The 55,537-nt window shown below is 35.1% G+C and overlaps 1 protein-coding gene across 4 annotated transcripts; it reads left to right on the top strand.

Annotated features, from left to right (window-relative positions):
• The first annotated feature begins 23,111 nt into the window (after positions 1 to 23,111).
• Positions 23,112 to 51,097, top strand: LOC138707439 (serine-rich adhesin for platelets). Of its 4 annotated transcripts, none has more exons than XM_069836853.1 (7): positions 23,112 to 23,347; positions 33,965 to 34,151; positions 36,091 to 36,367; positions 37,701 to 37,823; positions 41,023 to 41,184; positions 43,146 to 43,303; positions 47,247 to 51,097. In XM_069836853.1, the coding sequence occupies exons 1-7, from the start codon at positions 23,230 to 23,232 to the stop codon at positions 48,496 to 48,498; spliced, it is 2,277 nt and encodes a 758-aa protein (XP_069692954.1). In that variant the 5' UTR covers positions 23,112 to 23,229; the 3' UTR covers positions 48,499 to 51,097. The 4 variants fall into 4 exon arrangements, with proteins under 4 accessions (XP_069692954.1, XP_069692957.1, XP_069692955.1 ...); XM_069836856.1 differs by lacking the exon at positions 23,112 to 23,347 and adding an exon at positions 23,445 to 23,743 and having other exon boundaries at positions 47,247 to 51,096; XM_069836854.1 differs by lacking the exon at positions 23,112 to 23,347 and adding an exon at positions 25,333 to 26,627.
• Positions 51,098 to 55,537: the final 4,440 nt, after the last annotated feature.

Consider the following 55,537-nt stretch of genomic DNA (forward strand, 5'->3'; position numbering starts at 1 on the left):
CACTAGTGTTAACTGAACAATTCCTTTACTTCTGTTTTACAGGAAACTGTATCATTTTTTCATATACTTCAGTTCTCAACTTTTAATACTGTCCTGTTCAAATGTTTACTCAGTCTTTAATGTAAATATAAGATAGAAACCGCAACGCTGCAAACTACACCCTCGGACGTGTTGCTCGTAGGTTCCGTTTACGCACACACTATTATTGAACTATTATGTAAAGCATTTAATGCAAGAGTCGAAATACTGCAATTTGAGAAACGGGATACTGAAACCGCCGCCTTGTTTATTGTATCAGTTAAATTGATTTCGTAAAACTCCTTCGGCGATCGCTCTATTTAAAAAGATTGACAAGTGCTCTTCAGATTAGGTCTGTTAATCCAGGCGAAAGTTGTGAAAATGCATTCATAGTAGCTAATGCAACTACACAAATTTCTTTGTCCATTATATCCTCTTTCTGCTCTCTGAATTATATACTGAAAGTTCTGATATATAGCCTTGAAACTTAGAGGAAAAAACGGGAATTTTTTTTTCTACATTAGACTTTCTTTATGGTTAAAAACTGTTGCAACATTCAAGGAATGCAACATCACTAATCTGTTGGTAATATTTCAGGAAAGGTACGAAGTTCCTGGTTCCTCGACACCCAGGTGATGGCATATCAGCAAGTTGGCAACTCGTATCGCCATGTGCGTTAACACAGGAATGTGGGACAACTCGTTGTGTGGAACCAAGATGGGAACAAGAGGAAATGAGGTTTTCTTCAGTGTGACAATGCAGTGTTAATTGCCGAAAAACTCTTCTGTTTTCCTGTGACATGTAAACATTGTAATTTTAAGAAAATAAATCTGTTCATGCTTTGTTAATCTGATTTGAATTTTTTATATTGAGATAAGCTTTTTAATTTCCCAGAATCCGTCAATTTTAAACAGTAAGGGTAGATTTCACCAAGCTTACTTTATTGCAATTGAAAACCCTTTTTTACAATTAAAGGGACAATGCAGTTCATTACAAATTGGTTTTAAGCTCTCATTTAAATACATTAAAGTTAATTTGTTAATATTTAGTAATTTAAATAATTTATCCTGCATTGAAAATTTTCTATCACGAGAGTGGACTTAATTGAACGTGATTTCTTACCAAGGCGTGCAAGGATAATTTCCGAAAGCAAAGATTATTTTAATTCAAAGGACGAGAAAGATTAGCGAATTCAGATTAGGCTAAGCTAAATACAAGCGTATATTTTGAATAATAGTGATTTATCATTTCCAACTGATAAGTACAGTGACATTATTTAAATGATAAATTTATAAAAAAAAGTTTAATCTTCTGTTGCCTAAAGTAAAATTAGTAACAAATTTACCATGTAAGCCTAATATTACATATGAAAGCACTGGAATAGGGCAAATCCACGAAGTCTCAATTTTGTTTGCATATTTTCTTGTATCCACTTTCATATTATTCTGTATTGCCATGCGGATTTTTGCATTGACATTTCTACTTATTTCCAATCCTTTTTCTTCTAAGCTCCGCTCCTTTTGTTTTCGATTTTGATAGGTTTGAGGTTACCTCTGTTTATGACCTTGTTTTCTTAAATGAACTCGCGATACAGGTCACTACTTGCATTACCAAGGCACATGCCTCCGAATTTACTGCTGTATTATTCCGAAGGCTGTGATGACTTATTCTGACATTCATGTTCCCATGGCGTTTGCATGTCCTTATAGTTAATGTTCTTAATTCGTAGAGATGTTGATATAATTCCTGTCCCGTAGTTTCAATACACCTCTCCTTTACGATTTTACAAATTACATTTAAATTCATTAGGCCTACTCCAATTTCCTCCCATAACCATCTTATACCTAATCTACCCACCTTGTTCTTTAAATCTTCTAGCCAATTGGATTTCAAATTCGCGTCCCGAAGAAACTGCAAACACTTCTTTTCAATGGCACCACCACCATCATCCTCCTCCAAAATATGACCTAAGAATTTTATTTTCCTTGCTAGTATCGTTCCCATAACACTAAATACCCCCATTTCGAATCTAGCAGCTAGGTTAGATGCGTTCCACGGAATTCCTAGAAATTTCTTACAAAATTTAGATCTAAATATATCAGTAAGTTGGCTACATAAATCATTATCTCAAACTTCTATATTATACAATATTTTCGATTCTACCATAGCTCTATAAATATTAAACAGGTTTTTTATCTCTATATTCTGCCATTTGTTCAAGCACTAACCTATCTCTGTGAGTGCACCATTATCTTTATTAAATGCGACTTCATTTTGAGTCGTGCATTTACCCTTCCCATCTAATATTACACCTAAATATGATAATCTAGAAACGCAATGAATTGGGTCATTGTTCAGAAACCATTTCTCTCTCTTATTCACTTTCTCCCGTTTTTTTAAATTAGGATTTTTGTTTTTTCCCGTTTATTTTCAGGTCCCATTTCATGCAATAATTTGACATTTCGTGAATAGCATTTTGTAGACCAATAATCGAGAAAGAACCAGTTGCACAATCGTCAGCGAAAAGTAGACCCGGCACCGTTTTGTTGAAAATGACTGGGCAATGAGTGTTAGCATTGTAAATATTGTCTAAAATATCATTTATATAGACTCATATTACATCCTTGCCTTACCCTTTTATTTGTCTAATGTATCTGGATAATTTTCCATCAGCGAGATTGATCTTGAACCCTACCTCTTCGTATAACATTTTCATATTTATATGAATTTAGAACAGACTCCCATATTTTCCATTTTAAACCATAATTTTTCCCTATTGACTAAATCAAAATCTTTTTCTAAAAAATTGGTATATGAGCGAGTTCACTTCTTACATACGTACAGTATATGAGGAAGCTACTAGTAAAATATTAAAATTACTCTACAAATGACGTAAGTATACGCCGAAGAAGTTATGATACCGCATCTAATAGCAATGGACTCCCTAATAAGCTTCAACACGCTCTACTGTAAAATCCTGTCTGTGTTGTTTAGGACTACTGTATCATTCTTAACCCTTCAATTATATCCCATTCACCGCATGACAATATGTCTGTGTTAGTATGAGATAAATCGAAGTAAGAAAGAAAGAAGCGAAGGGAAATTTGATGAAAAAAAAATTATTGAACTTTATTGCTACTTTCACAATTTACATTACATTGCATTTTATTTTCTTTACTTTTATACAAGATGATACAAAATAATTGTCATACTGTGACGAGTATACATCTGTACCATGAAAGAGCGTTGCAACGGAAACTCAGGGCTCTAAGGTAGGCTGCTGTTAATAATAACCAAAATTGTGTACAGAACTCGAGTGTAAGTTTTAAATCGCTTTCCTAAGAACGCTATATCAATTACTGCTCGATTATACATCGACGGTGTGCCTCGGACAGGCGGGTAGATGTACTGAACACCACCACACCTCTCCACTATGCACAAGTTTTTTTAGCCGTATTGTGTGTATAACATTCGAACCTGAGACACACAACAGTATGTTGTATGTAGTACTGTACGGCTTGGAAAACGTGTCCTTTCTTGATCTAAATAAAGTTAGAACAGAATGTGTGTTCTGCTAAGTTGAATTCCGTTACATAATAAGGCAAGGAATTGTACCCAGTGAAATTTTTTTGGATGTGAACAATTGTTTTGAAAGATGAACACTTTATTATACGTCCTCGTCTAACAAACAATTTTCTGTCAATTTCAAGTGTTCAAGGTCATTCAATATGGAAATGTTAGCTTCAAACCTTACACAGAAAATGTTATTAATGAAGACATTCACAATAAATAAATTACTCGTAAAATGACAGGAAAAAAAATAGACATTTTATGATCGTGTAAACGCCAGGCTTCTACGTATAATTTTTAGTGTAATTAATCAAGAGAGACGCCTACAGCCAATCATGGATGAAGAATCTGCGTTTGAGAAAATGATGTCATTTGACGAAAAGCATAGATGTCCTACGACAAAAAAGAGCACAATTCATATAAAGAAGTACAACTGAAGGAAAATATCTTGAAAACAATTAAAATAGCATTGTAAACTGAATGAACGTAACACTATGATATGCATTTATTTAAAAGATTAGGCCTATATCGTATATGTCAAATTTAATAGAATTGGTCCCGCTCATACCCATTCCGCTAGTCTTCTGTTATACTTGTTCATTGTTTATTTTCTACGTTAAGATTTTATTGTGAATGACAATATTCCTTAATTATATCTTTCGTTTAGTTTAACTTCCTAACTTTGTCTTAACTTCTGTTGTGAATGATACTTAAATTGTAATTTATTTTAGAAAAACTTGTTATAAATAATCATAGATGTAGGCGATCTCCATCACGGAAGTGACTGTCCTCATAATTCAGTATTGAACTCTGTTTAATTTAATACGGTACTATGATGTATTAATTATCAGGACTGGTACAATCATGAACTATAAGAAACCTTCTTCTAGAAAGCTGATAAGTAATTGACATGTGATATTTTTTATTATAAAACTTATGACATGTAAACTGCAATAGCCAGCACGCCACTGATGTCCCTTATAAACTCCTACTACTACGGAACACAGAGTAAAAACATTGAGAAGTTCAGAGCCCAGCGTTGTGGGGTGAGTGAATGTTAGCATCCACACATCACAACCGTCTGTCCCTCCATGACTGCATTAAGAGTCTAATTAATTAAACTGAACAGAAATTGTGCGTGTCTACTGAATTTAATCTTTCCTTTTTATTTGCTACCATAACCAAACCAAGTAAAAAAAGACACAATTTTCTCTGTTAAGAAGATATTTCTCAAAGCAACTATCCGCAGTCATTCGTTTAGGTCACAGTGGTACACACTAGAAATTAAAAAAGAGCAAAATAAAAGTAACAATAATTTCTCGGATGTTCTTAACAAGTTTCGTAGTACAGGGACATCATTTTATGTTACTTCAATTTTTATTGTACCTGAGTTTTTTAATGTACTTCACTCCAGTGGCGGCTTCTCAAGTGGGTTGCAGGTATGTACACTCCCCAGTAATGTTCCTAATCTCCCGGCTTTGTTACTATTAAAAATATATATATATTTTTTTACAATTTTCATTCATGACTATCTGCAGCTGGCGTCTTGTTTTGTACGTCTGCAGGAGCCTTCGAGCCTCTTGGTTTGCAAAGATGTTGAAAACCTATAAAAGGTAGTTTATAGGGATGTTCGGCTAATGCGGGGACAGGGGGTTAGAGGCGTGGTCTACTGCTTTCCTCATTGAGAACGGTTTGTCGCACTCCCTGGCATGGACACCAACGTCAGTGCAGAAGAAACTAAATTCACTGGGAAAGTATCTGTTTCAACTAGTCTTGTCCGAAATAATAAGCATGAAAAATGTATTCATTCGGCTTGTGCAACGAACAGTCGCATATTTCGCACGTTACTTTCTCAAAATGTTGTTTTATTTAACGACGCTCGCAACTGCAGAAGTTATATCAGCGTCGCCGGATGTGCCGGAATTTTGTCCCACAGGAGTTCTTTTACATACCAGTAAATCTACTGACATGAGCCTGTCGCATTTAAGCACACTTAAATGCCATCGACCTGGCCCGGGATCGAACCCGCAACCTTGGGCATAGAAGGCCAGCGCTATACCAACTCGCCAACCAGGTCGACTTACTTTCTCAATCTGCATCCAACCAAACGGCACAATACATAAAGGAGCTTGTATTTTGCTTTAAAGTTGTAAGAGTTGTCGTTCTGACAATAAGTGCTGCTATCTCCCGACAGCCTACGAAAGCTGCATTTGAATTTTATGAACGAAAACGTTGCACTTGGTACTTGGTAGCATTCTGATGACGATTCTGTGCTCAAATGTTTTTCATGAGGTTAAATCGCAATATAAAGAGCTCCATCCACGACCCCGTCCACTTTTGTACTTTCTGTATAAATAGGTATGCTTGTATTTAGTCATTTTACTTATTAATTGCATATAAATAAGCTTTATATGTATACGCCCTCAGGTGTACACGGTTTTAAACTTTAAAGTAAAGTATGTTTAACTCCACTCCGATATTCATTGTGCACCAACATATTTTCAAACCACCAGCCGCCACTGCTTCACACCCATCCCCCTCTACTAGTAAACTTACAACCGTCCACCACACAGAACCAAGGCCGTGTGTGCAGTGAAAGACGCCTGAACACTACTGAGTTAGTGAGTATAATACGTTCCAGAAATATATTCGCATTTTCCAGTGACGCAAGAGCTTTCAATATTGAATCATATATTCGCATAGGTACTGTCGTCTGTTTGCCTACATCGCATCCCGGTCTCCCCCACCCGCTTCTGCTCGCCCTTCTGTAAAGGCTAGTGGCTGGGATGTCTTAGCTCTTTTCTGAAAACATTAATTTCTGTTAGGAATTGAACGTCTACTATTTAAAATAACTTGAATGAAAGGGCCTCGTTAAGTAATTAAATGTCACGTGATTTCCCCCTTTCTACGACTCTGCTACAAAACCACTTGGACGGACAGTAGATAGCATATCTGAGTAATTTTGTTTTCGGATCGGGCAGAAGTGAATATTGAATTTATAGTACGTAAGGTACTCTATTATAGAGTATATCAACATGAGTTACTAGTATGAAGGACGAAACTGGTAATTGGAATTAGCGATAATATGCACAAACTAACTGAAGCCTGTATCGAAATAAACGGCCACCATTTTCAAGAATGTGTTTAAATATCCATATTATGATTATTTTTCAATTTAACTTCATTCTCTATATTGTACGCTAATGTGCTGTATAATGTACACTGCATAATGAATACGTCAGAATGGATAGCTCAGTTCGTGAGCAAAATCACTTATTGTTAATACAGTACTGTATTTTGATCAAAGAAAAACCTAATAAAAATTATCAAACTCAAAATCGTGATATTTCCTAGTTTACGCAAATGAATGAACTACTTTTCTTCCCTCCTGTACCTAGTAAAGTGATCTGTTTGTATTTTACGCCAGTATCATCGAACTCCAGTCGTGGAAAGGGGTAGCAAACGGTGTTTCCGGCTCTCAACCGTTAATCCAAAGGTATAGCCAGGTTAACATTACACATGTTAGTAAAAATAAAATGATGTCCCTGTATATGCTATATTAACATGCAGATTTATGCATTCATTCATCCATCCATCCACCCATTCATTAATCATGATTAATAATTATGTTGCTAAATAATTTATTATTATTATTATTATTATTATTATTATTATTGAAATTTTAAAATAATTTACAGTTTTGTAGACTAATATTTTTTGAAGTTGAAGGCCGTACTCTGCTCCTCTTCTGCACAATCTTCCCAATACCGATGGTTGATTAGCTATAACTCAGCAAGTTTTTCCAAGTTGGCATTGGTGAGCGATACATCTTTTCACTAATAATGAATCAATATCAGAAATCTGAATTTTTGTATTCCGACTGTCAAACGACTTACACGACATTTTTACCTAAATTAAGCATAGTGATATTTGGTTCACTAATCTTTATGGCTTAATTATTTATTAATTTATATAATATTCAAAATGCATATTCCATGCAAACTAATGTAATTATGGGTGTAATGTAATTCTTCGATTATCATGAAAATAGTAATCATTCAGTACACATTTGTTAGCGCATATGATTGCATATTTTAAAATTTATTTACATTGCATACATGTTTTCCCATTTCAGTATAAAAATTGCATTTTGTGAACATATTCTGATGTATATTTTCTTTTGTAATACAAAAAAGGCATATTCAGCAATCCTCTGAACGAATGACAATAATAATAATAATAATAATAATAATAATAATAATAATAATAATAATAATAATAATATACCTCTGATTGAGGTTCTGGCTGATACGTACATACATCTATTAACGGGTAGTATGTACATCTCACTTGACGATATATGTCAGAGGAAAAACATTCATATGCATCTGAAGTCTGACCAGTGTAATATGTAGTTAGCCGGCGATGTATGCAATGGAGAGAGAAAGGATCTGGCCACCCTACCCCATTATCTCCTCGCCTAGTTTCCTCATAAGTGGTCCCATGTTGGTACCACTTGTGAGGTTCGGACCTGTCTTCGGACAGTTGACTAAACAACAAAAACAACAATCATGGTATCTCCACGAATTTACAGAACTATTTTATTACTATTTGAGACATTTGTTTTCTCACACCGTGTCAAAGTTTCTGAACTACGCAACGAATCCATAATCACAAAGTGCAGTGAGAATAACACTGGTTACGAGATTCCCCGTTGTTTGCTTTCACTTGTGTTGGAGACGATACAGAACTCAGATTCTGCATCTGTCATTCAGTACAAAATATAAACACATCCTACCTTAATAGCACTGCGAGGGTATTAAATAATGTAATAATACGAGGCACCAAACCCCACAGGGGGTCCAAACTCATTGGTCTCACGTTCACATGCCTCAGTAGATATAAATGAATATCGATCGAGTACGCGATAATGTGTTGACAACACTATGATCTTCCAGCCGTTACAACTGGTTTCGTAACCGGACCCCACAACCTATCGTAGCTAGTCAAATTCACCATGGTGCTGGGTGGGCACCGGTCTCATACACTGGTATGAGAAAATTTCTTTCCACATGAGGACTCGAACCATCGTTCATTCCGGAACTTTAGTCCAAGGCATGTTGAGTTAAACCACGCAAAAAGGTAGCGCGACTAATATCTTTTTATTCCATAAAAAATGTGATTACTAAAATTTATAAACCATTATTATTATTATTATTATTATTATTATTAATCGTCGCATGACAATCATTTAGGATATTTATATGTTTCATAATTATGTAAGGCTTCAACCACGATTAGATTATGAAAATGCTGTTGGATTATTGGGAGACGGAAAATCTTAAAACATGGTTCCCAAACATGAATAATTTTCTCCGCGTGCCTTTACATAGGCTATATAAAGTAAATAGGCCTACATTATTTTATACTCAAGGACAGTCTAAACACTACATTTTACAGAGTTGGATTTCTGGCGGAGATCTGCAAGAGTATCAAGGAAGGACAAAATTAGGAATACTGTAATATAAGAGAAAAAATGGAAGTGCAACAATCGCTTGTACTGTACAGTAAACTATAATTATTGAAACAAAACAATTACGGTGATTTGGTCATATGAAGAGGATGACAGAAAATAGATTGCCGAAGAAAATGTATGAATTAATTCCAATGGGAAAAAGGAAGAGAGGAAGACCAAAATTGACATGGACAGAAGGAATAATTAGAATCATGAGATAAAGGAGATTGGAAGATGGCATATGAGAGAAAAAAATGAGAATAGAGAAAGCCTATAGAATCCTGAAAATCGGCGTAGGAAAATGGTCTAGGACATTTTTAAACCAAATAATAATAATAATAATAATAATAATAATAATAATAATAATAATAATAATAATAATAATAATAATTATAATAATAATAATAATAGTAATAATAATAATAATAAATTAAATGTTATTGTGTTTAAAAATAGATTATGAAGACTGTAGATATTATGTTGTTGATATTTTTTGTCTGTGACATAATTAGAGGCAGTATTATATTTCTTTCATGTGGGTTTAATAAAGAATGGTACAAGAAATTAACAACTAGTGAAATGTTTCTACAAAATTATTAAATACAATAACTGAAAACTGCAAACGTTTAAAAATTCATAAATAGCGGCTAAAACGTCAAGAATTCGTATTTAGAAAAATGTGTAGTACACAATTAACACACAGTAATTTCAGAGGGCGTTACTGTCGAGAAAGTTGGTTCCAATATTTGGTTAATTTATGAATATTAACATCAATCTATATATCAAATATTTATTATTTGTAATTTGAAATAATTAATAAGTTTAATATACGATTAAACATTAACTAAAGACAAGTAACATATTTTATATGAATACATCGAGCGACAGGATTGGTAGAATATCACGTGACAATTACAACTTGAAGATCGGAATCGGAATGATATCTAGGAGGACACTGCCGTCAGCACTGGTCGTTCACTGCAGGTTTTGAGCTCGTGGCGTTCAGTTCGTCAGACACGAAGAACCAACTAGTCTGTGATCTAGAGACATCGGAGCGAGATATATTTGCTGTTCGGATATTTGTGACTTTTTAAAACTTCATAAATTGAGTCTGATTTTTTTAAAGTAAAATATTAATTTCTGTGGTAGTTACACAAGATGCAAAATTTTAGCGTGGTATTAGCACATATTTGGTTTTATTTTCCATTTTGGATATATTGATATTCATACGGTTTAATAATTAAGAATGTTAGTATTTCTAGTCGTTTAGATTTTGAGTACTTAAAGTTTGACAATAAATTGCACTAGAATGTACTCGTAGATATGCTTTTAAAAATGGTTGTCTGGAATTCATCTTGATAAGTGAAGTTTAAAGTAAATTCTCAATCAACAGGAATGTATATAAACTTGACAAGGGGAAATGTATATACACGAACTTTCCAGAACCGCTGTGAATTTAAAAATTAGTCTCAAATATCTTCGTTTCTTGAAATAAATTTTCACTAAATTTTAACTTCATAAAACTCGTTTATTACGAAATTGCAAAAGTTTTATTCCATGTGTGTTACTAAGTTCTGATTCGATGAATATGCAATCAGAGCTGCGACTGGAACTTCTGTTCTACGTAGCAATGAAACTTGCGTAGTAAGAATTTTATATTCTTTAGATTGCTAGAGTTTAATTTCAAAATTTTCTACAGACTGCATTTGACTGCCAATAAAATGTCGTTGGCTCTGTGAATGTTCCATACATTTTACTCTGTGGCTAAGAACTGAATCGCATTCGATGTTCATACTTCATCAAAGTACACATTGCTAGAGGGACTAATGATTTCTTATTGTCTTTGGTGTTTTGTTTGTTGTAGCTTTGGTTGTAACATTAATGTAGTTGTATTGCTTTGTCTCCTACTCTGTAGTTCTGTGGTCTAAGGTGGATGGTTGATCTGGTCTCAAGTTATACTATGCAATTAACCCATTTAACAATCGCTGGCGCACATTTCGAACAGATGAAGTATCAGGCATTGAATGTGATTCACTTAAAATTGTTCTATTCAATGTTAATTTCTTGGATTTTGACTTTGAGAAGCCTAAAGAATACAGGCATATGTGGAACTCTGTAGTAAAAGAAATTCAAAATTTTGCTGTAGTAATGGCGGTCTCTAAATTATGAAATCATGGGTTGGTTTATACGGGAACCTTCCACTCGTTACAGATTTGTTGAATTCTCAAACTTCCTAAGTTATTAGTATAATGTATAAATCATAGTTTGGCACTTGATAAGCTTATTACTAATTTCAATATTAATTCATAGGATCAGGTTTCAAGAAACCTTTAAATTTTGATATAATTGACTTGAACCAAGTGCGTACACAAAATTTAGGCCTACTTAATAGGGCAAACAATAATTGCGAATAAAATATCTGTTCACTTGAAGTGTTCAATTACTCGTAACAGGAGAAGCAGTTTGTTAGAATTTCCGTTACTGAAATCTTCCTGAAGTTTGGAAACCTAGACAGAAAACCGGAACCTTATTGCCAACTTGATTTTTATGTAAAATCGGGTAGAAAAAGGTGAAGTTGATAAATTACCTATATTTCGCCGAATTAACTCTAATTCTTGTTTGGAATAATATTTACTGTAGATTGATATGTTATCACGATAAACGCGGTCTCGAATGTTATTCGAAATTTATATTAGCAACCCTGACTGCAAATATATCCAGCATGCTCATGAGGTTAACAATATCGGACCTGCTGATTGAAGAACAGATAGGATGATTGAGGTAAGATATCGCTACACACTCATGGATTCATGATACAAAATTACCAACATATTGGTAGAAAACTTTTGTCAATATGGCGGAAATTGTAGAGGGTGAGTGACGGGTTAGGTTTGGATTGCAAAAGTTTTTAGTATGCCTACCAAAGAACGCATAACGTAGGTCAAACCAAAAATTTCCGAAAACGAAACCTAATCTCTTGCTGATCCTCGATGTCTGTCATATTGACCAACGTTTGGTACAGTTTTACCAGTTTCTCATTAACCGTTCTTTGACCTCTCTTCCAGAATATGCATCACAGACCCTGAAACTGACGCTCTGAGAACTTCAAGAGGCCTACTACAGATCCTCAACTCTGAAAAGCAAAACGAAGGATTCGCGAAGTAAGTTGTTTCATATTTTCGAACACTGATTTTTTAAAACTCTTAAAATACGTAAATTAGTTGGTGGAAATGCAAAACATTTAAAGTCCTTAAAACACTGCATTTCAAGAATGCAGTAAGGTTGTTGTATATTCAATTTGCTTTATATGTGAACAAAAGAAAGCATCAAATTTCTGTCTGATATAGTTTTGAGCCATACTGAAACATAATTCGTAAGTTCAGATGTAGAGACAACTTGACAAGTTTTGTAGTTCTGAAGATTCTTGCACTTAGCACATAATAGTTCACTTAACTAGCGTTGTGTATTCAGGTATTAATTTTGCTTAAAATTTTGAGTTAATGTACCATTAATTCATTTTTTAGTTTTTAATTTTAAACAATTTTATTAATATGCAAAAATTCTATCATTCCCTGAAAGTGATTTTCTTGCCGAGGGGGGTGGATTAAACACAATCAAATTAAAATTATTAATTACAGTTAAATATCTTAAAATGTTCACTAATAAAGAAGTGCTTAATATGAATTTTTTAATTTTCAACAGTTTTGATTAATTGGATGAGGGCATTTCTTTACTAGTTTTTATAAACTCTAAGATTCTGGGTCTAGGATTTAATACAGTACAAAATTACATGGATAAATCGCAAATAACTTCAAAAAAATATTCAATAATGATGCGATAGCTGATTATAGCTGTATGTTTAAAAGCCCGGTAATATGAAGTATGAAATTAATCTCTCCCATTAGGAAGCAGTTTACGACATTGATAATCATATAGGTAAATGTCTATGGTTTTATTTTCAGGTTCCAACACAGACCTCAAGTGGACTTCTGACCACCAGTTTCAACTGCAGCCCAATTGAAAGGGTCCCCTGAGAGATCTCCACGAATAGTAGGATTGCACATTTTGTCACTTTCTGCTGCTTTATGATCAGTAAGGGTCACTGGCTGAACCATTCAGAAAAATTCGCGAACCATCTCTGCAAGGTGGTTGTAGTTCCGCTGTAGGCATTTTAGTTCTTAAGCGTCAAGTTGGCTGGCCTGATTAGAGATGTCACTGCATAATTAAGGATGTAGTATTGTATTTTATTGCATTGTTTTGTGTTGTGGTTTTTCTTTTCCGCGCGTCGTCATTGGTCAGGTTGTTAGGCACCCTCTATTTGTCAGGATGTTAATTGTAAGTCGTGCCAATGTGCGGGGTCGCATTGGTAGCGCAGTGCATCGACAGGCTGTATGAGACTTGGCAACCATGTGGTTCAGCCAGAGGCGGACATAAAGCGGTATAGTGAAGAGGTCTGTAATAATTCTTCCAAATTTTTTTAATTATCAACTTAATCTCTTTTAAAATCAAACGCCTAATATTACTGGTATGCCGGGAAGTGTAATTATGTAGAACATTGTAAAACAAGGAACATGATAAAACTCTCAAATAACTCTTGAATGAAATGTCACTTAATCACGATTAATAATTGAATCATTGTTAAACTATGAATACGACCTCTTCACTGAATCTATCGGCATGCGTCAGGGTAGAGTTAAGTGCTGAAGCTCTTCATTCGATTTCGAGTGATGGGTGTGGCATATAACTCTGACCTAACTAGTTCTCTTAGAGTAGCTTGGTACCTTCTGAACACAAAATTCTCTTCTTTTCAAATAGACTGGATAATATTCACATGGATTAATCAGGATGTCCAGAATACTAAGATTTGAATATGAATTTCATGAAGTCACGGAAGGTATCCATACAGCAGAATTGACGCATGCAATGGATTCGTCCCCTTACATTCTAGAGAGAAACAGCCAGTTATCGTAAACATAATGGAGCACAATTTTATTAAATGTTAAATATGAGTAAATATAATAACGCTAATGTGGAGATATTTAATTAATAAATTCATTTCAGTTGAAGTAATGAAGTAATAGAGAATTGATACATAAATATAATAAAATGCAATTCAATTATAATACATAATGCATATGAGAATTAACTAATATAATTTTTTATAATGCAAGTTAATGAAGTAATTGTGAATTGATAAAAAAGTGCACTTTGTGATGTTTAATAAATATATAATTGTTTTGATGGAGGTGCATATTATGTTTACGACTTTGTAGATTATTTTGTTGATGGCTGTGGATCTCGACGGCTTGATTGGCTGCCGGAAAGGTGAGCGGAGTTATCTTCCGATCTAGGGATGCGTGTGTGCGCGCCTTGTTACGCGTCTTTTTTTTTTCTCTTTTTTTACGTCTTAGTTAGAATTCCCCTTAGGTAGTCAGAAAGGCGCGCACAGATACATGTCCAGGTGTGAGGAGATGGTACGCGAGCCACCAAAGCTAATTTCTTCCAAATTTATAGAACCCATTTATTGAACAGTAGTGGCGGACCATTATTAACTTCCCCCTTCATGATCCTGTGACTCAACGTGTCGAAGGGGTGGCAACAAGGAAATGTGCCGAAATTAAGAAGTTCGATGTATAGTACGTAATGATGTAATTTTTTTGTGAAAGGATTTGATATAACTGAAGTCTTCCAAATTGGCAAGGTTTGGTAATGCTGACCTGATAGGTATTACTCAGGATGTAACTGAATATAATTTATCTATTCTAAGACTGTAAATGATATAAAATTTGGAGTTGAAGTTTCACTCCAGACATATATGCGAATGAGTCTATAAATTGCCTAAGAATAATTTATATCGCAACTCGTAAGTAATTTTGCACAAATATCGTTAAATGCTATTTTTGTAAGATATTTTGTGGTTTTTAATACACGTATAAACCAAAAAAAGAATTCTCTACATTCGTGTTCTGAGGCACATTTTCTTGGCGAAACAGGATCGATCTATCCATAGCGAACTTCTGTTGAAAATTAATGCTATATTTCGATATTCTTTCAGGTGCTTTGTGGAGACTGGAGATAAGTTGTGCTGAGGGATGATCATGAAGTGTACAGATGCATCATAACCACTAAATAGTTTAAACATCAAGTGGACAGTTTGTTGGTAAGCGTTTTAAGATAATTCCAATTTTTACATGATCTACTATATTGTTTAGAATTATTGGTAGGTTTAATTTTATTTTATGCTTGGTGTAATTTATTTTGAAGTACTAAAAATATTTCTAGGACATTATACTCAAACTAAAAATAGCGAAATATATTAACTTATAATTGCGGTTTGATAAATGAAAGACTAAATTTTCTAAAAGAATTTTTCTGTCGAATTTCAGGTCGTATTATAAACTAGGTTGACAATAGCGATTCACAGGTTGAAATTATAATAGTAACATTTAAAGTAGGCCTACTTTCATTAAAATATTGCTGATGTTCGGTCATGCGAAATTGTTCTTATAGAATCAAATTCAAATTAAGTGACCCACTTCTGGAAAATTGTAATTTTAAGAAAATAAAAAAATGTGGTATTTATAGTGGAAAAAGACTTGCCTAACTGCAGTTTAAATTCTGTACAAAGTTTATTTACTATACTTTGTTGATACGCTATTGCTTGCTTCACTCGGATTTTTGCTGGAATGGTATAAATCTTCGTCTTTAATTTTTAATTTTTTTAGTCTCTAAAAATTTCTAAAACTCTATATTTTTTTTTACTTCATTGACTTCTTAGGTCTAGTGCACGAAAGTGGATATTAACATTGCTCGAACTAATTTTTGAATGATCTGTTAACGATTTTTGCCGACTTAAGTGCAAATTTTGACTAAATCATAATCATATTTCTAATGCTATCTATTTCTTCTGGATGTTTATGGCTTGGAGAATGTTCAAAAGAAAGAATTGATTTGACTTATTTTTTAAAAGTTGCAGTGTTATTCACTTTGTGTGCAATATAGACATTTGGTTTCAAATGTCTTTAGAAGGAGCTCCTGTCCGAAACGAACCTTTTATTGAACGTACCAGCTAAATCAAAAGATATTGATTTCCTATGAAAGCTATTGTCTAAACCAAGATAGGAACTTTAATAAGTACTTCATCCGCAAATTTATTCTGGTATGAAACTTGATTAGTTCTCATGTTCTTTTCTTCAATTTAAGACATTGAGAGAACTATTTGATAAAGTGAACAGGAGTTTGTGGGTTTTAAATACGTTCAATAGGCTTGTTATAATTAGAGCACTTTCAAGTGAAGTTTCCTAACTTCGCTAGTTGCACGCACTAGTGTTAACTGAAAAATTCCTTTACTTCTGTTTTACAGGAAACTGCATTATCATTTTTTCACTTCACTTCAGTTCTCAACTTTTAATACTGTCCTGTTCAAATGTTTACTCAGTCCTTAATGTAAATATACGATAGAAACCGCAACGCTGCAAACTACACCCTCGGACGTGTCGCTCGTAGGTTCCGTTTACGCAGAGAAGATTATTGAAATATTATGTAAAGCATTTAATGTAAGAGTCGAAATACAGCAAGTTGAGAAACGGGATACTGAAACCGCCGCCTTTTTTAATTGAATCAGTTAAATTGATTTCGTAAAACTTCTTCGGCGATCACTCTATTTAAAAATACTGACAAAGTGCTCTTCAAATTAGGGCTGTTAATCCAGGCGAAAGTTGTGAAAATGCATTCATAGTAGCTAATGCAACTACACAAATTTCTTTGTTCATTATATCCTCTTTCTACTCTCTGAATTTTATACTGAAAGTTCTGATATATAGCCTTAAAACTTAGAGAGAAAAAACAGGAAAAATTTTTCTACATTTGACTTTCTTTATGGCTAAAAACTTGTAACATTCAAGGAATGCAACATCACTAATCTGTTGGTAATATTTCAGGAAAGGTATGAAGTTCCTGGTTCCTCGACACCCAGGTGATGACATCAGCAAGTTGGCAACTCGTATCGCCATGTGCGTTAACACAGGAATGTGGGACAACTCGTTGTGGTACCAAGATGGGAACAAGAGGAAATGAGGTTTTGTTCAGTGTGACAATGCAGTGTTAATTGCCTAAAAACTGTTATGTTTTCCTGTGACATGTAAACATTGTAATTTTAAGAAAATAAATCTGTTCATGCTTTGTTAATCTGATTTGAATTTTTGTGTAGGATTGAGATAAGCTTTTTAATTTCCCAGAATTCGTCAATTTTAAACAGTAAGGGTCTATTTCACCAAGCTTACTTTACTGTAATTGAAAACCTTTTCTACAATTAAAGGGACAATGCAGTTCACCAATACAAATTGGTTTTAAGTTCTCATTAAACTACATTAAAGTTAATTTGTCAATATTTAGTAATTTAAATAATTAATCCTGCATTGAAATTTTTTGAGTGGACTTAATTGAACGTGATTTCTTACAAAGTCTGGCAAGGATAATTTCCGAAAGCGAAGATTGTTTTAATACAAAGGACTAGAAAGATTAGCGAATGCAGATTAGGCCAAGCTAAACAAAAGTATTGTATATTTTGAATAATACAAAGTGATTTAGAATTTCCAAGTGATAAGTACCATGATATTATTTAAATGATAAATTAAAAAAAAAAAGTTTAATATTCCGTTGCCTAAAGTAAAACTAGTAACAAATTTACCATGTAAGCCTAATATTACATTTGAAGGCACTGGAATAGAGCAAATCAATGAAGTCTCCATTTTGTTTGTTGCGTATTTTCTTGTATCCACTTCATATTATTCTGTATTGTCTTGAACATTGAAGACATTGCCATGCGGATTTTTGCATTGAAATTTCTACTCATTTCCAATCTTTTCTTCTAAGCTCAGCCCATCTTTTTGTTTTAGATTTCGATAGGTTTAAGGTTACCTCTGACACTTTCTTTATATAACTCGCGATACAGGTCACTGCATTACCAAGGCACATAGCCTCCGGAATTACTACTATATTATGATTCCAAAGGTCGTGGTGAGTTAATTGATAATAAAATTCACTTTATTTTTAATGCGTGTTAGTTTGAAATGCAAACGAATTAAATATGATTTAACTTCCGTATTTAATTGTGGTTTAGTAACATGTCGGTAAAATCGTTACTGAAAGGTTTAAATTCTGTATGTGAACGAACTAATTGTAACTTAATTCTTTTAAACTTCTATTATTTGGAATTAATTTCAAATGCAGATAAACAAAGATTAAATTTTCGAATATTTTCCAGACTTGCGTTCTGTGCGATAACTCCGTTGGATTGATACCGATTCCGCACTCCCAGGAAAATGCATCAACACAAACGTGAATTTTGGAGTTACAACCATAGGTGTGAATATTTTTTAGTGCACCAGCTGAAACAATGATGTATATTTCAGCTTTTAGGTGAAAATAAGTAGGAAAATTTTAATTTCCTGTAATGTTTCATAGTTCAAAGGTTTCAATTTTTCGGTGAATAATACGTTGAGTTACTCCAATATTTTACTGGCGGCGCGTGTGAGTTCCCTACATGTCAGATTTGTAGTGAACACAAATTTACTTGGTTGTACGTTCTCCAGTATTTATACATCAGAATGTTTTGACAGTTTTTCTTAGATTCTTCTGTTTATTAGAGACTAATTTATACATCTTGATTACACAACTTTCAACACTACATCATAGAAATATTCTTACATAACATAGAACAGACATATAATTATGTTAAAACAAATACGCAGACAACATACATATTGGCACAGATACGTAGACGACATACTAATACTATACGAAGGAAACAAGTCAGATTCATAACCTACATAAACACACAAGCAAAATATACCCAAAGTTAACACACATTCAAAATCTACAGAAAACCCACAACACACACTACACATCGTCACGCAACACAACACAAGCTGGATTCCAAGCAATGGTACACAGACTACTCAACATACCAATGAGCCAACAAGACTACAAAGAAGAGTTAAACGCAATCAAATACATAGCACAAAAAGACTGATACAACCCCAGAATAATAGACAACAGAATTACGAGGAACGTAGAAATACAACACAAACACAAGACCACAAAAAATATGGGCTTTGTTGAAATGCGATTAGTGTTGAAATGACGAGTAGGAATAAATTGGATGGGAGACAGTAAACAAGCAATTCTTTCGTCTTCAACAACAAAATAATCATATTCCCATTTCCTTTGGAAGTAGTTCTTCGTCACGGGTTTAGATTTTGCCGTGTTCCAGTTCTCTTTAAACTGCAGTGCGCGTATTTTGCAATTTATTTACTTCTTTATTTATACCTTCATTTGTTTATATATTTATTTATACATTTATTTATTTTTTTGGCTGGAGTGCGTTACAATGTTGAATGACAGCATTGACATCCGGTCATATAGCTGTCAATCAACAACGTATATTTATCATCCTATTGCTAGTAAAACCAGTTAAGACCAGTAATGCAAGTTTTGTAAAAACAGAAATTAAAACTTTATTAATGCACCAAAAATCAACTGAATATCCTTATTCAATATCGACAACACATTAATTACCATACATAGTCATGGTAATTAATAGTTCATGAAAACAGCAGAGCTTCACTTCTGGTCTAACACCTTACAATGTGATATTGATCCCTGTGTTTTGACGCTCAAATTACAAAGTAAATTACCGGTACCATACTACGTACGAATTATATAAGAAAAAGTAATATAAAATGGACATGCTTACAGCGGAGCTCTATACTGCTGTGTACTAGTATTTCTATGATTTGAGTAATTGCATGCACAGCTATAAAAATGCTTCGTAATTTCTATGATGAAGAATGTTGCTGTTACCTCCTGATAAATTTCTTTGAAGTTAGGGAAAATCAAAGAAAGTTGAATTGTATGTCTGGTGCAACATCCAGGCGATGGTGGTATTTTGATTTTTTCTTTGTTACCTTTGTTTTTATTATCCACCGATCCATAGAAATGACACTATACGAAAATTAATATTTAATAATTTTATTATGCTACAACTGTAGCCTCACGGCTTTTCATAAACACGTTACACAGATTTATGACACAAACACATGGATGAATATTAGTAACTAATAATGACATTCTTTGTTAGGAAATTCTATGCTCTTTTCACTACGAAAGGGTGCGCTTTCGCTGTTCGAAAAACTTATACTTAATACTTAACACAAACTAATGTTTGTCGAGAGTGACTATCGGACTGAACTGATAGTAAAGCTGTTAGAAAAAAAAAACTGACGTTTAAAGTCAAAGAAGTACCGTACCGGAGAACGATTTTTAGAAAGCTGAAGGACAAAATATTTATTTTGAAAGGAAAAGTGGCACATATAAGTCTCTTGAAAATAAAGCCTTTGTTACACGTGCACTTAGAATTGGGAGAGAGATAAAATCATAAAAATGAGACATGTACTCACAAGTTCAATGAAGAAAAGGAAAAAAACGGCAAACCTTGCCCTTCAACAATCTGAAAAGTACAGACTTTCATGCTGTAAAAGAAAAGGAGTTACTCATTTTTAAAGTTACTGTTTTCGTAACGCGGTAAGTGGATTGGGCGACACTTTCAATGTTTTGTTTTAGAAATTCGGTGTCCATCATTCCACCGTGGCTCTCTGAGGATCACTAGAAGAAAAGAAGTTGCTTCTGCTATAAAAATTATTTTCCTCTTAGCATCTCTCTCTAGTTACAGAAGGTCAATATTTTTCTTCCCCATTTATGACTCTGCTTTTCCAAATACTATATTCAACAAAACTCTTCCCCTTCTACGATCATGTATGCTACATAGCGAAGAGGAAATTTTCAATGTAAAGTTACAACACATTATTGACCAGTATGACTAAAAACTATCCTCTAAATAAGCCTCCGAAAATATTACAGATATTCGTAAATGAAACAACATATTATTTTGTTATTAATTATAGACTGACAAATCGAACTGAAACCCTGACCGAGTTACTACGTGAGCGCTGGCTGTCTTGGGGAGGAGCAAGTGAGAAAGCACGGGGGGAAGGGAGAGAGCACTATCATGGATAAATATATAATCCATGGCACTATGCACTATACTTGCAGGTCCACTCACAGTTTGTCAAACCTGCTAACAAAAGCATTAAAAGGTTGACTAGTTGCCTGCAATGTTAGCATAATGAAACCTTCCTAGCCGACAGTCGAGGCAAAAATGAAGAATCCGTTACTGTGGTAATACTGGAGAGTGGTTCTTCTATTGGTCGCGATGCCCACACTCAGATATTTACGTGGTGATTGGTGACTGAATGACGAGGAGCGAGGGAGAGAGAAGAAAGAAAGAGATTCCAGAAGTTGGCATGTTTTACGGGGTTTCACTTGAAGTTGTCAAACTAATAAAAGGACATAATAAATCACGGATTCCCTGGTAACTGTTGGCGGATCCTGTGGATTCACGGAGCGCATTCTGAGAACCACTGACATAATGTAATATAATGTATAATATACAGGGTGTAACAGTACCTCACCGACAAACTTTGAGGAATGATAGGTCACACAGAGAGGATAATTTTTTGTTAAGAAACGTGTGCTCGATGACACGTCCTTTAGGAACTATGCATCCAAAAGTTATATATCCAGTATTCTTTTTTTTTTTTTTTTTTTTTTTTTTTTACAGAAATGAAATTTAAATTTCCATGCATGTTCTGACAATTTACAACAGCTGTTAAAATTGTCTACTCTGTTGAAGTACCACAACACATTTTTGACATCTTAACAGCATTTATCATACAACTCTGTTAAGCATGGCAGTGTTGTGTTGGATTGTTGAATGGTAAGAGGGATTGGAGATGCACCAGACCAATAACAAACTACAGCAGAGTAAAGGAAATGGTAAGTACTTAAGGCTCACACTTATGCAACATACATGATTGGGAATATGCTACATGAAGGACGTGTCATTGTGCATATGTTTTTTTAAACAAAAAATGACTCTGTGTGATCTATCATTCCTCAAAGTTTGTCGGTGATGTCCTGTTACACCCTGTATAATATAATATCGTATTTGTGTAGTATAAACAGAGTGAGCGTCGCCGACCTTTGCGGTACCGGTAATATATATATATATATATATATATATATATATATATATATATATATATATATATATATATATATATATATTTATTAGAACAGCGAGGCGAACCTAGCGGCAGGCATTGTCATGACGCTCAGAGACCCCACTCTTGATCATGTTGTAAAATATCTTACTATTACTCTTGATAACAAGTTGTTATGGCACAAGCACATAAAATCTGTAACAACTAAGAGCTCTCTTAGAATAGCTCATCTTTACCCGATGTTCTCAGTCTAAGAAGAAAAGTTATGCTCTACAAAATGCTGATTTTACCAATCCTAACTTACGTTGCCCCAGCTTAGTGTTATATTCCAAAAACAGTCTTTCAACCTCTTCAAATTGTTCAAAATAAAGTGCTCCGAATAATACATAATTCAGACTGGTACATAACAAATGCACAAATACACTTTGATTTGGGCATGACATTTCTGAAAGACTCATTACGTGAACAAGTTAAGAAGTTTTATAATAGTGCAAATTCAAGTGAAAATCCATTCATCAAGCGTCTTGGCCAATACAATGCAAATTTCTACAAGAAACATAGAAAACCAAAATCTTTTTTAAGTGACTAACATGCACTTTTCCACAACCTCTGACTTCCTTAAATCTACACTAATGTCTCTGTGCCCAATTGTTTTGACAGCTGGACATGAACAATACTTGTGCATTATTATTTGAATTTACACTAAAGTACGAAATGGCAGAAAACATATTTGTTTTGGAACTTTATCAATAAATTGCTGAATGTGAAAAAAAAAAAATGATCATGCTATGCGCCAGCTTGAATAATCTCGTAAGCAACGGGGCTGAGTGTTGAATAACTAAAATTGGAAAAGTCCTTGATTGTCGTTGGGTTGCTAGCAGTTTTAGATCTGTGTCTACAGTGTGAAATGCATATTTAGCATTAATTACCAATTTCAGAGAAGCAGCTTCTAATACTAAACGAACAGCTAATGAAAGAATAAAATTTAGAGGACTATATAAACGCATGGAATCTTTTGAGTTCCTAAAGACCCTATCATTAATGCATGATGTTTTGGAAGAACTTATTCGCCCTAGATTACCCGACATTTGTTTTACTGTTGGGAAAACCTCGGAAAAAACAGGTAATCAGCCCAAGCAGGACTCGAACCCGCGCCCGAACACAACTTTGGATCGGCAGGAATGCACCCTGCCGACTGAGCTACGCCGGTCTCTTTGTCGTGTTTAACCTCCGACCTCGTGTATTGACTTTTTCAGTACAAATAAATCCGTACATGACACATAATGGACCGAAGAAGAAAAAGTCTTAATTTAAAGTTTATACGATCACGATGTTATTGTTCTGTAACCAGCATTAATAATTACATACATCTGATTTCGAAGTTACGATATTATAGTGACATCTGTGTCTTTGGTGAGAAGTATACGTAGGGTTTCGTCTATGGCATCCTTGAGTGGTCTCTGTTTTGAGGTTGTGAATGACGCTGAATCGTAAAACTTAGGAAGATGTGGTGAAACTGGTCAGTAACCTAAAATAAATTGGGATAGCGAATAACTACACCCGTTACCAATTGAAATAGTATAGTGAAATTCTGATTAATATTGAAACATGCAATAATACACAATGTACAAAGATTCATATCCAATGTTTATATTTATATAGTGCAAACCATTATACTGTGTATTTCATTTACCTATATTTGTAATTATTTTGCAGTATTGATGGTATGAAATAGGGGTGTAGTTTTAAAATGTTAGGTTTGACATTTCTCGGTATAAAACTGTCCGTACCGATAAGGAATAACTGGAAGTTTGGGCTTGAAACTGGGACAGTTCATTACAATGTAATCTGTTTACAATTTTATGATCCCATGGGAAAGATATCTGTTCAAACTAATTTCCGGAATTAAGTTAGCACGAACTCGATATAAAATCTAGGGAATTTTAGGGAACCAAAGTATGACAGCCTCTCGAGTTAACCTCATCTCATTGGAGATAGAACTCATTTCTTTTTATAAAATAGTTACGTATTTTCATCGGTTACGGATGGAGTATTTTGAAATTGTAGAAGCGGTAGTATATAAACTTTATCGTAATACAAGACACAGAAAATACGGTAATTAATCATAATACGATGTTATGTCGTATGCCGGTTTTGTACTCCCCTTTACGTGTTCGTTGTCTTGAGTTTACAGACGAAATTTTGTAAGTGTGTGCGGTCTATTTCTTCGCTTTTAACGATGACTCCGTGCACTGGATATGCATGACTTTAAATCCTTCACAAAATTCTTAAATAGTTCACCTGGTGTTATAATGTTCATGAATTGCATTTATAGAGAATATTTAAATGATAGTTTTCATAGTGGATTAGGTAATGTAAAATTGACAGTAGTAATTTTATTTTACAACATAAGTTTATTTATTAAAACAATCAATTAATTTGATTTGTAAACTTAAGTTCTACCTCTCTCAGATTCATTCTGCTCCACTAAATTAATCTCACTGGAAATACCACTTGTTTCCCTTAGTTATTTCATAGGTTTTAATGTTTTTTTTTTTTTTAATTTTCATTATACTCTAGTGGAGATTTGGAGGCGACAGCTCCAAGCGGGTGTACCCCCTCCCCAACAAATACAAAATTACATTCCGAATTGGACATAGCCAATAGGAAGCAATTTCTACTCACTTTTTTTTTCTCTCTTGTACAGAGGAGGGACCCGAAGTCTTGCACTGCAGCCTGAGGCTTATTCTACTCACCTTTGTTCCAGAAAGTGGTCTTTGGCCTTTAACATGGCGTCATTTAATAATACCTGCATTACATGGAACAACAAATTTCCATCTTATGTAATTGCACTGGAATGAAAACAGATGATTCTCTATAATTGGGCTATGCAAAATTCATATCGAAAATCCCTTATGGTATGCTTCTCTGGAAATATGCCTTTAACTTTGTCACAAAAAGCCCTAATTTAAATATCCTCATAACTGCCTGTGCTAGTAGCCTACTTCATGAAGGTAAACAGTAGGCTTATTATAAAATACTAAGTGTGCGTAAGTAAATAATTGCAGCTATAATTACCTGTAGTGAAAACGTTTTTGGTTGTCATGCAGAAATGTGAAAAGAATGCTTGATTTTACTTTTTTCAGTTTCTAGAACTCTGCTTGTACCGTAACTTATATCAGGAATGGCCGTAATTATCTGTCAGCAATTGTCTGCTAACATAGGCTACTAGGTGATCACTTTCCTCTGTATCATTTTTCTGTGACAGCAGTATCCTAATGAAAACCTTCCCTGTGTTCATCACTCATAGCACCCAGGTTGGGAGGAAATAAGTCCAAGTGAGACTGTCGGAATTGTATTTTCAGTGACATATTGCACCAGAAAATGTTATATGCCTTTAACATGCTCTCATTTCTCTGCATTTTCATCGTTTAAATTTCTAGAATATTACTGTACAGTCTTTAAATCCACACATGCTGGTTTATTGTCCAATAACACTGTCTTACATCATATAATGGATTTGTGAGACAATCCGTCTTATTTAGCTTCACTTAATCTTTGAAATATCTTTCAATTATTGAAAACCCCCACTTATTGGAAGGTACAAATTGGCGAGCATTAGCACGGAATAGAGAAGACTAACAGGAACTTCAAGGGAAGGTTATGACTCAAAGAGGACACTGATGATTGTGTTGGAAACCTCTGTCTCCTCTGTTTATATCCTCTACACGATTTTATTTTTTAATAATTAGGGAGGGGAGTTAGAAAAATCTTAGTATAGTGATTTTAAATAGGATAGACAGTTAAAATATTTAATAATGATATTTTGAGAGAATAATGATGAACAATAGTATATTTTGCAATGACTTGAAATGTATAAAATGTAAAAGGAAGTGTAAGATGAGATGTAGGAAACCCATAATTATAGATAAATTATGTTAGGAGGAATAGAATGCAGGAAGGACCATAAGTGGAGTGTGATCTGGGAGGAGTAATAGCAAATGGTAGATATTTAAGATCAGTAAGAAGAAATGGATTGTTTGGAGTTAAGTTAATATTAGGATTAGTGGAGTTATTGTATTAGTTAAACAGACTGTGTAGGTTTCATATCCGCCTATTAGAAGAACAGTAAAAGCAGCAAGATTAAGGTGGGCTGGGCATGTGGCACGGATGAATGACGTAGAAATTCCTAACAGGATATTAAATGGAAATCCTGGGGGCCAAAGAAGCCGTGGACGACCAAGAATAAGATGGCTGTTTGGAGTTGAGGAAGACATATGTAAGATGGGATATAGGAATTGGAAAGCAATTTCGCAGGATCGAGACAACTGGTGGAAAATCGTGGAAGAGGCCAAGGTTCACAATGAGCTGTAGCGCCAAGAAAGAAGAAGAAAGAAGAAGAAGTAGGTTTCATATTAATTGCAGGAAAATGTAATAAAAAGTTATGATGGAACCCGTCTACAGAAATGTGGTGGTACACCATAACTGTTATGTAGATGTAGATGACAATAAATATTATCGTTATCATATCCTCTACAAAGATTTCCATTAATCCTAACATGAAGCAGTGGTAGGAAAACTTTCTCTCTTAACTTGTGCTTAATATTTGACAGCCATTTCCTTTTCTTACTAAGTAATGTTTCTCTTTAGCTCGACTGTTCCACTCACATAGAAAACAGTCAAATTTGGTGAAACCATTCGGCTTTCCTAGAAGTAACACTATGAATTTAAGATTTCCACAGATTTGTCACTCATATTTTGCGTAGTTCATAGCAGCATTCATATTTTTATATGTTTATTTCATATGAACAGCATGAGCAGTGATTTATGTTATGCAATGTTGTTGGTGGAATGGGTTGTCACTGTTCGCTAACAGAAAACCACACTCAAGTCATAGGCCTACAGAGTTTTTGTGAATTCAATGTTGGGTCTCTGACGTCTTGTCAGCCCACTTGAGGTATGTGGATAGAAAGGGAAAAATTGAGCCAGGTAGCTCAATCAGTAGAGCATTGGCGCACTCAGCTAAAGGTTCTAGGTTCGATAACCAGCCTCGGAACAATTTTTCCCTTGAAATTATTCAAGTCAGCTTCGCAGGGAGCTATATCTGAAAGCCAGATTAGCAAAATATTAAGATTTTCATAAAATGCAAAAATTCTACCAAAATATTACGAAATATGAAAATAAATTGGCGTTAATTGAATTCCACAAATGGTGAGTCGAGAAAATCCTCATTCTCATATCTTTTTTTTTTATTAGGTTATTTTACGATGCTTTATCAACAGCTTAGGTTATTTAGCGTCTGAATGAGATGAAGGTGATAATGCCGGTGAAATGAGCCCGGGGTCCAACACCGAAAGTTACCCAGCATTTGCTCATATTGGGTTGAGGGAAAACCCCGGAAAAAACCTCAACCAGGTAACTTGCCCCGACCGGGAATCGAACCCGGGCCACCTGGTTTCGCGGCTAGACGCTCTAACCATTACTCCACAGGTGTGGACATTCTCATATCGATAGGAGGAATGGTTTAGAATATTTTGTCTGCCTCTAATGTATCTATGGGTTTTCGCCACCGGAAATTTCGTCACAGGTATAGAGTTGGGTTATTTTACGATGCTGTATCAACATCTAGGTTATTTACCATCTGAATGAAATGAAGGTGATAATGCCGGTGAAATGAGTCTGGGGTCCAGCACCGAAAGTTACCCAGCATTTGCTCGTATTGGGTTGAGGGAAAACCCCGGGAAAAACATCAACCAGGTAACTTGCCCCGACCGGGATTCGAACCCGGGCCACCTGGTTTCGCGGCCAGACGCGCTGACCGTTACTCCACAGGTGTGGACTCACAGGTATAGATAAACACATTGTTTTAGTCCTAGTATTATCACCAGACATCGGATTCTAGGGCAAATGCCTATTTTGTTTCTTTAGGAGAAAAGTAAAAATAATTATTAATATTTGTGTTTCATGGAAATTGAAAGGTATTCAAAGAGTTTTATAGTGCCCTAAAATGCCCTAAAACGGTTATTAGAGCCTAATTTGTTAATATTCCCCTAAAAATGCCTAGCTCACTGTAAAGTTTCGCATTTTACTCTTACTTTTTATAATTTATACATGCATTCACTGCGAAATTTAAGGCATTTAAAAAGTGGAAAGTTTGCTTCACACCGGCCATGAAACCATTGATAAAGGAAACAAAATGTTTTGAATTTCACGACACTCGCAATAGATTTCACCGAATTTAACATGTTTGGAGGCATAAATGCCGACAAAGAACCAACCTTAGTTTTGAATCAGGCAACAATCACAACATGTGCTGCTACCGATTCAGAGATATACTATACTATAAAAATGACTGTTTTCGGTCTGAAACCGATTAGCTGTACTGCCTTTCAGAGTGTCATAAAATTACAATTTTTGGAGAAAGAGTGTTTTTGAAATATTTATGAAAAGTCGTAAAACTGCGAATTAGTAGGGTAAACCGTTACAAAATATTTAAAAGAATGGCCCTCCTAGTGTTAACACTACCAGGAAATGCAACAATAAGTGGAACTTTGTATTTTTGTCCAATTGAATCTCAATAACAACGGTTCATTTGAATGCTCGTTAACAGTTGCTCTTTCCCTCACCTTATTTGTGTTGAGAAGTTCTGAGCGGTAGGACGTTTTCCTGTGAAGTTTAACGCGATAATGCCGAAAAATATAAGTGCAAAATCTACATTGATCCGGCAATGGCTAACAGAATATTCAGAATTCACTTATGGTGGAAAAATAATATTCTGCAAGATTTGTAGCAAATAGGTATGTAACAATAGTTGAAATATATAAATTCTATTAATTTTAATGAGTAGCCCTATAATATTTATACATTGACTGAGCTATCCTGAGGTATAATTCTTTTTAAGACCACTACACTTTAACCTTTTAAATTCCGATAGTTAAAGTATTTGCAGGTCATTAAAATTTTGATTGTTCGAACCCACTAACTTTGTGATAGAAATACGGCAATACAACAATTAGGATTTTATTTTAATTCAGTTTACTTTACATTTTTAGATTTCGCAAGAAAAGAAGTGCCACCTAAAGCAGCATGTGCAAGGAGCGGCTCATAAGGCTAAAGCTCAGCAGAAAAATCAACTGCAACAAACTTTACTAACACAGCCTACTTCATCCAATCTCAGCAGCAATTTCTATGCTGATTTAACCAGAGCGTTTGTGGCTGCTAACATTCCCTGGAATGCAATTGAAAATCCGGTTTTAAGACAGTTTTTACAAAAATACTGCAAACAAAATATCCCATCTGAGTCGACCCTAAGAAAAAATTACTTAGACAGAATATACAATGAAACTTTAGCTTCCATTCGGGAGGATATAGGTGATTCTTACATATGGGTCTCTGTGGATGAAACCTCAGATCCTATGAATAGGTATATAGCAAATATGGTAGTAGGAAAACTTAGTCCTGATGGACCTTCGATTCCACACCTCGTATGTGTTAAGGAACTTTCGAAAGTGAATAGCCAAGCCATTGCTTATTTTGTAAATAAAGGCCTACAGTCTTTATACTCAGGTAATATAGACGATTCTAAAGTTCTGTTGTTTTGTACTGATGCTGCCTCATACATGGTTGCTGCAGCTCCACTTCTTAAAACATTTTATCCTAACCTCACGCATGTAACCTGTCTAGCACATTGCCTTCACAGGGTTTCTGAAACAATCCGGAATGAATTTCCTCTTGTCAATTCGTTTATTTCTAACACAAAAAAATGTTTTTGTAAAGCCCCATCCAGGATTTCAATATTCAGAGAAAACTTTCCAGATATCCCACTCCCACCTCAGCCAGTTGTTACACGATGGGGAACCTGGATTCAGTCAGTGGTGTATTATTCTAAGTATTTTAAAGAAGTGGTCACAGTTATTGATAAATTACCTGAAACTGATAGTGCAGCGTGTGTGAAAGCAGTGAAAGATTGTCTGAATGACTCACGAGTGAAAAACGATATTGCCTACATAACATCAAACTTTTCTTTCATACCTGCAAGCATTGAACAATTAGAACGTGAAAAACAATCTCTTTGTAGCCAAATAGCAATAGTAAAGGAAGCTCAAGTGAACATACATTCTGCTTTGGGCGAAACTGGGAAAAAAGTTAAAAATAAGTGGGACAACGTATTAAATAAGAATGTAGGATTTTCATTGTTGGAAAAAGTATCAAGAGTGATATCGGGGGAAAGTGTAAATGTTCCAGTAAGTATTGATGTTTCTATTGTACCTAATTTAAAATTTGCGCCTCTCACATCAGTTTCGGTTGAAAGAAGTTTTTCTGCTTTCAAAATGATTCTCAGTGACAAAAGGCAAAGGTTAACTGTGGAGAATTTAGAAAAAATTCTGGTGGTGTACTATGCAGATAATTATAATAAAGTCTGAGCATGGAACTGAATTTCAATAACTTAAAATGAGTAATCTTGATATCAATAATCATTATTTCATTAGTTTCAATATATTAAATTTGTGCAGCTCTGTTTATAAATATAATATAGTATTCTTTTTTAATGTTTAAACATACTTTTTTGTGCGTATTTTAGTGTATAACTAAACATTTCAGTGAAAGAAATAACTATGATACCTTGATGTGCCTAAAATGGCTATTTTCATTAAAATAGAGCCTAATTTTACAAATTTTGAGCTTATTTTAGGTGCCTAAAACTGCAATTTTTAGTGCCTAAAAATCCTATGTCTAATTATCACAGTCTAGTATATGGGCTACAGTCACGAAGCTTGAGGTGATGAGAGTACTAGGAACAATAGACTGTGCTGGTACTATTTCGTATTTTCTGTGATGAGAAATAGTAGCGATCTTAGTGGTTAGCAACTATCTGTGGATGCATATTTCCTACGTATTGAGCTTCATGACTGTATATACTAGACTGTGGTATTATAGTCACACTGTGTGTTTTGGTCATGTTGGACAAGTAGTCACATTGCAAAATAGTCACAATGGTGCTTTTCATCATGAGAAAATTCAACACGGCATAGATGGTCACAGATAAATATTTGTATTCTTTCAGAGTGGGTTGTACAATTTTACAACAAAAAGTTTCCAGCAATTTTGTGGCCAATCGCTTGCAGATAACCAAGAATATCGTCACTATTCTTATAGTTCTCATAGCATTCCACAATCCTAGAAATTTTTCTCTTCTTCTTGGTGGGTGAGAAGCCAGACTGCAATCTTTCGATATCCCGATCAATTATCACTACCTCATCCTGTAGCTGTTGAAGAACATGCAAAAATGAAGGATGTGGTTTTGCCATCAAGGTAGGCTATTAATTCTCCTATCCCATGCTTCATAAGTATTAGTTGTTCTCGGTAAATTGTGATAACAGTACGGTACATTGAGAAGAGTTTCAGATATTTGAAAGGAAAACTGGTTGTTGGTGTCCTCTACCACGTCTACGACCTCTGATATAGTTATATTCAACATAGTTAAAGATTACAAAAGATAAATCATCTATATTTTCTATCAGCAGAACAATAGCTTCTAAAATATCGTCCCCTGGAACGAAAGCCAATGCCAATAAGTGGAACTGTGTTCTTAGTTGTTCATTTTCTTCCCTGTGATATTCTTCAGATAGTCCTTCTAAAATGTTTGGCTAAGATGAAAAAAAAAACATCCGCAAATTTGGACATGTGTGAACTCCGCTTTTACAACATTAATAACTGTACTCCTATCTGTTGAAACATACAGTGACACTGTTTTGTTTAGCCACGCGGTTTTCATTTTCCCGTCATCTGCCGCTAGGAGCTTATCTGCGGCCAAGCAGCCACCCTGTCTGCTGGCACTGAAACATTTAGTTTAGGAATTTGTACTTATCCAACTCAAAGTAGGTGTTGAAAATGTCCCCCACCAACTGCTACATACTGTTGACACCTTCTTATGAAATTGTTAATTACTTTAAGAAGTTCTGCTTCACTGATTGACTCGATTTCAGCTCTTATATAGTCTTTAAGCTCATTTATTGTATGTGGATTTTTCGTATAAACCTTATTTTTAAGTGGCAGTATGTGCAGTGACAATGGCTTGTTGGAAATATACACAGGAACAAATCTAGTCTTTCAGGTAAGGCTCCCTGTAAAGCAGATTTGAATAATTTCAAGGGAAAAATTGTTCCGGGGCCGGGTATCGATCCCGGGACCTCTGGACCACTAGAGGTCCCGGGATCGATACCCGGCCCTGGAACAATTTTTCCCTTGAAATTATTCAAATCTGCTTTACAGGGAGCCCCTGAAAGACTAGATTTGTATAATATATACGCCACTGTGTACGTTAACAGAAAACCACAATTCCAAGTCACACAGAGTTTGTGTGCACTCGATATGGGTCTCTGGCGCTTAGTCAGCCCACACGAGTTGTGTGGATATAAAGGGAAAAGTTGAGACGGTGTCGGGTGGATTTCCCGGGTAGCTCAGTTGGCAGAGCGCTGGTACGTTCAACCAGAGGTCCCGGGATCGATACCTGGCCCCGGAACAATTTTTCCCTTGAAATTATTCATACACAGGAACGTTCTCCATAAGTCACTTCATCTAAAAATGGGTCAAGAATCTCATTCACATAATGCTCGCTATTAATTGTGCCCGGAGTGAAAATAAGCCCAATAATTCTGTGTCCATTCATTGCACACCACACACCTATTTTTTCACCGTACAAAGGTATTTCGAGTACAAGATTGGGTTTCTCCTGACTAATACCAATAATTTTGTGAGGATACGTGTCCATTTAAATGAAAATAGGCCTCATCAAATAATGTCTGATGAATTTCATCAGAATTTACTTTCTCTAAAATCCAATTACAAAAATTCAATGTCTTATTGGGATCTTGTTCATTTAACTTGTGTTTGATTGGTGCATCCATGATGGATAGAGGGAAAAGCAGTATAATGAATTCATGGCATCATCAGAATAAATAATAGTAATATCTGTATAAGACGGTACAGAAAGAAAATATATCTACAAATAATATACAATGTAGTCACTTTTAAGCATTAATTTCTTTAAACATAATTGCAAGTTCGATATCAACTCATAAAATTGCTGGCAGATATGCAGTCGTCTCTCCCCAGCCTCTTACAGACCACAAGCTGATCCAGTGTCACGTTTATGTTTCTTCTTCAGTAATATAATCTCACCTAGGTACATGAAATACATTGCGCACAGTATTTTAAAAAAATTCTTTGGTGTTAATCTTGTAATTTTAAACTAAGAAAGGCCACATAAGAAAGCAAAATATGTTTAACTGACTTTATAAATTTGAGCATTTTAAACACATTTCTCGCATGTACCAATCGTCAAGATTCATAGTTTGGTCCACACTAGAAATCTGTAAAAAGTGGAAATACAGAAATTCGAATCTGGTTCCCCATATTACTAGTCTGATATTACCAACTCATCTGTGCCCACTGTAGGCATAACAGATGCAATTGATGAATAGTAGGTAATCCTGGCAAAAGCACAGTTCTAAAAAGTCACTTTTCTAAAATTGGTAACATACGCTGCTCTGTGTTGGAGTCAGCTCTTCAAGCCCCACAAAGTGGTATGGATTGCATTGAAATATTGTGTTTCCACAACTTCCCCTTGTAACATTAGAATAATTAAACTGCATTATAATTTTGTTCAGTGGCTTTTAATAATATGTTTCGAATTTCAACATCGCATTTTGTATAGTGGATGTTCACTTGAAATGTTTAGAAGTGAAAATGGATGTGGTCTCTGAGCCGAAACACTTCAAATGTGAACCTGTGGGCGATGTTGCTGACGAAGATGATGTCCCAAGATATACGTTGGAGGCAATGGCAAATCTGCTGTTGTTACCAGATGATGTTCTTTTATGCATAATGAAATACTTGGGTCCTATTGAACTTCACAACTTCAGCAGGTATGTATTAAATAATTTTTGTGAATTTTGTTAGCCCATGACAAACAAAGGGGCATGCTGTAGTGCCTCTGTTAAGGTGTGCTGCAAATCAGGTCACAGGTTCGATTCCTATTAGTTACAGGTGATAATCAGCCTAATACCCGACAGTGGGGACACACTGTTGTGAGACTATGTGAAGATGAGTGTATATAATGAAAAAGGAACTTTATACAAACTTGCAGTAGCAGTAAAGTAATAAACTTGTGCAGTGGCGCCAACTTATATGGGTTCGTGGGATCTGAGCTCACCCATAATTTGTCATGTTATCATTATACTTTTGAGATTTATTTAACTTATACCTCAAATGTTTGAGCCCACCCAGTGTTTTCCAAAAGTTGGCGCCACTGCTTGTGCATCATTTGTATTTAATAATGGAATTGATAATATTGTTGTAAAAGATCATTTTAAGTATTTAGTAAAAATCCGTCTTTGTCACCTCTCACATTGAGTAATGTTGCAAAGACTATTAGATAAGTCTGACATGAGTCTATTTGGGTGTGGTTTGTGCTTCCCACTTCGTGTTTCTGGCATCGTTGTAAAGTGTCTGAACTCTCGGAGCTGCACCTCTTCTACAAATCCTTCAAATGAACATTCATCTGCTGAAGTGCGGGCAGAATGAGCAGAGAAGCATATCCTCTAACCAGTTCCTATGACAGAATTATAGACCCAATATATATTTTTAAATACCGTGAATGCACAGAGGTTCAGGGATAACATGATCACACCATTCCTAGAAGAATTATCTGACATTAAAATAAATGTACTCAGGCATTTTTAAACAAGACTCCACTTCAGCTCATACAGCTGATCTCTCGTTAGCATTAATTGCGGAAATTTTTTAAGATAGGTTCATCAGTAAGGAAATATGGCTTGTGCAATCCCCAGATCATACTGTATGCGATTTGTACCATATTTAGGGGTAACTAAAAAAATAAAGTGTATTGGAGTAACCTGCATACGTTGGAAGATAATATAAGAGGGAAAATTTTAGCAATTTCAGAAGAACTAATGTGTGTTAATATAAATTTTCTTAAAAGATGTGAGATGTATGGCAGTACAAGGACATCATTTCCAACATCGTCCACGACAGAGGCAGGTAGTTATTGTAATTGAAATTTGCATGAGCAATCTATATGCTTGACTTTGCTACTCTGCCAGCAAATAGTATGCTGGATGAATATTATATTTGTTTGAAGGCTCTGTGTCATTGTTTAGAGAAGCTTGACATTAAAAGCAGAACTAATGCTCTGGTTGCGAACTCGATCTCATCTTGTCTTCTGCTCCATCCATCTCAGATAATATCTCACTTCAGCTACCAGAAGTTGGTTACAATGTTTGCTTGACAGTGCCCACAACTCTGTGCTGTGGCTCAGGGTAAGTAGGTAGGTACACTGTACTGTACATGGTCATTATTGTTGTCTTGCTTATATCCCTTTTATCTTATGGCTTGGTACTGCCCTCCTGTTGCTTCTATCATGGTCTCCAGTTTTGTCTTGACTGATTAATTATTATGCAAATTAATGACGAACTTATTTTGGACACATTTTTTGTGGCTGTCTGCAAGTGTAATGTACGAAAGCTCTAGAAACTTAATTTTGGACACTTTTTAGTGGTTGTCTAGAAGACATATAATGTACGAAGCATCAAGTAACATAATTTAATAGCAGAACACTTATGAGCAGAGTAGCTATAACAGAAACACGTGTAGTTCTGTATACTCTTGGTAGTTGGTGTACCTGACTTGGAGACGTGCCATGTATCAGCAGTGTTTAAAAGCATTTCTCTGAACTGATCAAACATTCCAAAACAGTAAAATCAGAATCTCTTCTCTCAAACCTACGGTAATTTTTAATATTCTAGATTCTGAAGTGTCATTTTTCTCTCATGTTTGAAATTACAGGATTACAGAACGTTTTGCACATTTAGTAGAAGACAAAAATTTGTGGAAAGAAATCGATTTTCGTCCTAATAAACTGAAGAGTGATGAACTTTTAAAATATGTATACTACTTCAAAAGGACTACAAAACTGATTGCATTGAGAGGATTCGTCTCTGAAGCTCCAGATCCTCAGTGGAGGGAAGAAGTCCTCACACCACAACTCTTGGAGAAGATCAGTGAAAAATGCCCTGAGCTTGAAACTTTAATCTTAGATGAACATTTTGGATCAGCATTGGAGGTAAGTTGGAGATGTTTTAAAGGAGCTGGCAATTTAAAATTCAATTTTCACTAAGAAATGCATTGTAAAGACCATGCTTTGATAAGAACAGCTGGAAAAAAAGGAAATCTGTGCGATTCATAGAACAAGAAATATCTCTGTAAGTAATGCAGGGCATTTCAGGCCGTGACGTCACAGGTGACTTGCCTCTCGCTAAGCCAAATCCTTCTCATTTAAATGAGTGGTGTGGTGCAAAATGAATTGCTCCGGTGTGTATTTAGGATCTTTTTCGATGTTCGTAATGAATATGGGTAATATTTGTCCGTATATGTTTGAATCAGAAAGACCTGGAACAAGGCAACAGCAGACCTGGGCCAGGAGAGTGTGTGAATGTAGACGAAATAACATGGACTGGTGTGAATTTAGACGACACATCACCTTTAATTAATGTAATTTTAAATCTAGACATCCCAAACACGAATACACACAAAGATGGTGCATGCTATAACAGATTTTGAAAGATAAGAAGTAAGTAATATCACGAACATGGTCTTACAATTTGTGACGTACAGACAGTTTCTCTACTGGGTTAATTGTGGACACCCTGGGGGGTGAAGAACTTCATATGCTGTGGATAAGATTAGAAGGATATACGTAGAATTGATGAGATATACTAGAGTTTTAAACCCACAGAAAGCAGGTAAATTGTGTATTTTGATTAGGTACTTGGAATTTTTAATGCCTTTGTATTTGAATCGATTATTATTAGTAACAATTCAGTTATTTTTTTTTATTGCTGTTTACAAATTTTTAGTCTGTGACCCATTGTTTGGTATTGAAATGGAAAAAGTTCCAGCTCTTCGTTACGAGATTTTCAATAGTGCATTAGCAGGTGGTTGATTTATTCGGTTTCAACAATAAAAGACGAAAAAAACTTTATTCTTCACATTGTATTAGACTAACTTTAAAATAAAATCTCAGAAATTTCACCTTAAATATTCGGTAGTAAGGTGGATGTCTAAATTGTGTCCCATCCGTTACATAATGAAATTGTCAATTTTCAGCTTGCTTTACAGTACTTCCACTTTTGACAGATTGAAAGTATAGGCCTATCTACTGGATTGTACATAGTAATAACAATTTAGTTCTGAAGAACATATTACAAAATTGCTACTTTGTATTGAACAGAACTTTCTGTCCTGTCCATTACTGAGGAATGTCTGTACTACAACTCTATGCTACAGTCATTGTAATACGTATTCTTAAAAATTTATGCAGTGTAGGAAAAGAATATACCTAATCGTGTAAAAACGTGCATTTTTAAAGCAATTGTTTTCTGTTTTGTATTTTACAGTTGGGACTAGATTTGTTTCCCACATCAATTCGTCACCTGTCAATGAAAGGGTGTGTTATCTCAGACTTGGATCCTCAGCACTCGTATTTCCAGATGATGAACATCATGTTACCATTTATTAAGGTACCATGTCATTGTATCATATCATATCATATCATATCATATCATATCATATCATATCATATCGTATCGTATCGTATCGTATCATATCATATCATATCATATCGTATCATATATATCATATATTATATCATATCATATATCATATCATATCGTATCATATATCATATCATATATTATATCATATCATCAGTGGCAGCCGGTGAGGCATTCTGGTGGTGGTGCCAAAAATGAAAAAAGGTCTTATGCAAATTACCCTAGTGAAACTGATAATCACAGCTCACGTTTGCATTATGTTAAATAAAACACATTAATTAAACCAGCTATTTTACCAGGTGTATAGTTAATAATGCATCTAGTAACAGTTACAATAACATTTCCGAAACTAATTTACAGATATAGATAATGCAAAACTTTCACAGTATTGTTAGTCAAATACAAATCAATTTTATAACTAATAAAATTACTGGCAAAAACACACGAGATAAACAGTGATATAGATAATAAACGAACACGTTTGCATTTCATTTAACAGGCCATTAACAAACAGTGTTACATAATATGAAAAAAATATTTATTTTTCTAAAAAGAACCATGACTATCTCTGCATTCAGTATAGTTAAACGGATAATACTTTACACATTCAAATCCAAGTTATGTGCATTAGTTTTGAATTGGCAACATTACATTAACATTTGGCGCGGAGCTTTAACTTGTGTTTTCGTGCAAGTCTGCGGTTGATGATTTCTAGCTAACCTCTCCAACAACCCTGCCATCTAGCGAAATTTCTGCAGTACTGTGCTCTAGCGGGCGGAATATTAACTACTGAGTCAAACTGAATTCGGCTCAAAGTCTGCCATAAGAAACATATGTAAACTAGAATCAGTAGCCCTTTGTACAGTGTTATATGGACGTAAGGAGTGCCACACAGACGTGGCTCCAAAGTTCGGAAAAACGCTACAAGAGTGCGTCCCGATCTGTGCACGCGCTCGTTCAGATGAAATACGAATAAAAGTGTAGAAATAAACTATTACAACTGCTTTTAAGGATATTATTTTTTGTTTATTTCATTGGCGGTGCCATGGCACACTGGCACTACCCCAAAAGCCGCCCCTGCATATCATATCATATATCATATCATATCATATTTATTCACTGTACAATCTATTACACATTATAGGTTCGTCGTTAGATATTCAAACATACACACACATCCACAGAATAAGATTTCTAGTATGAATTTAATTTTAACACTTAAGTTTTTCAAAGAAATAATGAAACTAACAAAAGACACAATAAATAAGAAGATACATAATACATTTTCAGTTTACAAGACATTGAAATAAATAGACTAACATAGATTAGATATAAACAAGATAGGCCTACATACTGAAATTACATTAAACAAGTTTATCGCCTGAGGTGATTTATTAGGAGAGTGATTGAACCTTTAAGAACCAAGAGACTTCATCTTAGTTATTCTGTATATTTATTATTAATGTTTCGGAATATGTATGATAAGACTTTGTGTTAAATTCTAACATACCTTGTTATATGTTTCGACCTATTTATGGGTCATCCTCGGAACTGGTTAGGGGAAAAATTAAATTTAATATTAAGGCTATGCAGTGCTAATTTCATTTTCTTGTGGATTACTACAGTAAGTAAATAAAAATCCAACTTTTAACATTGTTTTTACTGTCTCCATTCTTAAAGATAGTATTTTTAAATATATAGAAACAGAATCGAAATTCCGTTCAGTGAGTCAGTAGTAAACCCAGATATTATATGGTTAAAAGTTTAAATTGGAATATTCAATTTGCAAAAACTTAGAAAAAAGCATTCTCACTAATCCTCTCGTTTAGGCAATTGAATAATCTTCTACTCTTTTCCCTGAAAAAGAATTTAGTGCAAACACTTGTGATGCCTCATTTCGATTACTGTGTTATTTTCTTTACTAGTCTGTGTTACTTTGGCGTAGAGACTGTAATGTGTTAATAATATGAGAGACCATTCTGTGTGCTATATTTGCTGAGTTGATCATGTAACATCATCCCTCGAAATGTTGTTCTGGTTCTGTCTAGAAGATCGTAGGAAAATCCACTATCTTTCCCTCCTCTTTCATATAGTGCATTTCTCCACTCCTGTCTGTCTTGTGCCCTATTTTATCTACCCACCATAATCTAGACCAGGCCTGCACAAACAGCACTCAACGAGTGCACGCACTCCTTCGGAGCGGGAGAGCGGTGTTTACCGCTCGCCGAAACGGAGAGGAAAATACGTCACAATGACATAGACTTGTTATAGGTAGAGGAGAGGGAAACGACGACTCAGTTATCTAGTGGAGTGCAATGTGTAGGCCTATTCTCAGTAACTGTTTCACGTTGCTTACCTACTGCTACAGTCAGTATGGAGGAATCTAAAAGATGGAACATAACATTTTCCTTTTTACGATTTACAGCTCGAACTTATTGATCTTCAATGTGACCTAAGGGCTAAAGATCGTTTGAATAATGCTACTAGCTTGGTTGAGTTTTACAAGACTAAACATTAGCAATAATATCCACGACTAAACAGCCTGGCTGTGAAAATGATTGTTATGTTTGGCTCAACATTTATATTTGTGAGCAACTGTTTTCTATAATCAACTTTAATAAAGGCAGACATCGAACATCTGTAACTGATGTTTCATTACGATCATTAGGCTACTGTTCCTTTCAGCTGCCAACAGCATAAAACCTCGTTTTGATGTACTGATAAATAAAAATATAACAAAATGTTATTGTACATTTAAGTAGCTATAGAATTTCTATTACTTCTGTAAAATAAATACTTCTTTATTAATTAATAATAGTCCAAGATAGTTTTGCAAACACTGAACGGGAATTCATTTCATAAGCACTCGTAATAGTACTTCCTTTTGTGTTTATTTTGCACGAGATCCACCTCTTCTTCCAGTCCACCCTTATACAGAGCGCAGCTAATATCTGCATTCCGCTCATGAGCTGTGAGCCGGCTCGGAGAGCGCAAACTTTGTGCAGGCCTGATCTAGACACACGATCACATGACTTGTTTATTAATGTAACAACAAAACTGATTTCAGAAGCTGTGTAGAATGCCATATTTACTTTCTCGTGCTTTATATGTCTCAGTGTTTTAAATTAGAGCAAAGGAATTAATATAACATTTTCTGTTCTCACAGGTTCTAGTTCTCAGTAACTGTGCCTGGGTTTCACCACATGACTTCATGTCAATCAGTAAATGTTACCAGTTGGAAGAACTGAGAATGGATGGCTGTCCTCAGTTGGGAGAATGTGTGGCGTATACAAGTCTTGCCGCAAGATTTGGTTTCCATTCACTAAAGGTATATGTAAATCTTGTCATTACTCCTATATATTAAAAATAAAGAAATTAGGCGACTATATCAAGATTCTGTGAAAATATCGTAACTACTCAATGTAAATTAAATATTCTTCTCTTTCATATTATGCCCACTTTTGAAACTGATGCATTTTATGTGCTACTTTAATAACATTGTAATTTAATTCTTTACCTCTTGAAATATTACTCTGTGGAGGAAATTGTATTCATAGCACAGTTTGAATACTAAAATTATATCATGCTGAATAATCAAGCAAGGCTCAAATCATATTTTGATATACTCATTTGTTTTTCAATGCTAGATTACATTCTACAAAGATTCATTCCACTTATTACCTCTCATTATTAGCGCAATAACACTTTAATATATGTTTAATTCTATACTGAATTGTTGCAAAAGTATATAGAGTAAAACTTGTTCAGAGCAGAATTGTAAGAGACCTAATTTATTTTCCAAATTGCACAAGTTCCTTCATTGTACAAACTTACATAATGTTTTAAGAAATTGTATTCATTCATTCATTCATTCATTCATTCATTCATTTATTCATTCTTTCAATGTTCTGTCCAAGGGCAGGCCTTTCACTGCAAACACGGCTTTTTCCAATCTTCCTAATGTCTGCCTTCCTCTTTGTTTCCTCATATGATTCTTTCTTCACCCACTCTTTCCAACACTCTTTCATTTCTTATTCTCTCTGTCTACTCCACATATTCCATTCTTCTCCCATATCCACATTTCAAATGCTTCTAGTCGCTTCTCTTCACTTCGTAGTAATATCCATGTTTCTGCCCCATACAATGCTACACTCCATACAAAGCACTTCACTAGTCTCTTCCTTAGTTCATTTTCCAGAGGTCCGCAGAAGATGCTCCTTTTTCAATTAAAAGCTTCCTTTGCCATTGCTATCCTCCTTTTGACTTCCTGACAGCAACTCATGTAACTGTTTATAGTATTATCGCCGCGCTCTCATGGTTAACATTCGGCAGGTCTTTGAGCGGCCTCGTGCATAACATTCAGCAGGTCTTTGAAATTTAATTGCATTATTGTTTTCAATTTCTTATGTCGCCGCTCCAATCACTCGCCTCAATTTCAATATTGAAACAAATAAGCTGCTTCCATTATTAAATGACACCTACTTGTCTAATCCACATGGACTAAAACCGAGGTTGCAATGTCTTGTGCTGAGGACGAACATTAAGATATGTGATTAAAAATTATTATTAAAGAGTTATTATTAAGAGTTAAGAATGTCAATGTACTCGTATATGAAATAATAATAATAATAATAATAATAATAATAGTCATTTAACAATAAAACACATAGTGCTTATTCTTATCGAGGAAGTAGACGTGACAACGTGAGGCTTAGAGTGAAACCTACAGAGCAACAGTCGGTCCGCAAAATTATGTTTTAAAAGCACACCACACATTATTGTATGATGCTGACATGTTAAGCATGAGGTCGCGGCGATAATACACACCAAGCATTTGAAGCTGTCCACTTGCTCTACTGCCTCATTTAGAATTCGCAAGTTTACCTTCTTTATTTTTCTTCCTATGACCATGGTCTTCGTCTTATTTGCATCTATCTTCATCCCGTACTGCTTACAGCTTCCATTTAGCTCCAGTAGCATACACTTTAGTATCATCTCCTTTTCTGCTAATAACGCCATAATGTCATCAGCAGATCTTATGCACTTTATTCTTCCTTCTCGTACTATCACTCCTCCCATGTTCTCAAAACAGTTCTTTACTAAATCATCCAAGTAGATGTTGAACAGGGTAGATGATAAAGGGGGCTGGCACACACTCTCTCTCTCTCTCTCTCTTTTTTTATTTAACTATGTTAGCTTTCTTTCACAAAATCTTGTATTTCGACTTTGTTGCTAGATGGCAAGGTTGTATTTGAATGATGAAGTAACGTCATACTTTCTTGTTTGCAGATTTTGGATCTGAGAAATACAAGAATGGGTGACAGTGATGTGGGCTGCTTCAACCGGTCACGCAATCTGACACATCTTTACCTCCAGTGCCCTTCTGATAATGAAGTCAGTGATGGCTTATGTGGTGACGCAACCTGTATGGACCAGCCCTTCAGAGAGTATGTTTTTACCATGATTACATACCTAGTCTTGCTATAAATACTGTTACAGCTAGTAAAATGAAAAACTGAACTATGCTTAAAGATATTTTAATTTACAGTTAGTATGTTAACACTAACATGTATTGGCTACATTTCGCACTGATCAGTTTTCAAAGTGATCACCTTTTGCACTCACACAGTTTCTGAGTCTTTGTGGCAACTCATCTCAGCACGCATGACATGAATATGTTAGGAGAAAATCCACAAACGATTAGGGAAAACACGGGAATTTTACTTGAAGCAAGTAGAGAGATAGGTTTCGAAGTAAATTCCGAAAAGACAAAGAATGATTATGTCTCGTGACCAGAATATTATAAGAAATGGAAATATAACAATTGGAAATTTATCTTTTGAAGAAGTGGAAAAATTAAAATATCTTGCAGCAGCAGTAACAAATATAGATGACACTCGGGAGGAAATTTAATGGAGAATAATTATGGGAAATACCTGTTATTATTCGGTTGAGAAACTTTTGTCATCAGTCTGCTCTCAAAAAAGCTGAAAGTTGGAATTTATAAAAGAGTTACATTACCGGTTTTGTATGGTTGTAAAACTTGGACTCTCACTTTGAGAGAGGAACAAAGGTTAAGGGTATTTGAGAATAAGGTGCTTAGGAAAATTTTACATTTTAGAACAAGTATCCCACTTCAATTATCTAGGATGTGATATTAGTTTTAATTATGAGAAAGATATTGAGAAGAAAGTTAATAGATTTCAGATGATATGTGGAACAATTGGAAGAACTTTAGGAAGAAAAATGAGAAAAGAAACTCAAATGAAATTTTATAAAGTTATGGCTGTACCTACTCTTATATATGGCTCTGAATCATGGACAATAACAAAAAAAGAAGAATCACGTATACAATCAGCAGAGATGAAATTTATGAGATACGTAAGAAGATGCACTAAAGCCGATAAAATAAAAAATGAAACAATAAGATCAGATCTCAATATTTTCTCAGTACACGACATGGTAGAAGAAAATAAAACAAAATGGAAAGATCATGTTGACAGAATGGCAGAGAATAGGTTACCAAAGAAGATAATGAATTATCGCCCGATCGGGAAAAGGGATCTGGGTAGACCTCGCAAGAGGTGGCTGGACGATAGAGACCGGAACAGGTGATATCACCTAATCCTTGAAGGGAGAAGAAGAAGAAGAAGAAGAAGGAGGAAAATATTTGGGGCTAAGTGGGATGAAGTTACAGGAGAATGGAGAAAGTTACACAACGCAGAACTGCACACATTGTATTCTTCACCTGACTTAATTAGGTACATTAAATCCGGACGTTTGAGATGGGCAGGGCATGTATCACATATGGGCGAATCCAGAAATGGATATAATGTGTCAATTGGGAGGCTGGAGGGGAAAAAGGCCTTTGGGGAGGCCGAGACGTAGATGGGAGGTTAATGTTAAAATAGATTTGAGGGAGGTGGGATAAGATTGTATAGACTGGATTAATCTTGCTCAGGTAGGCTTATGTGAGGGTGGCAATGAACCTCCGGGTTCCTTAAAACCCTTAAGTAAGTAAGTAAGTAAGTTTAATGCATTAAATTCTGAGAACTTGGTAAGAACACTGTATTATATCTTCCAAAGTTAAAATGAAATTTCACGACATCGTTAATTATTTGTGTTGAATGCCCGATCTTTAATCCTCTACACAACATAATATAACTAACAATACATTCCCAGTAGTTCTGTTTTATATACATACAATAATTAATGTATTATCTGTGTAAAAAATCTTCCCCTCTTAAGCAACACTCCTCTACAAGACCAGTTTTACATGGTGGTAGTTTAATAGACGATTCACTGTACTTCTTTTGTTTTACTCATTTTCAATCCTAAAAATATGAAAAATTGATTTTTAATGAGTAACCGTGCAGTCTGCAACTTTTGCTTAATAATTACAGAAAAAAAGAACTCCTAAGAAATTGTAACAGGTTGCATGTCTTCTCTCAGATGTCATTGACACTTACGTAACAATGATTTAGACTAAAACTGGTGCGCTGTTTTTTCATATGTAAATTATTAAGAGTTGATAGAATGATAGATGGCAGTTCAGAAAAATGGACTTTCAGGCTTTCCTGCAGTGACGAAAAGTGTTGTGTCTCTAAAATGCTGATCAGTCATTGCAGTATTAATATCTCATATCACTCTTACAACGTTTTAAAATTACATGAAATTATTTTACATTCTTTTTATGATGTTATGTTGAATGCTTCATCGCTTCTTTCATAGAGATTTTATGGAGTCCAGTGATGACGACGACGATGATGATTCTGATGATAATTCTAAAAATCCTGCTGCACTTGGGACACATGCATGTGATCGAAACGTTTCGTTTCCTCCTCCCAACATAATCATGAAGTCCTTGCCCACTATTTCATCAAGACATCATATCACTCTTACAACGTTTTAAAATTACATGAAATGATTTTACATTCTTTTTATGATGTTATGTTGAATGCTTCATCACTTCTTTCACAGGGATTTTATGGAGTCCAGTGATGACGACGATGATGATTCTGATGATAATTCTAATAATCCCGCTGCACTTGTGACACATGCATGTGATCAAAACGTTTCGTTTCCTCCTCCCAACATAATCATGACGTCTTTGCCCACTATTTCATCAAGACATCATATCACTCTTACAACGTTTTAAAATTACATGAAATTACAGTGAAACCTGTTCAAATCGGAACCTGAATAATCCGGAATCCTGTCTATTTCGGAACAATTTATTGGTCCTGGCGAAATTCATATGTGTTATGTGTAATTTTTCCTGAATAAAACGGAAACTGTCCAACGCGGAAACGGAAACTGTCTGCTACTGTTCAAAACGGAAATAATATTTTGGACATACTACTTTAATGTAAACTATATTTTGAAACAGTATGTGCTTTCAAGTAATGTACGAAATACTAGTAGGTCACTAAAATAAAAACAAGTTTTCTTTGTAAAATTTTTGAGGGTGCGAGGGTGTGTTGGCCTGGTGGCATGAATTTTGTTACCCTATTGACTAGGCAGACGAGTCCCTTCGAAGATGTTCAATGCTTCACCCCTGTATACTGTCGTAGCTGGGTAGAACGCAAGTGTATTAGCGATTTTGTGATAAAAAAAGTTGCGTAAAAATGTTGCACTGTCATTAATTGATAGAGTAAAAGTTATCGAGAAAAATGAGAAACGACGAGTATGGAAAATAATGTTGAAATTTATGAATGGAAAACTCAGATGTAACTTAACACTTTCAGAAATAAAGGCCATATCATGAGTGAGTGGCTTGCGGTCAATAATGGTGACATAAAAAGAAAGAGAAAACAACTGGTTACATAGAAATAAATGAACTGTTGTGGGAGTGGATTGTTCTTGCCCTTTCAAAGATCACGCAAATTTCTGGACCTATTCTGCAAAGAATACCCTTGAACTGGCAAAGAAATTAAATAATCCAGAATTCAAGGCTTCCAGGCTCTTAGTCCAATTAAATAATGTGCTGTGATATACAGTACAATATTATATTATAGTGTTAGATATTAAATTTAGTGTAATTAATAAACTTTACAGTTTTTTAATGAGTGAGTTACGATAGAATTTATACACGAAATGAGATTTTCATCAAGATCATTCACCAATTAAATAAGTGACAGGAAGCTGATTTAATGTCAGTAGTGTTAAACGGAATATTTTGTAATTCCTACAATTTGCGGCATGCCATTTTGTTTTCCATTTATGCAAATGATAAAATATTCCATTTTAACTTCACACCTGAATAACACGGAAACCTGCCCACAACGGAAAAAAAATTAGGACCATGTCACTTCCGTCTTGAACAGGTTTCACTGTATTTTACATTCTTTTTATGATGTTATGTTGAATGCTTCATTGCTTCTTTCACAGGGATTTTATGGAGTCCAGTGATGACGACGACGATGATGATTCTGATGATAATTCTAATAATCCTGCTGCACTTGTGACACATGCATGTGATCGAAACGTTTCGTTTCCTCCTCCCAACATAATCATGAAGTCCTTGCCCACTATTTCATCAAGGCAAACAAAGATGTCACATGTGTCACAATCTGAGTGCACAAATGACATTGGAAGTGAGCCACTCAGTGCTTCTGCATCTACTTCATGCACCTCAACAGTGGGGCTTGATGTGAGGGGTGATGAATATGATAATTCAGATTTACCACAGGCCTCAACATCACATGAGATCGTTGTGTTGAATGCCGCTGGGCCATCTGCTGTCTGTGTCACACAAGATCTGAAGCTACCCCAGAAACAACCTTGTGAAGATTCAGATTCTAGTAGTGATGGTAATAACACTTCTGGGACATCATATCTCGATCTACGTGAACACACACGTATGTTAAGAGAATCTGCATCTGTATCAAATAGTCGCAACTCTTCTCCGGCGAACACTGTGCACGAAAATGGCAATAGAGGCACAAAACGTCGGTTCTCTTCCAGTGACTGTACTCTTCCTTCTCAGAATCCTGAACTGCTAACAGCATCAAATGCAACAAATGAGATGACCGTGGGCGTACGTTTATGTCCCGCATTGCATAATACCAGCAAACATCAGGATAGTGATGAAGAATGTGTTCGTAAATTGCAGAGAATTGAAGACTCTTCACCTGATAGCGCAGAGGAAACAGGTGTCAGACAACAAGAAAGTGCTGCATCAAAAGACTCGGAACCTACAAAAGGTAATGGCTCAGGTGACAAGAGTTCCACACCAGATTACATATCAGGTGGTCCATGTGTTACTGCTGCTAGACAAAGACGTAGGAAGATGACTCGTTGTTGTTTATTTCGTTTCCCGCATCATGAACCCAATAGTGAGTCAACGATTTCTGACTTGTGCATCATGTCATTTGTCTTGAAGGACAGCGAAACAGATGGCGCAGGATATGTAAGGATCATATCACCACACTTAGCAAGTTCTAGACCTCAGCTACACACATTAGTAGTAAAAAATTATAAAACAATAACTGATGCAAGTCTTCAGTATCTAGTGAAGTTGAATAGCCTCCGTTACTTGGATGTGTCGGGAACTTCAGTGACAGAGGGTGGTATCTTGCAATTTAAATTGAAGAGGGATGATGTGGAAGTTGTTTCAGACCATAAATGCCTCCCTATTTAACATTGTGTTACTTAGTAGGTTCATACATCTGTATCGCATCAGTTATCAATTATTCATGAACAAGTGAACTCTTCTGTTTCTGAGTGAAAATGTTGGTCACCTCCTTTTCATGATACAGATGTGTTTGTTGAGAAATGAGTTCATTCCTAAGGTCAGGTTCTTTTTAATGAAATATATTTTAATGTCGTAAATTGGAAAAATGACTTGACTTTTTGTAATATTGGTATATTTTGTATTATCATGATTATTTAAGATAAGTGCTGAAAATGTAACTCTGAAATGAAGATACTCCACAGTAAAATTTCTGTTTGTAGCATTAATGTATAAATACGAAACAAAGTGACATTCAGTGTGAAAATCTTGTATCATTCAATTTCACTTTCTTTCTTGTTTCATTCCTTTCAGCCTTTGTAGACATCACTACTCATATCTAGTTTACATAGTCTATTATTACAACACATGTTTTATAAATCCTACGCATTATGTATTATTTCTCTTTAAAATTAGTTTTGATATTTCATGCCTGAACTTGGGCAAGTCATAATTCATGGCAACATTTATTTCTGCCGAATTGCAAGCTCTTCATGGAAATTTTCAAACATGTCATTGAAAAATTTCAACCTCTGGCCACCACATAGTGCAGAAGTTGAAGGATATAGCAGGGAGTCGAATGTGTTCAACACAAAATGGTATCAAAATCCTAACAAACGACAGCTAATCGATATCCATAATCCCTCATGTTGCTCAGTAAACGGTCTTCTAAAACCATCTGATTCCTTTGCTGCACCTTGTACAAACGCAATGATCGTTTGTACACAAAACAAATATGTTACTGGTAGGCCTGCATGTAATTATTGTACAAAGTTTCTTCAAAATATGTTAAATAGGAGAAAAATTCTTAATTTGTCTAAATGCACCCCCTATAATAGAGTTATTTCTCTTACACTAATGTAATGACAGTTTATATACAAAACAAATGTGCTACCTGTAATTATTGTATTTATAAAGTTTCATGAATATCTGTTATATAGGAGAAAGTTACTAATTTTGTCAAAATGCACCTCTTATAATGGGGTAGTAGTTCCTAAAATCATAACGAGAGTTTATATGCAAAATAAATGTGCTACCCTCCTGTAGTGGGGTAGTGCTTCTTGCACAAACGTAATAAGAGGATGTATAGAAAACAAATGAAGGGTACACGGGAATAATGATCAAGGTCCATTTTAGTAAGTTTCGAGAAAAACGAATTTAAAGTTTAAGCACTTAATACTTTGTTATGTGTGTATTTAATAGAAATTGACGTAGTGGAATGTCAAGAACGATGATTTCTTATTACTAGCTAGACCACATGATAGTACTTCCTTTCCACTATAAGATAGCATTATTAACTCAATTTCGATTTTTGATGGACCTTCATCGTTTTTCCCGTGTACCCTTCAAATGTGCTATATGTAACCACTGCACATAATTTCATGAAAATCTCTTAGAAAAGTTACCATAAAACAGGGTGAATAGGGACGAATTTTTACTATTTTTTATTTCTTTGTATCAAAGAGTAAATACAATAAGTGTTTATTTGTTCACTCATGAATAAAAACATAAACTCTTATTAAATTTACTTTTTGACATAAAGAAATAAAAAAAATTGCAAAAATTCGTCCTTATTCCATTTTACGCTAATTGAAGACAATGTAAACAAGGCAGTAAGTCTCAATAACGTTGAAAATTAGTAAAAAAAAAAAAAGAGAGAGTTTTTATGTCCCAAGCTTAATCCACTAAGAAAAATAATGTCCTATTGTAATTTTATTTAGGCCCTAGCTTCTCCCATTGATGTGCAAAACATATTACATTATTAGTCTCGCAGGAAAAAACTGTTTCTTATTGTTTGTCTCTTTGGCACTTACCGGTATAGTCTTTTTAATGTACAGACATAATGAGAGTTTGTATACCAAACTAATATGCTACCTGTAACTACTGTACAAAGTTGAATGAAAGTATGTTTGATAGGAGGAAATTTATTTTGTATACACCTATAATAGGGTAGTTCCTCTTACACAAAGGTAATAGATATTGTTAGCAGATGTTCTGTTTTCACACCCTTCCCAGTGTCCTGACAGTTCTTGTTGGGATGCCTCTTATTCGTGATTTCGTTGGAAAATTAAAAAAAAAAACTGCGATTTTGATATTTATGACAAAGCCATGTCAGTGAATTTGTTTATGTGAAGCAATTTGCTAGTGCAAAATCACACAATAGAATAAAGAAAAGAAAGAAGTTCATATGAGATGGGTAGAAATGTTGCAGCATTTCTCCTTTTGATAATGTCTTTCAGAAACATTGCTGAAATTGTAGAATTTTGCTCATCTATGCCTGGAACCAATGCTCCTGTACAAAGTTTCTGCGAAACTGAGAAAAAGTGTGGTACCGGCATATGGAGAAAACACAGAAGTTTGACAGATTGAAGGTATTTCTAATATCAGTTTCCTTGATTTCTTCAATTTCTGGAATGAGATTAAGAAACTTTTTATGGTAATTCATTACCAGAAAAATATGTCCAATAGGAGTGTTTGTGTTTTTTTTCTATTTTGTTACATATACGATAAAAATTAAACAGTTAATGTGTAAATTGTGTTCACATTATTTCAAATTACAAAATTAAATTCATATTTGTGGTTCTGAATGTTTTACGACTAGAAGAGGGAGTTTCGAGTTTCATAATTCCTGGTCAATCGGAATTTGTATACGGAACAAATATGCTACCTCTAACTACTGCACAAAATTTCTTGAAAAATTGCAAATTATGTTTAATTTAATGACACTTGTGCAACTGCCGAGATTATATCAGCTTTGCCGGTGTGCCAGAATTTTGTCCTGCAGGAGTTCTTTTACATGCCAGTAAATCTACTGACATGAACCTGTCGCATTTTAAGCACACTTAAATGCCATCGACCTAGGCCGGGATCGAACCCGCAACCTTGGGCACAGAAGCCGAGCGCTCTACCGACTGTGCCACTTAGGCCAACAAATTTAATGAAAATCTGTTTGTAGAAAAGTTGTTAAATTTGTATAAACGCACTCCCTCCCCTCCCCTATAGTTCCTCTTAAATATAATGAATAATTGTACACAAAATAACTGTTAGATACCTGTAACTACACTACAAATTTTCATGAAAATCTGTTACGGAAAACGGGTGGGATCTATACCCAAGATATTGTGAGAAGCTGGCGATGAGGTGTACAGTCTTGCCGAGTGAGCCAAAGAGTTCGGCCCGCTATAATGCCATATGAATCAAAATGGCGACTACATGCATGTACGGAGCCATCTTAGTTACAAGCCGGAGCATGCGTATGTTTGGCAACACTGAGTGGAGGCGAAATACAACACGATGTTTGACATTACATTGCTTTGGTTTCGTGTCACATGTTCATGTCCGACACATAGACTTACTAAATAACCGCTAGACCGCTCACTGGCTCTAGTGTTATGCTCCCAAATTGAACAGCCGACGAGCGGCCATTTGTTTGGTTGAGCTGAATAAGTATGGTTTGTTTGTGTGCTGTTTTTAATTACAGTAATGCACACGGATGTAAAGATAAATAAAGTAGGAAGGTTACATTTCACTGATTAGTTAATCTTTAATTTCTACGACGATTTTTGCTCCGTATTATGTTACAGAAGACAAACTCTTGTACGTATACAAATATATTTATGCTTCAGGTTTTCTCTGAGTAAAGATTTCCTTAATCGAAAATGAATAGGTGCAATCCGCAGAGAGAATTTCTACGCTAGAATGAATCATTCAGTGTGTTCAACTCATTTCGAAGTAGTTACGTTTCAAACTGTGTTATTACCATATACATTGTTATTGTCCTTCATTCACTCCACATCCTTAATTTTGTTCAAACAGCTGTTGTTTCAGTGCATACATGAATAATTATTCGCCCAATTAAAAAATCCAGAAACTGTATAAATTATAAAAAGTTAATTTTTTAATATGACTGATTGAAAGTAACTCTTGTCTTAGTTACGGATTAATGAAATAGTTTCTTATACTACTACTACTACTACCAATAATAATGTTTTTTTTTTATATAGCAGTTCAGCCTACAGATTAAATTAAAACGTAGACATTAAGGGCCGTACTCATAGACATTTTTAGCGCGGACTTTCGGTGGATGATCAGCGTTTTTCGTATTCATAAACCAGTGTTAGCGATAGGATATGATTTGAATTCTGTACTACTAACCAGTGGATAGCCGGGGCTAGCTTAGTATGCTCGTAGCGCGTGCTGCGAAATGTCTATGAATAGCACCCTTATTCGTTTATTAACCGTGGTTATGAATATTCACATTCTGAGTTCCTATTGAATGATGCAATCAGAGTTCCTATGGAATGATGCAAACCTGACAGCCAGAGTTGCCGGGTATCCCAATTTAGGCGGAATTCTCCCAATTTCCTGGTTGAATTCCTATTAAAGCGAGTCGGGATTAATAAAAATCCCGATTTGAGAGATAATAGCCTAGAACGTAATTTGAACAAATTAGTCTGCATTTCCTATTATCCGATATTTTTATTTATATATTGACTCAAATGTTAACATTATAAACAAAGAGGTAACCCAGCTGATTGCCGCAAGGCAACTTTACTCGCAAGATAATAGTTCCCCTAATTCTACTGCATAGTTGATTAATCCGTTTCAGTACCTAGTCGCTACTCTGGCAATTAATAAACATTGTGTTTTTAGGTGCATTGAGTGGCAAAAAAAGATAGCGTTTTGATATCTTATTTTACACCAATAACAGACACATACAATTGCTGCGTTTTATAGTTTATGTTCAAAATTCGTGGTTAATAAAAGAAAAACCGATTAGCCTATAGTATTCACTGCACTGTGTGTCTTTCGTATTTTAGTGTTTCTCAATATTACATTACAAGCACGTGACCACTACTTTGCAGAAAACTGCTATAAAACTTATAATAAAGTGATGGTAAGTCTAATGTCTTAAGTTAGCTTCTGATATCCCGATTTCCCTCGCAGAAAACCTAACAACTCTGCTGACAGCAGAAACACGGTATTAAAGGTATCTCGCAAAGGAAGTATTGTTCCTGTAAACAAAACCATTTAGCTTTCGGATACGCAATACAACGCGTATTCAAGTAGAGGTTTCGAAATCTCGCGCGTTTTCTTCCAAACAAATGGCGGCTTTCCGATACTTCAATTTGAGAACATATTTCTCACTTCTCCGCTACGGGGTGGTAGGGGCTCGGTCCGACATTAGTTTATGCAAAAGTGAATATGATCAAGATTCAGAATATTGATACACGTAATGTATTACCAAATCCGAAATTATATTTTATTTGAGTTTCAGAATACCGAAGCGGTTCAGACGGTGCTAGTTTCTGTGATGGATTCCAAGGTGGCTGCGCTGATGGTTGCCCTGTGCGCTCACTTGCTGGCTCCCGTGTTGGCTACGGTGACGGTAGTTGTTCACACGGAGCTGGCTCTTTTCACAGTTCAAATTGGAAAATAATCTGCTGTTTCATCTGTTGCCAACACTCATGGTCAAAAAGAAACTAAACCGTGAGTGGAAAACAACTAAAGTCCTACATTAACAGTAATAAATGTCGTAATAAAGTAATTAAGCCATAAGTGCAAAACAGCTAAAATCCTATATTTAATTGTTGTTTCTTAGAAACTAAAGAATATAGAAAAAAACTGATTTAGTTGGAAAACAACGAACATGGCGACATGGTTTCAGTGGTGATATTACTCGTATATGATCATCTTTGGTTCCAGCCTGCAAACCATCACGAAAAATAGCAAGGAACCTATCCTCGAAATCCAGCAAGCAACGAGTTAGATACTATCTAACTCGTTGCCAGCAAGCTAGCCATCCAAGGAGCCACCAGAGCGCATTACTTCCGGCAAGTGAGCACGCAGGCTACCCATCAGCGCAGCCACCTTGGAATCCATCACAGAAACACGCACCGTCTGAACCGGTACAAAGACTCTGCCACTTAAAATAACTTAAAAAAAAAAGCATACGTGTTTTTAATGATTGTACAAGGGCCAATAAATAATTAATAAATACTTTAATAAATGTTACTTGTACCAAAGTAAATAAAATAAAGACATACTTTCGCAATACCCTCTTCCAATCAATTAATCAATATGTAGCTAGTAAATTGACAATACTTTACCGGTTAAAGTATAAAAGTCTTTGATTTTGCCACTTTATGGTGTTTCACCTCTGACGTGAAAGGTATAGGATATCATATAGGCACAGTCTAGTATATACAGTCGCGAATCTCAATACGTAGTAAATATGCAAACATTAGATAGTTGCTCACCACTAGGATCGCTAATATCGCCTCATTACAGGCAATGGAAAATAGTACCGTCACAGTCTATTGTTTCTAGCACCCTCAAAACTCAAACTTTGTTACTATATATAGTAGATTGTGATATAGGCCTACATTTCAATCTCTTGTGATTATCTGTCGTGCTCGTTGATTGATGCCCAGCGGATCATGATGAAATTTTATTTTGGTGGACAAAGCAGGCATTGTGGAGAATTTTTCTCGGGATACTCCTGAATAACTCTTTCATTCCACCAACACATTCCATTTCCCACTATTTCATCTAGCATTTGCAAGAGTTAAAAGTAGACTCGGATGAAATCTTCGAGGTACCTAGTACGGGTCTCCTTACTGATATGGGATTTAAGGACTTCGGGCTTCGGGTTTATCATATACTTTTCTAGGGATAGGATCTGGCTTTGTCTGGCATGAGACAAGACGCGCTTGTCAGCATTGACTGTTTTAACCCTTATCACATATATAACAGTTTGACCAGCCTCACGTTAAAAACGGTAACATGTGGAAGAGAACAACTACCAGGATCGCCACCATCGATTGGGAACAATCACTATAGATGGAAGTGCAGCCACAGTCTAGTATATACAGCCACGAAGGACAATACGTAGTAAATATGCATCCATAGGTAGTTGCTTACAACTAGGATCGCTAATATCGCCTCA

This window comes from Periplaneta americana, chromosome 10, assembly GCF_040183065.1.
Source record: "Periplaneta americana isolate PAMFEO1 chromosome 10, P.americana_PAMFEO1_priV1, whole genome shotgun sequence".
NCBI classification, from domain to species: domain Eukaryota; kingdom Metazoa; phylum Arthropoda; class Insecta; order Blattodea; family Blattidae; genus Periplaneta; species Periplaneta americana.

What these genes read in the sequence shown, in the direction of transcription:
- LOC138707439 (XM_069836853.1), top strand. Translation starts at nt 23,230, where the DNA reads ATGGAATCTTTTGAGTTCCTAAAGACCCTATCATTAATGCATGATGTT. An exon ending in GAACTTCACAACTTCAGCAG is followed by an intron (nt 34,152 to 36,090) that starts GTATGTATTAAA and finishes TTGAAATTACAG; the next exon opens with GATTACAGAACGTTTTGCAC. An exon ending in ATTTTGGATCAGCATTGGAG is followed by an intron (nt 36,368 to 37,700) that starts GTAAGTTGGAGA and finishes TGTATTTTACAG; the next exon opens with TTGGGACTAGATTTGTTTCC.